The 72089-nt window shown below is 35.7% G+C and overlaps 2 protein-coding genes across 2 annotated transcripts in view; both read right to left on the bottom strand.

The window, feature by feature from the left end:
* Nucleotides 1–22016: 22016 nt before the first annotated feature.
* ALX1 (ALX homeobox 1) lies at nt 22017–43436 on the bottom strand. Its single transcript, XM_007113380.2, has 4 exons — nt 42990–43436; nt 39879–40183; nt 36753–36881; nt 22017–22647 (listed from the first exon to the last, which is right to left on the bottom strand). The coding sequence occupies exons 1-4, from the start codon at nt 43213–43215 to the stop codon at nt 22327–22329; spliced, it is 981 nt and encodes a 326-aa protein (XP_007113442.1). The 5' UTR covers nt 43216–43436; the 3' UTR covers nt 22017–22326.
* A 17058-nt stretch (nt 43437–60494) lies between these two features.
* LRRIQ1 (leucine rich repeats and IQ motif containing 1) overlaps nt 60495–72089 on the bottom strand; it is a 291039-nt gene continuing 279444 nt past the window's right edge. Inside the window, exon 27 of the mRNA XM_055085241.1 lies at nt 60495–60637. Coding sequence (XP_054941216.1) covers nt 60495–60637 — 143 coding nt within the window. The remainder of the gene's footprint in view (nt 60638–72089) is intronic.

Raw genomic sequence — 72089 nt, 5'->3', positions numbered from 1 at the left:
ACTAAGGTCACCAGTGGTGATCCATGTTGATATAACGTACCACTGATATAATACGATGAGAATGGCATTTCACTTCTGAAGGTATTCATTCCAAAATCTCATAACCCCACCCTAATCATAAGTAAAAAAATAGGTGAACCCAAATTGAGGTGTCCTCTACAAAATACTTGACTAGTACTCTTCAAAAACTTTAAGAACACGAAAAACAAAGGAAAACTGAAAGACTGTTACAGACAAGAGAAGACAAAAGAAAAGAGACGATTAACTGCCATGGAGTATCCTGGAGGGGAACTGGAGCCAAAAAAAGGGGGGGAGCGTCTGTAGCAAAACCACTGAATCTGAGTTTAGTTAATAATATGGTACCAATGGTAATGGACTCATTTTGGTAAATGTATGATGGTACGACAGATGTTAACGTTAGAGAAAGCTGGTCAAGGGCGTAGAAGAATTCTATGTACTATCTTTGCAACTCTCTATCAATCTATTATTACAAAATAAAAAGTAAAAAAATTATCAAGTTCTTACAGTAGCCCACAGGTACCTTAGTGACTGGTCCCTTGTATCATGTTCTCCCTCACACAGTGGAGAGAATCCTCCCTTGGGACCTTGCAGTTATCTCCTCTGTGTCAGTGCCCTTCCTCCCTATGTCCCCTTGGCCTCTCCTGCATCTCCTTCGAGTCACTTTCTCCAGGAGATGTCCTCTGACTACGTCAATTATAAGCATAGTCCTCTTCCACTCTAGTGTTTCCCTACCTCCTCTTTCCTCTTTGTTTTTTTAACTGAGCACTTATTTGTAACATACCATGTTTTCGCTCATTCCTTTAGAATATAATCTCCATGGGGACAGAGAATTGTTTGTTTTATTCACTGCTATAAACCAAGCACCTACAACAGTGTCTAGCATCAGTGAATAAATATTTCTTGAATGAACTAATGAATTCTATAAATATTGTACCTCTGATATGTTCCAGATTCTGTGAACAAAAAGGACATCATCCCTATATTCATGGAAAGTTACAGCGCAATGAGGAGTTAGACACAGAAACAGCTATAACAAAGTACGATAATTGCCATACAGGGAAATAGAAGGTGCAGGGCGACTTTGAACAGAACCACTTAGGTCAATGTCAGCAAATGGTCAGCAAAGACCTCCTGATATAAATGACTTTTAAGTTAGAACTCAACAGGTGGGAGGGTAACTAGATAAAGAAGAAAGATAACATTTTTTCCAGACAAAGTTAATAGAAAAGAATCTCAAAGGGAAAGGACCAGTTTGGATGCCCACCAAGACTCTGTGAATAACTACAAAGAAAACTCCTTGTGGTGAAGGTTCTAAGACTTGGGACCTTTTTCAGATCAAGATCTACAAGCGATTCATTGACTTACACAGTCCTTCTGAGATTGTCAAGCAGATTACTTCCATCACTACTGAGCCAGGAGTCAAGGTTGAAGTCACCATTGCAGATGCTTAAATCAGCCTTTTTAATAAATTTACATCTAGTTGTTAAAAAAACCCAAACCCTAAAGATCAAAAAAGAGCATATAGTGCATCCAGGAATTGAACAACAATTGGCCATGGGCTAGAGATGTTAGCAGACACTGGATCACAGAATCCCTTGTCCACCATGTTACAGGATTGTGACTTTAACCTAAGGCACTTGAAGACACTGAAGAGTCTGAAGCAGAGAAGTGACTTGATAAGATGTGAGTCTTACACTCGATTGCAGTTTAGAGATGGGCTCTGGATTGTGACAGATACGACTAGAGGCAGAAATGCAGTAAGCCAGGTAGACACAGGGAATAGATTACATTTTTATTCCAATGTGGAAAATTTTTGCTTTTTATCTTGTTTTATGTGGAATATTTAGGAACGGCTTTTTCTTCAAACTAACATTAGTCAATAACTCATGAAAGATAGGTTCAGCATGGCCTTAGAGCATCTTTCTTTCTCTCTTACTTTCATTTGTTTTTAACCTGCACATGAACAATCACACACACAAACACACACACTCACATACATAAGCACACACGTCACACTGAGATCTATTTTTAAATAGCCGCTATAGAGTAAAGGGAATAGGATCTTTACTTGAGAGGATTCTTCTACAAGGTACTGGGATACTTAATAATGAAACTTTAGTTTCTTAAGAGCTACATGAGTTCTTTAAAGAGCTAAAGTTTATCCCTGCCAATTGAAAGTCCAATATTAAAATACTTTTAAAGTGGCATTTTTTTCATTTACTCAAGGTCAATTTAATGCAACTGCATCGCATAAGACTAACATTTAAACTTGTTTATGATCATAGTTAAACTATAAACCCCGGAGGGCAGGATTTATGTCTAAGGATGTATTCCTGTATCCTCCATGATACTTAGCACACGGCTTGACACAAAGTATATGTTCAGATTGTCCATACGTGACCTTAAATTAATTCAACAAAATTTTGTTGAGCACTTCCTATGTGCTGTTCATGGTGTAATGTATTGCTGCCCATCAGTAAATCCTATCACCTTATGTAATTAACATGATATACTGATTATTTCCTTAGAAATATTTTTGCACAGAAGATCATTTTTGGTGGCACATAAATTGGCGGCTCACACCATTAATATCACAAAATGAAAGACCTTCTTTTCTTTCCTTCCTTTTTTTTTTTTTCTTTGTACACGCCTACTTTCAAGAAGTTCTTCTCCAGGATCTCCCTGGCCTCCAGCGCTCGCCTGTTGCTTGCCCTCGAAAGCTGTGTAATGAGGTGTCTGAGCCAGTGATAATCCCCAGAGGTTCTCAACATCCCCAAATTCCCTCTCTCCCTTCCCCCTCAACAATGAAAACCTGAAACCAGTATTTTGGAAAAGCATTTCTGGAAGGCTGCCAGCCCCTGCCCTGGACATTAGCGAGGCTTGATTTTCATTCCATTCATGTGACCTTATTTCTTTAAAAAAAAAAAAAAAATATGTGGTAGGTTTTTCAGAGGCGGCAGCATCGGTAGCAAAGACAATAGAAGAAAGAGTTAAAGTTGTTTTACAGAAGCCAAAGTGAGAGAATCCAGTTCATTTAACACTGTTGTTCTCTTCTTTTGAGGGCCATATTACACGTGCGCTTATGATTAATTGCACTTTTACACTATTTTATTACTCCGCCTTTGCCAGAAATGAACCCTTGATACTTTGCTTTCATGTTTGCTATGTCAGTCTCCTCTCACATTACCTGTACATTTACTCTTTCATATCTCACGGCATTGAAAGAAGAAATAGAGGCACACAATAGCTTGATTCACAGCATAAGCTGGAAAATGCCCCAGAAACAAGTGGGCCTTCCTGTGGTTGTGCGAAAAACAGGAATTCAGGATGTCCAGTAGATTCCAGGATTCAATCACCACTTCACCACTATATGCACAGTGAGCTTACACGGCTCATTCTGCAACCTGGGTAATGAGACCTCGTAGCAAGGTGTCTGAATGAGGGGCTCTGTAATGCAACTTGGGGGGGAGTGTGTGCAGTCAGTGCCAGTTAGCCGGTCTTCTATAGGCCCTAAGAGCATCTTAAATGCTTATATTCAAAGTTCAAAAAATGATTAAAGACTTGGGGGCAGTAGGTTTCTCTGAAACTTGTAACAAAACAGGCATGGAAATCAACATGGCTGGCACTTCAAAACATATATTAAAAGTGAAAGGTTAGTTGAAGGTCAAGGGGGGGGTGACAATTCACCTTATGTCCTTTCAAAATGGCTCACAGTCAAAAGTACCTCGTTTGCAAGGTTACCTAATTTTCTCCCTCTGTCAATGGAATCAAAAGTAATAATCCAAAGGAGATCTCGTCCTCCTTGAGGCAGGAAGCTTCCACACTATGCCACTCATGTATTCCTTGCAGTTGATTAAGATCGCCTTACATGTGGGGAAGCTGTTTCTGATCCCCTTATCACAGTGTAAAGTAAAACATGCCTGACTGGTTAATAAAAATGGAAGATGGAGTTACAAAGAGGAAAAGTTCACTTGAGAATCCAAACAAAGACTGAAGTTCTTTGGTCATACCCAAGAAAGTCAGACAAACATATTTTGGAAATAGATGGTTAAAGGCTCCTTGGCAAAATTTTTCTAATTTACCATTAATTATGAATATATCTAAGAAAAAGAGCACTCTGTATTAGCTGTATGAATTCGAATACATAAAACAAAACCCCCCAAAATGAATGTTTTCCAGATTTAAGTTCCACAGGCTAGGTATGCAATTGCCAAAGGCGTCTGTAAAAGTAATTTTTCATGTGTACAGGGAACACTAAATGAGTTCACTGTACTTCGTAAGTTATTAATATGTATGATTTTTAACTTCTTCTTTCGTAAATCACTATTCACTCTCTCTAGATTTTCCATGTATAATATAATCCATTTTGGACATTGCACAAGTAGTCACTTCTCTAAAGTTTTGCTATAACAATTAGAAACAGAGAACATCAGACCTTCGGTGAATCTCAGGAGTCAGCTAGATTGGCCTCATTTTACAGATGGGGAATGCAAGACACAGAAATTAAAGTCAGAGCTGTGTCAGAACTGGTTCCCCAACAATGCTCTTTCCATGGAAGACCATATATACTATAATGGTTACAAGTGTTGGTTGTGCAGTCTGGTTGCCAGAGTTTGTATCCTGGCTCTACCACTGACTAGCTGTTTTACTTTGGATAAATTACTTACTCTCTAAACCTTGGTTTCTTCATCTATGAATTGGGAATAATAAGAGTAGCTGTCTCACAGAATGATTCTGAAAATTGTTGATGAAGTCCTTAGCGGGATACTAGTTGGCTGTACTAACCTTTGTAATATATCAACCATTTTTAATAATCTCACTCCCATTCGGGCTGTAAGAGCTAAAACCAACATTTTCTCCAGGGGAAGCTGGCCTGAAAGGGGATGTTGTTTGAAATCAAACAACCACCATGACAAATTCTTAGTTTCTATATTCCAAAGCCTCTTTGCAGAGTGTCTGATACCACTAAATGTCCATTTTTATTAACATCGATCTCTATTACCCAGTCATTCAATAAGATGTAAGAATCATGAGATCTTTAATGGGCTATCACATATATGAGAAAATATATAGAAAAAAATTAAAAGCCAATTATGGAATATAAAGAACATTAAGCATATAATATTTAATTATTATGGCTTTCAGAAACAATTTTTGAAGATTGAACTATTTTGACTTTCAACAGGACGAATGTCTTTTATTCACAATCGTTTTTAAGTAAGGAGACTCACCAACTTATATTTAACACTTGTTGTATCACTCTGAGTGTATTTTCTTAAAGCACACTCCTCTCTGTGGTTGAAAAGTTCACAAGAGGCCCCTTTCGTTTCGCAAGCCTCACATAAATGGAGCTGTTTCAGAACATCGCTAAGCACTTAGAAAGAGTTTGCAATGTGGTTCATTTTAGTGCTGGGAAATCCTTCTTGGTGTTACCCTGACCTCAAGTGGTCTATTTCCTAATGCTTTTACCAGTCAAAAACATCATATTACATTCAAACCTATTTTATACAGTTTATAAATTAGATAGGAAACACCAATCCACTTTAAATCGCCAGAGTTCTCCTTAAAGTCTGAAACAGAATCAGTAGGAAGACCAATTTGCTCTTTGGAGTTCATCCCACTTCATTTTTGGTCCTCCTTTTCCTCACCTCCTCTTCGCATAGTCCCAAACTGTATGTTTGTTCTTATTGTCCAGGACCTCACGTTTGATGCTTCTATTTTGGTAGTGTCACACAATTTACACCTTTATTTTCCCACAATGAAACCCATGTACCTATTCCCTCAAGACCCTGAGCAAAGTACATATATTTTCTCAGCCTCGGTTTCTTCCACATTAAGAGGTAATAAGAATACTTACATCAGTGTTCTGAGATCTATCCAAACTGTGGCATTATCATGGCACAGTGGGTAAGACTGCAGGCTCACAGGTCAGACAGAGATCATTTCAAAGCACTTTTCAGCTGCGTACTACGCCTCTTAAGTCTCTTAAGTTGTCATCATCTGTAAAGTGGATATAAATGGTGAGATTGACTTCAAGGGGTTGCTGAAATCATTAAATGAATCAATGCAAGTAGAAAACTTCGCACTGTGTGTAGTGCGCAAAGTGCTCAAAAAGACTAGCTGTTGTCACTATCATCGTGAAAAGCAACTGGCACAGTACTTGACACGTGTGGTTGGATAAATGGAAATTATAAAAAATTAGGGCCACGGCATTTGACAATGATAGGAACAAATGCATCCTCACCTCTAGGTTAATAGGTGATGTGCCACCTTTCAGATGCAACACGTTATATGTTAACTCTCTGGTGACACTCAACCTCATTCAAATGATGGAGGGAAGTATGATTTGGAAGGCAGATCTGTGGCTCAGGACCCTCAAACTGCAGCTCACAGGGGCCAGCCCGGTACTCTGATCACACACCAGGCCTGCCCTGACTGACTGTTGCCTATGGGGGCTTCAGCCATATCACATGTGCTTTTCATTAGTGAGAATTATATTTTACCTTTGAAGTTCCTGTTTTTAAATCCAATAATACTAAATAGTCAGCCATCCAAATTATATATAACTGCTTTAGGATTTTACATACCTCCTTATGGGCTTACCAATTTCTGTGTCAAATACAAACTTTATTTTATATACACTAAATCCCAAAGACATTTATTGTGAAAACTTTTTGGCACTCTAGTTCAAAACAGATGAGCATGACCCAATAAAGCTAGGTCTATTTGATAAATTTTGTGATCACATCTTTGAGTCAGGCATTCCAAAAAACCTGTTTTTAACAATAAAAATCTAGTCAATATACTCACTTACCCTGAGGAGAGTATCAAAATCTACATTCGTATTTCCTAAATCAGGTGTTAACGAACAAAAAAATTATGTGATTAATTAGACTAGAACAACTCTATATATTATACATCACCTCCTAGAGATTCACTCTGTACATGAACATGTTAAAGTTCTGAAAATTCCTAGAGGACAGAAATCTGTCCAAACTTGTTTTGCCTACCTGATAAACCTATAATGTGTTTTCATTTGAACAACACCTATTATCAATCTGAGGAATTAGTGGTCCTTAAGACATATTATGGACAAAAAATATTAATGACTAATATAGAAAAAACTTTTTTCTCTTAGTGAACAGTATTTGGCATCTGAGCTGTCACTTCCAGCCACTGGAAAGGAAAGAAAGTCCAATCTTGCTACAATCTAGATAAGTTACACACTTAACAGCCTACCACTGAACTTTGCATACCTCTGTCCTTGCGGTTAGAGGAGCTGAGGCTGGCCAGGAATTAACTGAAGATAATTTATGTAGTTCCACAAAATTCTAAATCGAGAATGTCAAAGTTAAATACAAAAAGCAATTTCTACTAAACACATCAAAAATAAGTTTAAAATATATCTTAGGGCTTCTCTGGTGGCGCAGTGGTTGGGAGTCCGCCTGCCGATGCAGGGGACGCCGGTTCGTGCCCCGGTCCGCGAGGATCCCACGTGCCGCGGAGCGGCTGGGCCCGTGAGCCATGGCCGCTGAGCCTGCGCGTCCGGAGCCTGTGCTCCGCAACGGGAGAGGCCACAACAGTGAGAGGCGCTGGAGACATGCTGTTGGAAAAGACACTCTCTGTCCTTAAGGATGGTGGGTGAGATGGATGTATTACATGAATAATAGATAGAAGTGGATATTGTGATGCAATGAGCATAGGAGGCTATGGGAGCAGATCAGAGGGCCTTAGCCCAATCCTAGGGATGCAGTTTCAGAGAAGCTTTCCCTAGGATATAGGGTTGTCAGAAAGAATAGAGGATGCCCAGTTACACTTGAATTTCTGATAAACCATGAATAATTCCTTAATATAAGTATGTTCCATGCAATATTTGTACCTGGGTATCCTGTGTTTTTATTTGCTAAATCTGACAACTCTAACTAGGACATGATATTTAAGTTGCAATCTGAAGAAAGAGTCAAATGGAGAAACAGAAAAGACCAACAGAAGTAAATGGACCCATATGTACAACGATGCAGATTTAAGTATGGGCACAGTGCCTGCAGAGAAGTACAAGTCAGTAAGGCAGACTTAAGGATTTGGATGGAGCAGGGGAGTTATAAACATATTTTGGAGTGTCTGCTTTCTTTAGAGGTGATGGGGAGCCATGAGGTGGTTTTATGTTTAGTGTTATCAGATTTGTGCTTTAGAAATAGCAGTCTGGAATAGGGCCAGACTGGATGCACGAAAGCCATTAAGAGAGTGCTGTTAGTAAACTTACTGAAAGATGATGGTGCTTGAATTAATATGGTGACAATGAGAAGAGATATTAATGACTTCAAAATATATTTAGAAATTAGTGTCATCGTTGCGGGTTCATATTCTGAAGTCAAACTGCTTTGCTGCTTGTGAGCTGTGTGTGGCAATATACCATAGGGGTTAAGAATAAAGGTGTTTCAGTCAGTTTATATAGAGTCCCCTCTGAACTCAGGTTTTTACTATTAATATAAGCCTAATAATAACACAGGATTGTTGTAGTATTACATTAAATAATACACGTGAAGTGCTTTGCACAGGACTTGGTGGCTAATCAGCTATGATTGGCTATGACAGGAAAGAGAGAAGAGTAAAGAATGCCATTTAGGGTTCTCTTTAGGAAGTTAGAATTAGAGAGGATGAAAATCAGAAGTAGCCCAGAAATAGAGCTGCACAAATATATTCAATTGATCTTTGACAATAGAGCAAAGGTGATTCAAGAGAGAAAGGACAGTCTTTTCAACAAATGGTGCTGGAACAAGTGGACAGCAACATGCAAAAAAGTGAATCTACGCATAGACCTTACACTCTTTATGAAAATTAACGGAAAATGGACCAAAGATCCAAAGGTGAAAGACAAAACTGTAAAACTCCTAGGAGATAATACAAGAGAAAATCTAGGTGACCTTTGGTTTGGTGATGACATTTTAGACACAGCCCCAAACGCATGATTCATGAAAGAAAAAACTGACAAGTTGGACTTCATTAAAATTAAAAATTTCTGCTCTGTGAAACACACCATCAAGAGAATGAAAAGATATGCCATAGAATGAGGGGGGAAAAAGCTTCACAAAGAACATATCTGATAAAGAACTTGTATCTGAAATACACAAAAATTCTTAAAACTGAACAATTTTAAAAAAACTGATTTTTTAAATGGGCAAAAGGTCTGAATAGACACCTCATCCAAGAAGACATACAGATGGCAAATAAGCATATGAAAAGATGCTCAACATCAAACGTCATCAGTGAATTGCAAATAAAACAAAAGTGAGATACCATAATATACCTATTATAATGGCCAAATACAGAATTCTGACAATACCAAATGCTGTGAAAATGTGGAATTCTCACTCATTGCTGGTGGGAATGCAAGTAATACAGTCATCTTGGAAGACAGTTTGGTGATTTCTTACAAAACTAAACATACTCTTACCATACAATCCAGCAATCAGGCTCCTTAATATTTACATGAATGATGTGAATATGTATGACCACACAAAAATCTCCACATGAAGGCTTATAACAACTTTATTCATAATTCCAAAATTTAGAAGTAATCAAGATGCCCTTTAATAGATTAATGGATAAACACACTGTGGTACATTTATCCACACAATGGAATATTAGTCAGTGACAAAAAGAAATGAGCCATCAAACCACAAAAAGACATGAAGGAAACTCAGATGCACTTAACTAAGTGAAAGAAGCCAATCTGAAAAGGTTATATACTGTGTGATTTCCTATATGATATTCTGGAAAGGGCAAAACTATGGAGAAAGTAAAAAGATCAGTGATTGACAGGGGTTAAGGTGGAGGGAGGGATGAAGAGGCAGAATACAAAGGATTTTTAGGGCAGCAAAACTATTCTGTATACTACTGTAATGGTGGATACATTTTTCAAAACTCACAGAATGTACAACACAAAGAGTGAACCCTATGTAAACTAAGAACTTTCGTTAACAACAGTATGTCTAAACGGGCTCATCAATTGTAACACATGTACCACACTAATGCAAGATGTTAATAATAGGAGGGGGTATACAGGAACTCTCTGTACTTTCTTTTCAATTTTTCTGTGAACCTAAGACTTCTCTCTAATAAATAAATTCCTATATATATATATAGGAATATATACGTATATATATACATATACATATACGTATACATATACCTATACATACATCTCTCCTCAGAAGCGAGATCGGGAGTTCGGTCAAGGGTGCAGTTATTGCAGTAAAAATACCTGCAAAGAACATTGAGAGTGAGGAAAGAAGAGGACAGAGGAGAGCACCCAGAATCACCACCATTTAGACACAGAGGAAGAGTAGACTGGGGAGAATAGGGAGAGCAAGAGAATGAATAGATGAGTGGGGTGCCATAGAAGCCAACATGGAAGACTCCCTTGAGTGGAAAGCAGAGTCAGAATCAGACGTGCCAGATGACTCTGAGAATGTGTATGAGTTTCCTCAGGCTGCTGTAACAAAGTACCACAAAATGGGTGGCTTACAACCAGTGGGATCTACTGATCTGAAATCAAGGTATTATTAGACACTGCAGTTCTGGAGGCCCAGAGAGAGAATCTGCCCCACACACTCTTCTAGTTTTTTGGTGATTGTCAGCAATCCTTGGTGTTCCTTGGCTCATAGATGTGCCCCTCCAATCTCTGCCTTCATCATCACATTATATTACCTTCCTGTCTGTCTGTCTGTCTGTATTCAGACAGGAAGGGAATATCATTTCTCTCTTCTTACAAGGACAACAGTCATTGGATTAGGATCCATCCTAACCCAGTATGACCTTATCTTAACTGGATTACATCTGTAAAGACCTTATTTCTAAATAAGGTCATATTCACAGGCACTGAGGGTTGGGACTTTTGGGGCGAGGGCACAATTCAACCCAGAACAGAACTGATCAACAAAGTGACCACTGGATTTAGGTTGGTGATCTTGAAAAAGTACTTTCCACACTATGCTGTACACCTGAAACTAACACAATATTGCAAATCAACTATACTTCAATTAAAAAAAAAAGAATTAAGGTTGTCCAAAAACATTTAGCTAAAAAGATGATATTATAAACAAATATTAACAATTTAAGGATCACTTAAATTAACATATTGTGTTAATTAAATTAACAATTAAACATATTGTGTCAATATAGCAGAATACTTAGCAGCCCTTAAAAATTCTCTTTTCAAAGAGATAGGAGGTGCTAAGTGAAGAAAGTAGGTTACAAGATGCTAAATAGGGTATGACCCCATTTTTAAAGTTATGTGTAGAGAATGTAAATGCATTAAAAAAGAATTGGAAGATGAAAAAAACAGAACAAAACACAGTACTCTCCATGGATTGGTAGAAATCAAAACCCAGTTGTGGAGGTTTGACTAGTTAATGGCAAGTGAAAGAGACGAGGGCAGATACACCTTCACAGGAAGTTTTGGGGCAAACCTGGAAGTAGTGAAGGGGTGTGAAGATTTTTTTCCCACTTTTATTATCATTATTATTATTTTTAACACATGAGGTTAGGTAAATGGCAGAAAGAAGAAGCTTAAACAGACAGGACATACTGTAAAAACTCTTGACAAGATGGAAAAGGATTAGAATTAGAAAGAGAATATCTCTTCCCCTAAAATTAGCCAGAAGAAGGAAAACACTTATGGATACAGGTATATTTGTGGATGTAGTGGCAAGAAATTGACAGAATTCCCACAGGATTTTTTTTTTTTTTTCCTCATGGAGAAGATGCAGCGAGGTGGGGGAGCATTAAGGTAAAAGATTTGAAGAGTGGACAAGCTTTGAAATGTTTATGGTTGAAAATGGGAAGAAAGAGTGACTGGCTCAGGCGTGTGGAGGGTCCCTTTGCGACCGAAGGCCCACATTTTTAGTGGAGCTAATATACATTCTTTTAGTGGAGGTAATCTGCACATATTTCTGATTTTGTTTTTTTAAGCAATGTTGATTAGCCCAGGTGGAGGCAGGTGTGATAAAAGGAAAACAGCAGGCTTTTGAAGGTATTGGCCAAAGAGTAGTGAAAGAGTGGGCTGTGAAGTTTAAGCTGGAGAGGAAAAATGGAGATATGGAAGGGAGTGTCAGAGAAAACATGCAGAGGCCGAGGGACTGGAGGATTCGATGGAGTCAGATAATAGGCACATTGAAGAAAGTAAGTTAAAATTTGTGAACGGTGTAGGGTACTGCCAGAGAATGGGAAGGTGGAATTTCAGACTTCCACGATGGCACAATTCTGGGTAATCTGAAGCTCTGAGGTATCACTAGAGACGTAGATGCCTGAAGGAAGGGGGAGGCGAGAATTCCTGGAGTTGATGCTGCAATGCACCGAACAAGTTTGTAATCCACTTATTGAAGTGTTTCAAGTATTTTCTACATCAGCTAGAATGTAAAGTACAGTTGAACAATATTAAGAATGTATTTATCTTAAAAATATGCAGCATCCTGACTCTAAACAAAGTTGTGAATTGGTGAATTTTATGTACGTATAGCAGCTGTTCCTCTTTGTTGGTGTTTCTTATTACTGTTACCTTGCCCTATTTTCCTCCATAACAGACCCATACATTCCCTCCCCCTTGAAGACCCCTTTGCTTTCTTCAACATTACCCCCATGATCCTAAAACTTCTCTGTTTCTTTAATTGGGATCTGTCAGTTTCAATACCTTAGATTTTCAAGTCAGCTCCTTACAAACTGTTGATTAGAAAAATGAGTGATTCATGTTAGTGAACTGAGAGGGAGCCAAGAAGAGAGAGCACAGACTAGATCAAATACCTGGGCCAAATCCTAGTCCTACCACTTAAGTAGCTGGGTGACATTAAAGAATCTTAACCTCTCTGTACTTCAGTTTTCTTATCAGAAAGGGGAAATAAGAAGACTTGCTCATCTGTCATGTAATAAGCACTGTTTGAGTGTCTGGTAAAAAAAAATGACTGTTAATGAATTTCTGTTCTTTCCTCACATACAATTGTTGGGATTCCTGGATACAATACTTTAACTATGAGAGAATTCTAGTGGAGGGCATTTCACACCAGCCCAGCCGCTTGGGTGATGACCCTCTCTTGTAGAAGTCTCTTACACCTGTGCAGTGCCATCTACTGGTAAAAAAATAATAATAATAAGTGGATTTAATATTTTCCTCAATAATAAATTTTTTCAAGTTTCTGAACTTTTAAAAATGCATGGAGATCTCTGATCTTTTGCTAGCCTGACATCCTTCACCTAACCTGTTTTTTGTTTTTCAAAAGGTGGAGTTTGCCAAAAATAAGATAAATACAATAAATGCACAGAATTTTTAGAAGGAATGGCTTTCTACAAATGTCTTAAACTGATTATATTATTTGTGGGATAAAACAATAACTTTTAATCCATATCTAAGTGTCTAATTGCTGAATGGGTTATATACTCATTCAGGAAGACAAGTGAATATCAAGACCAAAGTATTGCAGGTCCATGGTAGATGGGCAGCTTCCATGTGGTTTATCAGCGGGGTCTACTCAAGATTATGTCATTCACCTTAATAGCATCAGCCAAACATGCACTGGAGGGAAAGTAAGGAAGTCGCTTTCTTACAGTTGCTGTGTTATCCCAGGGATTGGTAGCTGCTCTTTCCCTGAATGTCACCTAAGACATTAGACTTGAAGAATGGGTTTTGGCTAGGTATGGGCTCCAGGAAAGGGGAGAATAGATAAAACAAGAAGGGATAGATAAGGAGTGGGGGGAAGAAACTATAGAAGAAAGATCGCGAATTAAGAGATAAGTGATTAAACAAGCTGATACAGTGAGTTGAGGAGAGATACAAAGTGCAATCAATCTTTTTCTTAGGTATTATAAATTGTCCCCAAATTGAGTTTTTCACCATTTTTATAATAGGCTCTAAATGCTGAACTCTAGTTTTGTTGTATATGCTGCCATCAAACTGGTTTCATGGATTTCTTTAATGACCTCTGATCAATTTGACTGATTGATGATTGATAATTGACTTATGATAGCCAAGGATAAATCCATATGATTTCTTTTAAGTGTCCATGAAATTCTCTTTATATGGGAAGGCTTATATTAGAAATGATTTCTTATTCCACGTTTTAGATTCTTTTCAGGTGATCAGATTCAACAGACTTTGAGACACAGCTATGAGCACATCCAAAAAAGAAAAAAAAAAAGCTTCTGTTAGTGGACTAGGATAAAGGCAATCTTCCCCAAAGGGGTTTGTTTGTAAATTGCTTTGGTCCACTTTACAAGGTCAAATCCATTCTCCTAATGATGAATCTCATCTGTTCTGGCAGAGAAAGAAATGTTTTCTTTCACTTCTACGTGTGGCCAGAGCTCATTCATCTCAGTAAGTTCTGAAGAGAAATCTAGCTACATCAGAGAGAGGAGTATTCAAAGGGCAACTGATGGCCAGGAAGATATATGGAATTCACTTTCCTGAGACAGACATTCAAATGGTAACAAGTGATAGAAAACAGCTCTATATTTCAGCATGATGTGTGTTCGCTCCCGATGATTAAACCCCCTGTGAGCCATCTGCGTTTAATGGGTTAGAACTACTTTGTAGCTGCAGTTTTTTCCTTCCACTCCTCTCTTATTTATTTGAGAGAAGACCGAACTCCACTCTTTAAAAGTTAAGCGTGTAAGAAACTCTGCCAAGAGAATCAGAAAGAAAAGACAAATTTATAGCCTAGTGTTGTTTTAAGCATTTAGTAGTATAAATAAGAAGTGTAGATAAATGTGTACAAGTAGACGCATAAGTGACCCTCTGTTTATCTCGGTTACATTATTTGCCTAAATTCCAGAGCAGAATTAACCCAATTAGTTTATATAATGGCTAATGCTGTCCCTCAGCTGAGCTATTAGGGACATGTATAACTGATGCTAGACCAGGGATGGTGTTATTTTACTTCTAAGTCAAGCCTTGGGGACTGTGGTTAGTACCCAGTGATTCTTGCAGATAAAAATCAGAATCCAGTGTGGAAATTACTGTAGCTTGAAGCAATGTATACTATTGGTGTTATTGATGCAATTAAATTGAACTTCTGGTTTAAAATGCCAATGACGATAATGGCTTTCTATATGCAACTGTGTCTTACCCGAGATATGTCACATTTTACTAACATCTCATTATTTTTCTCTGACTTAGAAAAGTCAGCAGCCATAAGCACTCAATAAATATTTGCTGAATTGAACTGAACTCTGAGAACTGAGAGGTGAGGTGGCACTGATCATCAGTGACACATCTGGGATCAGAATCTTGATTCTGTTCTGCCAGACACTTAGTGATCCCAGCCAAAGCCAATGGAAACATTACATGAAGAAGTTGAAATCTAAAAAAAATGTCACACAGCTACAAATGTTAATCTGAGTCATATAACTATATAAACCTAGTAAGTTCTCTCTTGCCATGTATTTTCACTCAATACACTGACTGATTTCAGGGTTTTCCCCCTTCATAACATCTAGCTTCTAGCTCTCTTCCTAGGTCATTAAAATTTTTTTCAAAGATATTTCCCTGAATAATTTCTCCTGCCTTTTTTATTCTTTCCTTTGAACCAGAAAACATATCTACGAGGGGAGGCTTCTTAGGGCTTTAAAAACATCAATCAATTTCACAACTGGGAATGGAGAGCTCTAGATAAGAGAGAGCAATTCGTCCATTAAACCTCTGTTTACAAAATTTAGGCAAGAGTTTTGTATAAAATGAGACAAACTTTGAGCATACTGAGGCAGACAAAGAGTTAAAGACACAAAAGCAACACCCAGCTGCCGCTTCTTTTTCTTTTCCCTTTCGTGGAGTAGGGAGTATTTTTCCTGTAATGACCTCAGAATCTTCTGTCTTTTTCTTGGTCAGAGATCAAGGGGTACACCAGGGTGAAACCTTCTTCTTATTGAACTTTTCTATCAACTTTCTGCATGCGTACTTTGAAGCTGCACTTACAATTTTTCCTTGTTTTCTGTTATACATTTATGTAAGATCATATTAAAATACGTTTGCTGTATTTTCATATTAGGTAAGTTTTGGCAAAAGTTATTCATCCACCTAAACTGACTATTCCTTGAAGACAAAAGTCATGGTTGCATTTATTCATAACCTCCATGGCTAGCATAGCACATTGTAATACGAGCTTAGCACATATTCACTGAATTGAGAGTAAAAAACTTGAAAAACATTATTGAATAAAACAAACTATTTCTCCACTGAACTTGAGAGCGTCAATCCAGTTAATAAAGTAATAATAATAAGGAAAAGAAATATTTAAAATTAGAGACAAGTTGTGGTGTGATATATATAAAAAGAAAAGGTTTGGAAATATTTTAATTAGCATGGACATAGTCTTTCAAGACACATTTGGGTTATCTTTCAGAGAAGGAGATAAAATGCTATACTCTTATAAGTTCCTATTCATCTTTCAATGTGTGGATCAAGTGTCACCTCTTCTCTTCAGCTTTCCAGGACTATATATGATGGCTGAATTAATTGCTTTGTTACCTGTTTTCCAGTAGTATTTTGCTTGAGCCACTTCCATGCCATATTTTAATTATTTATTGTACTCTTTCATCTCCCCAACCAGCCTGTAGTTTCTTTAAGGTCTTAGCACAAAGGGAGTTCTCAATAAATGTTTGATAAATTGAGTAAAACTGAATTTAAATATTAAAAAAGGAAGAAAAGGAAGAAAAAATCTAACATCAACTCAACAGGGGGAAAAATTAGAATCTGTAAAAAAAGTATTTCAGTTAAGTACTTTGCAGACTACGATAAAGTATTTTCAAATGCATATTTCAATTATTTTTTTCAGAGCTTTAACGGGAGCATGTAGAATAAGAAGGCAGGAGGAGAGGTGTCGCACTTAGAAGCTCCTTATACTCTGACCATAAATTTCCTTATCTGTGAAATGGAGATGATAATAATACCCACTGTCACAAAATTGTGAAAGTCAGGAAAATAAATGTGAAAGTGCCTTGTTAATCCAAAGCTTTATACAACTTTTTCAATTATCCAGAAAACTAAGGCTCAGAGAAATCGAATAACCTTCCTAAAACTTTAAAGCTAAAAAGTGGTGGAGCTAGGATTCCTAAAGCCAAACTCTTTCCATGATGCTGCCCAAACCACTTGCCTCTTCTCAATGCCTAGCCCCCACCTACCGTGTCCTGGTTCCTCAGTAATCCTCATTAAAATGCCTCATTCATTCATTCAACAATGAATGCTCTGCGGCTGCCTGCCTTAAAAAGTCCCATTCTCTTTCAATCCTCCATTCTGCTAGTAAGAGATAAATAATCTGATAAATTATTAGGCACTCTATTATACTCCTTCCACAACCTAGGACCATCCTCTAGGGTGAAAAATTATTTAATCTGGAGAAATGACTCTGGTGCATCAAAAGGGTTTCTTAATCCCTTTTGTGCTATAGACCCCTCTGGTAGTTTAGTGATCTTGTGAACTCCTTAGTAGATGTCTTTAAATAAATAAAATACATAGGCTTAAGAGGGAAACTAATTATATTAAAATACAGGTGTTCAGATATTTACAAAACTAATTTTAGGATGTAGTAGTATCTGTGAATCTTTATCGACAGATAACAAGATCCAACAACAGAGCTAAAAATTACCCTAACTTTGAAGTATTTGAAACTATTGAAGCAGTTTGAAAACTGTCCTAATCAAGTGATAAACTTGAATTATTTCAAGATATCTTTAATAACTCTAATAAATGTAGTATGCAAATATCTGTTCTTTCTATTGGTAACAAAAGCACAGGTACTGCTAAAACTACTCAGATTTGTTGTCCATTCATAAATAAAATACTGTGTTTCATTCTAGGTGTTAGTGGAAACAAAGATCTAATTATTTTTCTACCTCAGTTTATGTATCCTCTGAGTTCTATCCAGAGATACATCCTCCTATACCCACTCTCCCTACATTATGAACTCTGCTCTAGAGATATGGAGAGATTTTGAGCATTTGAATCTTTTCATCTTCCCTAACTAGACTGTGTAAGTAACCTGTAGGGGGCTCCTTTTGCCTTCTACTGAAAATTTATGGTTTGACAATGCTGGTAATTGTTCTGAACTACTGTCTTAAGTCTTTAAAGTGTATGTTAAGGTAAATAGATTTTAAAAACTTACAAGTATATATTATGTGAAGATGCATGAAAACCTTCAGTATGCAGTGTCTCTTCATCTAAAGTCAGACATGCTATAAAATAGTGTCATGATGAAATACTCAAGACATTTATTTGTCCCTTGAACTTAGAAAAATGCATAGTGGTATACAACTCTCAGACTAAGAAGAAAAAACTTCTGTTAATTCTCTATTTTATGCAGTAAAATTGAAGAATTAGCTAGACCCTGCCCTGAAGCCTTGCTCACCATTTTTGCAACATATTTCCAGGATAAATGACGGCAGTATGTTTATTTAAAGAGTAGAGTTATTAAAATAAAACAAAATCCCATTTTAGCATTTACTATACGCTGTGAAACCAATATCGCATTTAATCTGTTTTTGAGGTTCCGTGCCATAAATGCTGACTCTACTACTGTTAGGTATTTCACTTATGATCTTGTTTTCATTTGCATCATTAGTGACATTATTGCCTGGCTTGTATAAAATATATGCAATATATGCTAAGAACAAAAGTACTATTTAATACATATCATTCTATTAAATAGATTCCCTCACAAAAAGTCATACTTTCTTCAGTGCAAAATATGGATAGCTATAAGGAAATAATGTCTGTTTGAATTTTAGATGACTAATTTCTTAAAGTAGAAATGGCTTAAAGTTAGCAATTATGTTTTAAATAATAAACATATATCTTTATATTCTAAAAAGGGAAAAGTCAATCCAAGTAGAATTTAAAAAATAAGATGATTTCCATATTTCTTCTAAAATATTTGGCAGCAAAAGTGGTAATTTTTTTAATGAAAAATATATATCTAACATAATCACTCATCATTTACAATACTATTTGATTTAAATGTTGAAAGACAAAAGTTAGGGTCACTGGTAAGTTTAGAAAATTACTTGAAAATTTCAAACAGCTTATGCAAACACTGTAGTTGATCTTTTCACTTCTTATTTCTCGCCAAGGCATTGTTTAGTTGCTGATAAACTAAAACTACTACATTATATATAAAACAGCGTTATATAAAACACAGGGAAGTGATGTATGAATTGTACCATGGAAGTCAAATAAGCATCCGGAATTTGAGATGAAAAAGTAAAGATACTAAAAGGGAACAATAGCATATCATCTTTGTAAAAACTGTGTTAAGTGCATTGGTCTGCCCCTCACTCCTTCCTTGGAGGTAAAAAAATCAACAGCCAATTGAAACGATGAAACTAATACACTCCAGTAATTTATACGCACAATTTCATGAGTTTCCTCAAGGTTATACAGGTTAAGTAACTCTGTTATTCTTTTAAGATATGTTGTCAGGACTGAGGGCAAAGATTACAGTGGCTTTATTTCTCTGCTTTCATGAAAAGTTACATAGGAAGAAAATAATCAGTATTTAATGTCCATAAATATTTTCAGAATTCCACAAACCATTTTCTGAAATTTAATTTTATGTTTATGAAAGAAGCTGCATACTTTAGCTAATACTCCATTAAATTTCTTTCTTATCATAAGGTCCAAACCTTAACCAACTCACTCAGGAAGAAAAAGAGTATAAAAATCATCTATTAAACCATCTGTGCAAGAGAAGTGTGGAAGGGGCAAATAGAGGATGAAATTGTTACAGGAACAAATGTCCAAGTGGATCAACTACTTAATGAACCAAAATACCCAGTTTCAATACTGTCAATAATGAACCAAAATAAAAGTAAACGAAAGGCTCCTTAGTTTCTCCTTTAAGTATGTAGATTCAACATTTTTGTGTTATGAATTCTAGTATATAAAACTTTGTTAACCTAAGTTCAGAAAGAGCAAGAGAAAATTCAGGAAGTGCATCTATGCACTTTTTGTTTTAGCTTTATCTTATCCTACTACATCAGAAGTTCATTTTTCTTATATTTTAGTCACTTAAATGTGTAATAAAATTTTCAGCCAATAAAAACAAAGGTCAGAATGTTAACACAAGAAAATTCGTGCAATTCTTACTACCTTCATAAAATGTGAAGCACGGTTGAGGGTGCAAACTTTAGGCATGTGTCTGTCCAGGAAGACTGTGAACTCATCAAGGGCAAGAACCATGGTTCCATTAGTTTTTTTATTCTCCCAAACAGTACTTCACACACTGTAGGTGTCAAAAAAAAAAAATGTGCTGATTGAATTAAATTTATACAAAGCATTGAAGACGTAGAACTTCAATTAAAAAGATGTTTACATTGAAAAGAATTGAGTTACAGAAGCTCCAACTAATTATTAGAATTAATGAGGAAAAAATTTAGAGAAGGAAAAAAATAAGGAAGTGAAATTCAAACTTGATTAAAGAATGAGTTTTGTCTCTCATTTTAAAAATATAAGTTATTAGGCAAGGGACACTAAAATTTCAATTATGAAAGCAGAAGAAAATGAACATGGATACCACTGATTGGGGAAATTTTTGAAAAAAAATCTCATATTTTAGTTCTAAGTTTTAGTTCACAAATTCCTACTGACCACATATATGTGTGTATTAAAAGAAGTCATTCTCTTCTAAAACATGAAGGATATTTAACAGCTGCCTAAACAATCCTTTGACAAAAGCTCCTGCATGTAAGCATAATTTTCAGGGCCAAAGTTGAACAAGTTTGTCTTGGGAACAAAACGAAAAAGAGAGAACACAAAAGTAATAAAGAACAAGTTATTATGAAGTCAAAGAATGTTTGTTTAGGACATCACTCATCTCCATCATCTGCTTGATTTAAAATTTTATTACAGAAGATGTCTAACTGCTGTAAATATTTTCCCACTAGAAACAGACACTTACTGGACTTAAGTACTTTTTCTGAAATTTAATTTTAAAAATTCATTTATTCTTGCCCTTCAGCCTTTAGGGCTTCCAAGCATATCCCTAAAGGTTGTAGGAACCACAAGGAAGATCCTAAGTGAGTACAAAGAGCAGATCGTGCTCTGATCCAAGCCATGGAAGCCATCTTCATTTCAATTAATTTACTTTGCCTTTATGAACTTAAGAGTCTTTCAAGGAGGTTGACATTTCGCTCATCTGAAAAAGCCTGGAATGTGACAGGGGAAAGGGAGGAGAAGTAAATCAAAGGGGTTAGCAATTTTCCAGATGCAATGTATTTTTCTTCTCTTCTTTTCCACCAGAAATATTAGAGAGCCTTCTGACATTTTAATTCCCTGTGCAAAACCACAGTAGCAAAAATGCTTACAGCTTCTATGTCAAAAAACAAACAAACACACGTGCACTTGCACATACTCATGAAATAAATACAGATTCCAACTGCTGCTCCTTTAACTGAAAATATTTCTTTGAGTGTATTTATTGGATGTTTGTGTACAGTTTAATTGACAATGTTAGTTTAAAAGCAACAGCGGGTTTTGTAACTTTCTTTTTCTCTTGTGTGATAATTAATTGCTGAGTCCGTGCTGGCTTTTTCATTAAAAAGATGGCATTTATACAAACTGTTCTTGTGACTGTATTTTAAATCACACCAGGATATTTCAGTTATCACCTTTAGCCACATGGTTTCAGGAAACGATGCCCGAATATTTCATGCAAATGCTGGTCATTTCCGAAGAGTCCTTTTTTCACGGAGTGGAAATTCACCAAAACATGTAGAGGTAAAAAAATCTTCAAGGCCTGTAGATAAATTCTCAGCAACAGAGGATATGCCCATTGTGTCTTGGAGCCAGAGAGGGAGAAACGGCAGTTAACTCCCCCAAACACCCTGCTTCAATATTTACCTGACAGCTTTGGTATCTTGACATTTTCCCCAGTGCATTTCCTCCTTTTTCAGGTATTATTTTACAAGGGATTTCTTGTTATACAGAACTAATATAAATCAATCTATAACAGAGGAATTTGTTTAATACATTTATTCTTTTCAGAAGCTGCATGATCATATTTCATTGACTCGTACAATAGAAACAAAATCTTACTACTAAAACAGAGTTTGTGGAGACGGGTGCATGGTAAACCTATTTAGTCTTTTCAGGGGTTCATTCTTAGATTTTAATGTTAAATAATAACAACTATTCATTTAAGCTGGTCTCACTGTATATCTTGACCTTTAGCCATTCCACACACAGCAGCTTATTGTGGTATCCTTTAAATATGAGAAATAAGAATGTTTTACTTTGCCATTAAGAGAAAAAGAAAAGAGTACTGTATGTTACATGGCCCATGAAATATTGGCAGTGTGCTCCTTGGCTTTCATTCGAAGAACTGCGATACTGGAGGACCTCCTTTCAAACTCTGGCTTTGTTTCAAATGCATGTCCATTGGTGGCCCCGGTAAGAAGAGAGTCAGTGAAAAAATTGTTGAGGGGCACGTGGCTGAACTGGTTCTGGTGGTTTGAAAACCCTGTGTAACTGGAATCTGTCCGAGGCGAGTGAGAGTAAGGTGTCATACAGGAGGAAGTGTCACGTGGTAACATGCATGAAGTGACCACAGAACCACCACTTGCATTTCCTGCCCACAAATTGTTCTGAATCTGGAATATATAAAACAACAAATATTACATTTATGCGTTCTCACTTTTGTTCCCTTACTTTTGTGAAACTGTATTTACGAAGTTTTGTTAGTTGTTCATTGTTTGCTCCTATTGGGTGGTCTGTAATTTCATTCTGAGTACATCAAGCAATTACTGAAAAATAATTATTTGAAAGATTCTTCTAGTTTGTTATACTGGAATGGATCACCAAAACCCACATATTTTACCACATAAAATACTCTCAAAACATGTCAATCTCGAGTATTCTTTTTATAGTCATGATTTTAAAAATGAAATCTGGAAGATTTAGTCATGATTCCTGACCAATTCATGTGCTTAGAAAAGTGGTTAAAAATATGGTTTTAAGTTTAAATATAGTTTTCATCTTTCTAAACAAAATTACACAATTGCATTTGTTTTTTTAAATTCCACATCTGGACTCGGTGTGGCAGTTTGTGCTGGAAAACAATGCTGATATGAGGCTGTTTGTTCTTTAAAGATATTTTTGATCAAACTCATTTTGGAAAACGTTCACTGTTTCATTGTTTTTCGTATCCTATAGTCTTGAATACATAGCTCTGTGAAAAGGACAATTATACACATATTTTAAACATTTATTCTATGATTTATATATGATATAGTGAGGTTGCAGCAGAAGTATGACATGTAGAACAGATTTAGAATTCTAAAACTTGACTATTACCCAATAACGAAAGCACAATTGAGAAAAATATGCAAGTATTAGCAAAAATATCATATGACTATAGACAATAAAGTACTAGATAACATCTTATATAAGATTGAAAACTGGGTTATCATTTGTACCCAAGAAATTCACATCTCATCTCATTAAATCTCTACAGGAAACATTTCAGTGCAATATTATCAGCAAATACAAATTTCTCTAAAGTTACTAGCATGTAAAAGAAACATTAAGTAGAATTTGTACACTATGAATTTTAAATAGGAGGTATCTTAGACTAGCTATTTAAACAAGGGCAAAAAAACAAAAGTGATCACATGCATGACTGAGAAGCACAGAGAAAATCCTGATAAATGGCAGGAGCTGGGAAAAAAGGAAAATGTTGCTTGGTATAGCATGGCAGAGACATGCAGCCTTAGAAAATGAAATTTAAAGATTATATGCCTTTACAGTATTATTACAATAGATTTATACTAGAACACAACAACAATATATATGTTTATCCCATCTGACTTTATTTTCTTTTTTAAAATCATAATTAGAATGGAATCATCAATTATTTCAACACATATACAAGAACTGTTTTCTCATATTTATTTTTACATAGAAATTTCAGTCTGCTACATATAGCCTCCGGTATAGTCTTACAACACCCAAGCTGAAGCCATACTTTTTAAGACAACTTATTTTCAATTAATAGCCAAAAATATGTTGATGAATCTTCTAGATTACACTGTAGAGATGTTACTCTGTCACTCAGAAAGGACCACAACCAGTTTTAAACTGAACAACAAATATTATCCCTTAGGTGGTGCTTCAATGGTTGGCAAGATGCTCATTTTAGTATTGTTTTTAAAATAGTTCTTTATATAAATATTTTCTAAGCTGCTTTAAATATGTCAAATCTGTGAGAGATACCTATAAACATCTATCTAGCTATCTAGCTAGCTGTCCATAACGATTTGCATACATTATCAATCCTTAAATCGTCATGGGCTATGCTGTTTTAATTTTGGCTCATTCTAGCATATGTATCCCACTTTAGCCAAAATATGATGATTGGTGCCAGTGACTGCTGAGTTATGTATCTCAAACCAACAGGAGGGGCTGTTAATGTCATTAGTCTGTCAAACTAGCTCTTCTAACTTGATCTGGGTGATTTTCCTCTGACATTCAATCAAACATTGTGCTACACTGCAAAAACCACAGTCATATGCCTGACAAAAGGGCTTTCAGGAAATGAAAGTGAACTTGCTTGCTTACTTTTGAAAAAATAAATGCAAGGCAAGATAGTGGTGGAGAAAGATTATTTACATTTTATGTTTGTTAAAGGATCCCTCAACTTACACACAGTGTTGCTAGAATTTATTATTAAAATCATCTACTTGTATTCCAAATGCATAGAAATATATTTAACAACTCAGTCAAAAAGAAAAAATAAGGAGAGTAAAAGCAAGGAAGAAAATCTATGAATTTAAATTTAAAATACTTTTCCCCTGAAAGAATTAACAGTAATCTATGTATAAAATGAAAAGAAATTCTCCACTTTCCATGACATGAGCAAATATTGTTATTTTGATCAAAACTTCTTACCTGAACATGATCAAGCAAGTTAAATGTGTTACTTTTCATGAAATACAACATATAGAAATGTCTTCTGAACAGAACAGATGAATAAAGCAATTTACAAACAGCAATACTTTAGTTGGACTTGAGGGGATACCCAAATATTCTCATGGGTAGTGATGCTGTCACATGTTTTTACTGCTATGCCCTGTTTCCATGATCTCTATCACCCCTCTCTTCCCAGCCTTTCTTTGATTTTCAAATTTCTGGCATGTTTTCATTAGACTTTGGGGATCTAGTTGGTTTCTATATTAAAGTTAGATGCAAATCATAAAAAATAATATCCCCAGTGAACTGAGGTTTTGCTTCCTCTGAAGCATTCTCTCTGGATGTTTAAAACATCTGATGATGACGAGCAAGATCATGCTCATGATAGCTAACAGTTATCAATTAATTACCATGTGTCAAGCATTATGTTAAAAGCATGATGAAGATTTCTAATCGTTTTGACATCGGAAAAGGTATGTGCTTTTACTATCCCCGTTTCGTAAAAGGTAAAACTATAGAACAAAGAGTTTAAGAATCTCACCCAAGATGGCATAACTCCAATGGCAGAGGTCAAATCTGAACCCAAGAAATCTTAATAAATGCTACAATGACATAAAAACTAGTCTTATGAGTTGAAATTGTTATTTACTTATTAATATCCCTAAGTTTTTGGTTGTTCATAGACTCCACTTTCTGAAAGCAAAATTCCCAATGATTGCTCACGACTGTTTTCTCATCCCCAGGCCTGACACAGTATATGAAAAACCCTTTATACACATTTATTAAATAATAGAAAAATCTCTAAGAATATGAAATTTGGACTGATCCATCTTGCAGATGTAATCAAAGCTTTATGGACAATTTATGCTAACATATCTAAATTGTTTTTCATGATTTGAATGCTAGAATCACCATACTACACAATCTTAACAGAAATCATGAAAATTACAAAGCTAGACCCTGTTGACTATATTTCCCTAGGCAGTTTTTTGGTTTTTTTTTTTTCTGTTAAACACTTATGATCCACCACAGATGCATCTTCCTGGAGATTCTGATTCATTAAGCAGGGGGTGTGGCTGAGGGAATTTGTACTAAAATAATGGCAATAATACACACAAGCAATTCTTAAGATCACCTAGGATCAGGAAACGCTATTGAAGTCCAGCTTCTTTCCAAATGCAAAACACCCTTGTACATTTTCAATTATGTTCAATTCCTGTGATAAGAAGCTCACCCTGTTTAAAAAAACATTCCATTCCCTTTTGGAGAGCTCTGTAAAAAAGTGAGTGTTATCTTTCTCTATCTATCTCTTCTATGTCTGTCCCTTAAAATGATACAGAGTAAGTAGCATCCTTCTTACATGGGAAAACCTTCAAATATCATCAGGCGATTATTATACAATCACAAGCCTCCTTCCTTTAAGGATTCCTCATAAGACATGGTTTCCAGACGGTATCATTCCAGTCACATTCCTCTGGATATGCTAGAGGTTGTCAACACCCTTCACCCTTATTAACATCCAGCACTGACAACAGAATATAACCTAGATGTCGTCTGATCACCGTAGGGATAACCCAGCAGGTATCATTTTTGTTCTAGATCATCTACTTCTGTTAATATTTGAAGGCGATATTTGATTAAACAACAAAGTCGTTTGAGCTTGTGGTTTAATAAATCTACTGCTGTCCAAGTGGGCTCATTCTATGTCTCTTCCATCCCTCCACCAATCCTATTCTTGTAAGTGATCATTTTAAAACGATGTGCTAGAATCGACACATATTGTCTAAAACTGCGTATATATTTGTCAACAGAGAAGTCATACAAAAATCTTACTCTCTGACTTATTAAAAATACTGTATTTGCTGTTAAATTTTGGAATGAAAGAATGTACTTTTTTCTAAATAAGATCACTACTTTTCTATTTTCTAGACTAGTTTTAGACTAGTTCACTGACACCAAATAATTTTTTTGTAGGCTTCTAACTATAATATTCAAGGGCTTTACAACCAGGAACAGCATTACTGAATAATGCCCACGTCCTTTTTCATGTGTGCTTAAAAAAAAAAAAAGAAAAACGAGAAAAAAAGACTGCTTGCCTTTACATTTTTCTTCTTTGTTGTGTTTAAAAGTAGTGGATAATCTAAAAATATTCCATGTTTTAATGCGGTTCACAGCATTTTTTAAAGTTCTGATGGTGTGTTCAAAGCACTGTCCAGGGAACTTAGCCAACTACCTCCCATTAGCATGAATGGAAGTTCAGCTGACTTAGAACTCTCCACTTTGAACGTTTGCCCCTTAATGTTTTTCTAATCAAGTAAAAACTTAATTATTCCATAACTGTAAATTTTGGAGGAAAGTTGATTTTTTCGTCTCTTTCCAAACTGAAATCAAATTCATTTAACATTCACTTTCCTTTCAAGGAATTAAAAGCAATGGCTAGGAAGGAGAGCGGTGATATATAAGTATACACATATATATTAAGAGTTCTTCACTGTGGATTTATATATGTCATGAATTGAATAGGGTAAATCATGGATAGGAAATTATAAATCTCATTTACCTTCACCATGGAAACTTGATACAGACATATTCTTTACATAACCAAAACTGTAAAGAAAATTTTAGTATGCTAAATCTGGTGTATATTTCTAATATATTGCTGATTTTATTGTAGTGGGGAATTTTTCATACTTTTAAAAAACCTTTTAATGTAAGTTTATTAGTCTTTCCCTTAGTTGTAAAGTAGCATGATGTGTAAAAAAAAAGCAAATAGTTTCCTGATTTATATACTCTATATCCTACTGTTAGTAGTATTTATTGAGACACTAGCCAATGGAATTTAATCTGGATTTAATAGAAATACTGAAAGATGTGAGAATATATGAGTAATAACTTTCTTAATTTTAGAGCATCTCTAAAACCAACTAAATATTTTTCTACTAAAACAAGTTTATTTAACCTTACTCCTCTACATATACACTGCTTCTACCAGCCACCAACATCTATACGTACACACATACATAGACACACACACACACCATGATACACATATTATTCTATCCTCACACTACCCTCACATCACAGCCCCAACACTTCCCTGCGGGAGTTAAAAGGTTGCTTTAAAAAGACAGAGATCAGGGATTCACAAAGAGGTATTTGTGATGATGTTATAGCAATAGCTACTTTGCATTAAAATCCGAAAGTTGACTTTGGTTTATCCTGTTTGACAGAATGTTTACATTTATTGACTACTCTGAATATTATTCAATACTTACTATATAGATTTATTATCACATTATCACTATATAATTTAATTTACCTGATTTTTTATATGGTCTCTTTAAAAATGAAAACATCACTGTTTACAAAAGCAGTTCAATTTTTTAAGAGACCATTACATTCTTTATTAGCATATCTGTTCCTTTAAAATTTAGAGGGATAAAATATTAATAAGAATCATATGCTTAGTAACTTGCAGATATTTTTAGCTGTTGTCTAAACTTAGGGTCCCATTAACTTTTCTAGTAACTACATCAGTAAGCTGCTGGCAGGGAGAAGGGGTATAAGTGTTTTTCTAAATAGTGAATTTGCTACCAGTGAATAACACACACTGAGACTTTGTGCATCTGGAAAAAAAAAAATCCCAACTTGAATTAATTACGCAGTGAAAAGATCAATCTGAGCAAGTTTAGGTATTACCTGAGATAGAAATGAGGGTATGTTTTCATCAGTGCCCTCTTATTAGGTGGAATTGTAACGAAAAAAATTTAAGATAATATACAAATACTAAGATTTGGGGGGAATCAATTTACATTTCAAAAATTCCAAAAATATATATTTTCAACACATAGTACTATTAAGTTGAAGGGATTAGAAATTATTTATTCATCAGAAAAGGACCACATGTTAAGTATTCATTGCTACTTTGAGTTCTTAAATAAAATTTCATCTTAGAAATGTATACAGGGATTTGAAACAAGAACGAGTGCTTTTTCTGTTAGATATAATAGTCATATGAGAGTAATGAACTGAGAAAATTGCTATACAGAAAAAATAAAAGTATATATCTCATTAGTGCAAAAATTAAAAGCACTAAGTCTCATAAGAAATGTTAATGTCTGAAAATTTTAAGAATGATACCATATAAAAGTGTTTAAATTTTGTATTATTCAAATAATATTTGAAATATGCTCCAAGTCAAAGACAGAGGAAGCATTAAGAACATTTCTCATTTCCTTTAGTGTTGAATGTGTTCTCAAATTCTGTATTAATTGTGATCATTTTTAAAAAAAGATTCATAGGAAATCTCACCCTACATGCCTTAAAATGAACCTTTTCAAATCAACTCACTTAAGGAGAGAATAAAATCATAGCACTTAGCATTTGCTATTTTTTTAATAATTATCCAGCAACAATTATCATATGAAGTATTTTCCAATTATTTGTCACCTTATTTTTCATGTATTTTAATGCATGCATGGTAACTATTGCTGATTCATTTTTAATGACAATTCATCTATTAAAAAATTTACAATTATCAGAAACAAAAATTATAATATAAATTAAGTTTTCTTTGTGAATTATTAACTTAAAATGTAAATCAAATATGCAAACACTTGAAGTATTTACACAGTATATGTTTAATCTTAGAGAGTCCCACATGGTGTCATGTACGAGCTTTGAATTTATTCTTAAAATCCCGAGTAAAGTTATCAATTATATTCATCTTGTATTCGTGGTAACTATAATTTGAATTTTATTTTTGTGATTTTTAATTCAACTGTGCGTTTGCACAAAATTTTTTTTCTATTTAATGCTCCATAATTTAGAATAAAAAAGAAAACCCACAGACACATGTGACTTAATAAATATGGCACACATAAAATTCTGGATTAAAATATATCCTGAGCTTCACACTAACAATAATGGTTTGAACTGTAGGTTTTAATCCACAAGTCTGTTCTCATAGACTTCTCAGACTTTGATGCTTAATTTCCCCCCTGGTTCTTCTCTATTCTCCTATAAGGTAGTTTTTAATATGTATGTGCAACATTGGCACTTCTCAATAATTTATTTTCACATTTATTACTTATTTCGGTAACCTACTTAATTTACTGATTTACTCTTTCCTCTTAAAATATAAAATATGTATGACCAATTCAGTTAAATACAATGCTTTAACAGTGGTCACTTATTAAAAGCAAAAAAAAAAAAAAACAGCTAAGTTATTACGGCTATGTAAAGTCTTTAAATCACATTAAATCTGAATATTACATTAAAAAAAATAAATCTATTTTCATAGTCAACAACATGAATGCACTTTACTTCTTTTGGAGGATATTCTTTACCTCTTTAAAGTATCTGTACTTTCAGCAAAATAAAAGAATTATTCACTGTCTGTGTCAAGCTGCACCTTTACCTGATACTAACAAAATACACCTCCTACTACACATAACTTAGTTTTAACATACACATATATGTGAAATAGTCTTTATATGTGTTTATATTAAATATATATGCATATATTTAATTAAATTAGCAACTTTATCCATTGTAAAAATTATATTAATTTGAATAAATTATGTCCTTCTATAATATTAAATATTTGTGCTTATAATCAGTGAGAAAGTGAGAAATTGTACAATATCACTATGACCTGCTGACCTGATGCTGTTAACATTTTTGTCCCTCCATTCATCATGAGGGAAGTTTTATTGTATCACAATATATGACCATCTTATTGGTTGTTTGACAGCTATGAGACTGTTCATTACACAATGCATCAAGTATAGCTATATTATTAACATTTTTTAAAGATCTTGGGATTTTTGTTTACTTCAAATATCTGTGAAAAAATAGAAATAATAGTGATAAAAATGTGATACTTTTTCTAAAGGTAAAAACTGCTCCAGAAAAAAAAACACAAAAAAACCTGCTCCAGATACCTTTAAATCACTAAACCACGGTGGTAAAGGAAACAAGTTTCATATTCCTTATTTAGCTTAAGCAAAGGTAAACTTTAAGATTAGGACAGATACTTGTGAGAGAAGAAAGTAGGGTGAACAATATCTTCAAATCACTATATTATAGAAACGTTAACATTTCCTTTTAAAAGCTGTATAATAACAATGTTTGAAATAGATTTGTTAAACTAGAAATATTATACAGCTTTCATCTTTTTTTAAAAATTGCTCCAGTTACTACAAATTATCTATAACTTGAATCCAATTCTTGGTATGTTCAAACTCCAAGTGGCATATATTTATAAAGTCATCAATTAAACAACAGAAAGCAAAAATACTGCAGGGGTCCTTTAGTGCATTTGGAATATATAGATTTAATTATGATTCTCAATATATACTAAGTAAAACCTCATTGAAAATTTTGGTGGGAAAAACCTTCAACCCTTTTTTCAAAATTTTTGATGAAAATATTTTCTTCATGAGAAAATAATTTTGGTGGATTAAGAATATACTCAAATTTTCCTAAAGCTACCGTATTTGTTCATCCTAATTTAAAGAAGAAAGTGTATTTAACTGAATTTGATCTTTCTCTAGATCCCCAAATAGTAAATATACTTACAGATTGGATGAGCTTAAATGTTACAACATAAGGGAAAATTCAAACCACTTAGCTACCTCTCTACTGCAGAAAAAAATTGACAATGACTAATGGCTATCATAGAAACATGACTATTGAGCACTCATTATGTACTAGGCAATATCCTAAGAACTCTGCATAAACTATTCTGTTTAATCCTCACGAATAACATATGAAATTGTATCACCATTTTATAAATGAAGAGAAACGTTCCTAGAGGTTAATTTATTTGCCAAAGGTCTAAAAATCTGTTAAGTGGCAGGGCCAGGATCTGAATCCACAACTCCCTAATTGTGCAGCCCACAGTCATACATTAATCCATGGCCCATCCCAAATCCCAGAATTTAGCTGCACAGACTGTTTAGAAATCACTTTAATCCTCTCCATAACAGAAAAAGTATCATCATCATCATCATCTACACTACTAAGACCACCAACTCTAGCACCAACAATACCTCGATCTTACAAATAAAGACTCTGAAGATCAAGGAGGTCCAGAGACTTACCCAAAGTTACTCAGCTAGTAAATGATAAAGTTAATGTACTTTTAATCCAAACTAAATCTACTGGCATGAAATTAGCTATTCTTTTAAGAATGAAGGCTGCTATAATCTCCTAGAAAATGTTTATAACTTAACAGAAAATATTTTATTCACTAAAATTAATTATTTTAAAAATGCTTTGGTTTTGTTAAATTAGAAACAAGTTAGAATCTAATGTTGATAGATACGTGCTTGCGTCTTAAACTCAAGGACAAAATTATGTAGTTCTCTAATTGGTTTGGTTTGCTGGGTCTAGTTTGCATCAAGAAGTGTCTGCAGAATTTGTAATATCTAGTTTGTAATCTGTCCACAAAGCAGGAGATTTTGTCTGGATCATTTGTATAACCTCTGTGCCTAAAACAATACCTGGCATATATTTGTTTGATAAAATGCAAATAACTCTGCAAGAAAAACAAATTAAGCTGAAAGGGGTCTACAAAATCTTTCTAGGCTATTCTTTTCAAAGAGGAAAAGTTAATTGCTTAAGACCACAGAGCTGGTTAATATCAGAGATTCAGAAACCATCTGTTTTATTAAAAAATAGACTAGTTTTTGTTTTATAATGTACTCCTGAATAGTGAAGTGAACCAGTACTTTTTTTCACATCTATTCAGTGTATACATAATTTGCTTAATACTGTGGTGATACAAACGTGAATAAGAACTGAATCATCTTTTAAATACTTTACATCCTAAATGTGTGGGAGACATTTTACACAATCCACCACAACGTCAATGAGAAAGTGATGCGCGGATTGAGGGAAAATTGAGAGGAGGCTTCATGGAAGAAATATGGTTTAGGTGAAGGGAAGGGAATTCAAGATAGAGGGAAACAGACTTAGCACAAGCAAGGAGACTCTTTTCTAAAATATCATGTGTTGGAGAATATCAAGTAATTTAATTTAGCTATACAGTGTTGACAAATGGCAAATGATATTGTGACCCAAAATAGAGCTTTAAAAAATAACAGCTTTTCACTACATCAAAATATACTACCTTTAGAGTATATTACTACTGACATCACAGCACTCACTTTCTTATTTGTTTGTTTGCTATCACATATGAGTAAGTTTAAGAAAAAGAATATCTTAAACAGTCTAAGAAGTATCTACATTTTTTAAATGTTTTATATTATTATTTTACAAATTTTAAAAATGAAAGCATTTTTCCTTACCAAAGTAATGCGATGCTTTAGGGTCAAAATTGAACTATTTCAACACTTCGTGTTGGATTAGGGAGAATCCAACATAATGTTGCATAAAAAGCCTGGGACTCCTGAACTCAAGAAACTTGGGCTCAAATTCAATGAGTTAATGGCTATAAGAAGGAAGCCTGGCTTAAAATAAGCCCTCAACTGGTAGTTACTATTTTTACTGTTACAGCTGTTGTTACTATAGTGTAATGAAGACCAGTGGAAACAAAGTATTTAGAACATTTTAGAAAATATTAATTACTATTCACAAATAAACATTATATGTTATATACAGATACCTTTATACTAGGTAAGATTATGATACACAGGCTTATTATTATGAGCAGGCTTAAGGAGATCATTTTGTAAACCATTTCTGGTTTTGATGTATTTCTGTGTATGCTTTTGTTTCCCTGCCAAATTGCTAATTCTTTATTTCTGTCCTGCCGCCAACATTTTCTAGTTCCAACATTTTGTAATTAATAATTTTTTTTCTGTAATTAGTAACAGTAACCAAATTCAGTGTCTTACTGCATTGAGTTGGTTAGGCTCTATTTCAGTTCCTATTTTTCCCATTATAAACTTCTATTTTTAAGCCACATGATAAAAAAAAAAAAGTTTCCTTAGGCTGAGTCTTGAGAGACATGATTTTTGCATAATTATTTTTTTTCAAACAAATTAAAAAATGTCAACCATGTATTTTTAAGTTAAAATGGAATTTTCCCCTGACTTTATCCAATACCTACAGTGGGGAGTGGTAGATGCTTGATTTCAGAATTTTTGGTAACCAAACATTAAATGACTTACCAATACAGAAAAGTAGTGTGGATTCACCAGTTTTGATTTTTATCATTGTTAATGAATTGCACTGTCAAAATAACTTCAACATATGATCTCTGCATTCCCATACTTAAATTATGAGGTGGTGTAACCAATGTATATAAGTTATGGAGAAGCCACAAGAAGCATTAGTGCAAAATTCTGTTATCTGTGAGGGGAATTTTTTTTTAATTTATCCTTTGTTGGCGTGAAAAAGACTATCAAATGTATGATTTGATTTTACCATTTCCTTTCCTGCCTGAGCTACTAGGTGACCTCATTCTGCTAATCGTTAATGTCACAAGCTATGAGGCACAAGAACATAGTAGCAAGATAATTTTAGGAAGAAAGGGTGACTAGTTATATTAAGCTTTTGTATAGAGCTTAATTGGTCCAGGCACTATTCTACATGTTTTATGATATACTAAAGAAGAAAGTGGGGGTTAGAGATAAGGCAACCAAAAGGAAGGAGCAGAAAAGTGGCAAAATAGAAATGGTAACGGGAAGGAAGGAATATTGAAATAATAAGGTGAAAAAAAGATACATCACAGTCATGTGTTGTGGGACATATCAGTAAGACTGTGTAAAGTCCATCTGAAAATAGTTCATAATTTGTGACTTTATTATTTCTAAAGTCACCAACAGTCAAGTAGTTCAAAATTATATGCAGTATATGCCATCTCCGTTATTTTTTAAATTGTTATTTCACTGATTGTGAGAACATTCTTTGCTCCCCTGAACTAAACTGCAATTTGAATAATGCTACTTAAGCCTTATGCTCCTTTGGTATTAGTTAATCATTCAATCATTCAAACATATTCACTGGGAGAGACAGTCTATTGTGGGAGTTAGGATCTTGCCCTTGAGAGCTAGATTGGCTCTGCTCAAATTTGGGTTCACTACCTCTAATGAAAGTGAGTAAATACCTCACCTCTCTGTGCCTCAGTTTCCTCATAAGAAAAATGGGAATAATCAATAACACCTACTGCATAAGGTTGTTGTAAGGATTAAATGAGTTAATATATGTACCCTAGTTAGAACAGTGCCTGACAGTAAGGGCTATAGTCATGTTAACAGCTAGGAAAATAGCAGTGCCTGATCTCATGGAGCTTACAGCCTAGAGGACAAACATCCTCACAGCACTTTGTTTAGAACTCAACTAGGACACTCAAAATATTTGGTGAATAAAATTTCATTAGTCCTGTGATGTTAATTAACCAGGAGTATATACATGCTTTTAAAATAGGAGAAAATATAAAGGAGCTACTTTAAGATAAAATTTTTAAAGTGAAAGAAGCAAGATTCTTCTTAAGGTAGGTATGGGCATTTATTCAAAAGGTACCCATAATGTTGGTCTTCTGGCAAACTGCAGTGGCAAGGCTTAGCTGTAACAGTCTTTTATAGACTACCCTGTAAGGAACCATTTGTGTGATCACAAACCAATTTTTTTTTCACCTCATCTGGGTTTGGTTTCCTGACTTCTAAAATGAAGGAATTGAACTAGGTGATCTCTAAGGCTCTTGTTTGCATATAATATTACATTAATAAATTTGGTGGATTTATCTGGAGGAATGAAGTTCTCAAAATAGGTTTTTAAAAAAATCATGAAAGGCACAAGAACACAAAGATAGCATGAAATTAAAGGACTGAATTCATGCTCACAGGGTATGAATTTACAGTTAAAGAAAACGAATACCCTTAAGTTTGGGGCTGAGATGATTTGTTTACTGGACTATCAAGGTATTCTACCAGCATGTATGTTACATATTTGTTTTCAAAGTAGTCTCTTACAATGCATATCATTAAACAATAAGGAATGAAATAACAGATGGTTTAAAAGTTCCTTATAATACACATGTCCTTTATCATGTATCAAATACAATTTTGAATATTATAATTCAGTATTAGGAAAAAGTAATACCCAATTAGAAAGACAAAATTTATTTATGTGAATTACAAAGTATGAAAAAAAAACCCTCTCTGAATTAAAAGGAAAAATTAGAGGAAAAAGAATTTCTAAATATTCTTTGAAATGAGATGAGCTCCCATTATAAAAGAAGTCTTTCTTAACATGATACATTCAAAAAATTATGTCCAGTACTAATTCTATATATGTTTTATGTCACAAAGGGCTAAATGTTTCCTTGAAACAATGAGCAAATTCAAAGCTGAAAAGACAACATAGTTTTAAGTGGAACTTAAAACTGAAAAAAAGATGGTTTTCAGTGAAACTGAAGGTGTCACAGGCCACATGTGACACCAGGTTATGGTATGGTTCATAAAACAACAGCCACAGAGACAGCATGCCAAGCAATGCTTTATGTATTTTAAAAGTTAACAAAGGGAGTGAGTAGAGTAATTAGAAGACATACTACTGAATGATGCTACTTAAGTTGTTTCAATGTATACCAAAGAAGAGACCCTGAAATATTTTTAAATTAATGGCTCTAGAAAAATAAATTAAAATAAATAAATAAATATTTTAGTAAAATAAAAATTTAACAAACATGGAAAAATTCTTTTGGAGATTAAAATTTTCATTCTTGGCTATTAGATATAATAAAGCTTATAATAGCCCGTTTAAGAATACACAAACCATACCTATGCCTCTCAGTGTTCTGTGCAGTTTACCATACCTGTGGATAGCTGTCAGTCCTTGGCAAAACTGATATGTCATAGGTGGCAGCAAAATGGCTTTTAGCTTGCTGGATTTGGCCATAACGTTCTCTTTTTCTCCACTTGGCCCTTCGATTTTGAAACCAAACCTAATTTTTTTAAAAAGTAGAATTTTAGGCAAGGAATAGTTGATAATGCAAATATGATGTTCAAAGACTTCAAATTAGAAAGGTAAACCAGGTCAACATAATTACTAAAAAAGGGAATTTTTTTATATTAGAAAAGGATCCACAAATTTTACTTTCTATTTTACCCTGACAAGTGCCATGTCCATGAGGCAATATAATTTAATACAAAGCGACAAGACATTTTCAAAAATTTATTTAATATGTCTGAGCCTCTGTTTTTTCATTTACAGAAAATAAAAAAGAATTAGATTATATGACCGTGAAGATTCCTTATATCTCCAAATTATCATAGATAATAATCCCTCTCTCAGAGAATGCTGCAAGTCTGGAAAACATTCATAACTTTTTAGTTTGCGGCTATGTATATAACATTAACCCAGCCAATCTATAACCAAATTAATATCTGGGTCTGTCAAAACAATTGGCTCTTCTGGGTTGTACCCAGACTTAGAAAAACTTAGAAAAATGTAAACATAAAGATTATATCTAAAACATATGGCATCAGCAGAAATATCATGATTATTTAGAAACAAAAACCATTAGGATTATATATTATATTGATTATGATAAAGACCAGGTAAAATGGTATCATCTGAAGCTGAACTATGGTTTTAAAATATACAAATTGTTTATTATGTAAATGACACCACTTACTTATTTTCTCTTATAGAAAATGCTCATAAAATCTTCAAAATCATTTATCCAATTTAAAAGACTTACGGGTAACATAAATTAAAAAAGAAACAGGGCAGATATAATCAAGTGTCAAGAAAGCCTGTGAGTTAGTACGGCCTCTACAGGGTCACTAAACTGCCTTCCAAATCTCTCGAATTAATTGCATAGATGAAATATCCATTATAACACCTATCTTCCTCAGAGGGTTAAATATTAACTAATTCACACTTGTAGCTTTCCAGAATCATCATTTTAATATTTTAAGGTATTAAAGCTCTCTTTAATACAGCTCTCTATACAGAAAATTATATTCAATATGTATAATTTAATATTCAATATGTATAATTTACATAAGCAGCTTTCAGGAAGCTCTTTAGTCTTTACAGAACTATACTCAGAATATAAAATATTTAGGAAAGAAGCTGGAAATGAAGTATAAAAATGCAAATTGTAAAAAGCCTTTCATTAAAATTTGAAATTTTTACTCTTTTTCATATTCAATTCTAATCTTTTATATCTTTACCTTCACACTTATGGAGACATATTAATACTCAGTTGGGTGCATAAGTATGTATTGCAAATTTAAGATGGCACTTTGCAGAGTTTTCAGCAATTAAAAGAAGGCAAAGACAGCTACCTGTTCAGATGGTTTCTTAGAACACTGCTGGGAAGTGTGTATTATCCACTATATTCAGGGCTTAAGAGAACATCAACAACAAAACAAAACAGAACACACTTTCTTGCTCTCTCCACAGCAGGAGCATACTGAGGGAATTTAGTAATGAGGGCTTTTTTACTGAGAAAAAGACCTTGACAATCTCCTTAAAATGGGTGCCAATTACCACGCTGATGTGAAAAGCAGAAAAGAGAACCATCTGAGTAAATTAGGTTCAGGCTGGCTCTCTGTGCATGTTCTTAGACAAAAATTAATCAGAACTTGGTGAAATGATAAGGGGAAAACATGCTTTGTGCACAGCTGATCACTGTGTGTGTGTAAACACATTTTTTCTATGGTTACAAGTATAACTAATTTACATATATGAGCACAAGACCAAAAAACACACATGTGGGGGGTTTGTGTTAACACTTGACAGTTCAAAAATTCTTCCTTAGTGTTGACTTTCTATACATTTTCTTCCTGAACTAAGATAAAGCAACCATTTGGCTCCACAAACTAAAGCAAAAATCTGCTGCTTGGTATTCCTGCACCACCAGATGTTGTCTTTACTGATGTATAAGGGCCTTACAATGGCTCAAACTTCAGAAGGAATACTATTACTCCACTCAGAACAAATTTTTTTTTTATTTCTCTATTCTAGTGGTTTATGGGAATTGCAAAATTCAAATTATTTTATTTGGAGTAGTAAAAATACACACAAAGAAAAATGTTATTCTCCTGAATTATTGTTACTTAGGAACTAATAAAATATAGTTTAGAATATCAAGGCTAGTAAAAATAAAATACACTTAAGAGGTAGAATTTTACCCAGTATTTAAAAATTTTTTTCAAATTATTAAGAAATTTAGTATATTGAATCATCCAATTTGATAATTTGAATACAACATATAGATATAATTTAACTGAATTTATATATTTAAAAATTACTTTAAGATTATTATTCCTATTGCCTCTGCAAAAATCATATAAGTTATCTAGATTTTAAAAATTATAATGGAATGGCATGTACTGGCAATTCCTGGGGCTAGAAAATTGTAGATGAGCTATATGATCTTTCTTTAATTATGTATAGTGAAAATAGTTTATGGTATACATAACAACTGGGAGTTTGTGAGACTGTTTCATTTTTCCTTGTTTTATTATAACCCCAACCTCAGTAAAATTATAGACTTATGGACCACTATACAAATAAGTTACCAATATATAACCCAAAAAGAACTTCAACGGCTGATAAAATAGAAAAATAAAATACATGGACTACTAGATTGGATAGCTATGACTAGTTTTTTGTCGTTTAAAAATCACTTTTTGAAATCAGAAATTTGTTCATATTCTGTTCTTTTAAAATAATCATTAGTTTTTATGCCTATGTAATAATTCAAGTGTTCTTTTCTTTTATACTTGTGAGCTGTCAAATCCTTTGCAAGTAAAAAGTAACTTTAGTAGACTTACATGCTACACTTACATACTACACTGTTCTATATCTTCAGTAGGATAATCAGTTTCTTCCTTTGTAGTAAAACACAACTATGGGTCAAACACTATCCCCCTTCCAACTCCGCCCTCGAAACACACACACACCCAAGCCTTCATTTGGCTCCTACCTGGACCCTGGCCTCAGTCAGCTCAGTCCTCAGAGCAAGCTGTTCTCTGACGTATACATCCGGGTAATGGGTTTTCTGAAAGACCTTTTCCAGCTCCTCCAGCTGCAAGCTGGTAAAGGTGGTTCGGTGTCTCCGTTTCTTACTGCTGGATACGTTGCTGTCACATTTATCCCCAAGTTCATCCAGTTCTCCCTTCTCTGGCATCCCTTTCACGGGAGACATCCGGAGACTGTTACAGTTGTCCATAGCTCTATTTAGTTCGGTGTGAAGAGGCTGTCCTTCTACTTTAGTGATCCCATAGTTCACTGTACCCAAAGGGGGAAAACAACAGTTCTCAGGATTGCAAAACATATGGATGAAGGACTTAAGTTGAAGTAACTTAGAGCATCAGGCAAGCGGTCCGTTATGATTTATTGCGCCAGTATTAATTTGATCATCACATTATTAATTCACTTTGGGCAGGTTTAGAATCATCTAAAAATGTGTACATGGAACTCATATAATTTGTCAAAACACACAGTTCTATTTTCCAGGATTAATGTAATGTTTATGCACATAATTTATAGTCAAATTAGTCAAATTAAAAGACGCTCTAGTTTAAAAAAATCTAAGTGAGCCAAATTTAATATGTCTTATTTATTCACAGCAGACAAAAGTAAGCTACTTACATGGCTCAAAAAATCTATTTCATTTTTAAATACTATCTGTAAACCAAAATCCAAACTCATTTCAAAAGTTATGTTTCTCCTCCACACAAAACCTATGGACTATAGATTTAAGATATGGTATTGTTTCCTACTATATTTCCAATATTTCAACTGTATATCATGTCTGCATTTAAATTTTTTATTTCAAAAAGCGACCTACTAAGTTAAAAAATGAATTTTCCATCAGTTTCTGTGTGTGTTTCCTACAGAAAATAGTAAGATTTAGGTAGACTTCTTTAGCTTAAAAACTCATTTGCCATTCTTTCTAAATTTGTCAAATTTATGCTTAACTCATGAAACATGTTTTAAGACAGAAAGCTTTACTCTTTCCTCTTGTAAAGCACAGAAATTAAAACATCTATTAAAAGATTACAAAGGATGTCATCTGGCATTCTGTTTAGGGGTGCTTTAATTTTAGTGATTTCCTCCAGATTTGAGAGCATGCTTGCAGTATGATATAAAACGAAAATGTATCATATGGTGCCACACACACACACACACACACAAATGTAATGGAGGCACATAATGCAACGGGAAGCATTTTTCTTAAGTCAGCCCTGACACAATGAATTGTTATACTGTTTTCGTTTTTGTCTATTTTAAAATTCTCTCATGATGTATTTTTACAACTGCTTTAATCATTATACAAATGTATTGAACTCTAGTACCTAGGTAACTTAAATACAGAAGAGTATTTAGGCAAAAAAGGATGTGATGTAAAACTAAACGGAAAGAAGAGCCTGGACATTAACAAACAATACGGTTTTGTCTCCGCGGGCCGAGTTAAATGGGGAACTGCGGTAATTAGGGATGGGGGAGGGGAAGCAGGCGTGAGGGTAAGGGCATCTCAGGAGAAAGACAGGAACTTCCCTAAATTTAGCGGACTGCTTGTTGCCTACATTTATCTTAATACTTTCCTATTAAAATCCATCCTAATAGTATGATATTCTTTAAAAACTTGATAAAGTATCAAAAATCACCTATTTCTCTTATTTTTGGAATCCCGACAATTTAAATAAAAGTTATGATTGAGTCGTATCCAGCTGTCAACAGAGGACATTTCAGAACCATGTTTTTAAAATGCTGTCCATAGAAGTAACTTTATGTATACCTCTATAAATTCCAAAATAAAAATATTGCAATGTGAATTACGGCCAGAAAGCCAAAACTTCAGTGTATTAAAATAAAAATTTTTTGCGTCTTCCTAAATAAATGACTGAGATTTAACTGATTTTCTCTACTGTTTGCGCCTTTATTTTTTATTTAACCTTGCAAGTCAAAAGTAACTTGCAACGTTGAACAAAATAAGTAAAATATACGAGGTCGTTTTTTAAGCTTATTGCGTACTAGGTATTTAGAAAAGGAGCTTCTACGAGCCGGTGCCTTGCCAGATTTTGAACTACCATTAGAATAGGGGGCGGCAGGCTTGCTGTAAATATTTCACACTTAACTCGTTTGTTATTTTAAAACAACCCGCTCCTTACAGCTTAACTGTGGAATATATACAATGATAAGGAAAAGTCCTCTTGGAATTGTAAACTTGCTTTAGCTGTCGCGATCTAAAAAAATAGGTTTGTATTGGGTTACAAGATAGAAAAGATAGATGGTTTGTTTTGATAACATTTTGACTTTGAGATACTTGGCCATCCAAAGTTAAAGATTTCATCCAGAAGCATTCCGAAAGTCTTCTTAGGTGACTTCTACGTGGAGTCAGAAAAATAGACAACGCAGAATTCGGGAGTGAGTGATTATATTGAAGAGTCTTTGCCCGAAGCTATTTAAAGTGATTTGGCGTTTAACAAAAATGTATGTTGTTGTATCGCAAACCCAAAGAAGTAGAAATCACAGATCCCCACAAGCTAATCTAGTAACCCTCTAACTTCACAAAGAAAAATATCGTTGCGTCTTGAAAAGCAAAAAACATTTTTCACCTAAGTTTTCTTATTCGTGACGGTAGTGACGTCCTCTAACGAGCTGTGATGGATTTCAGCTCCTCCTGCCTGGGCAGCGCGGCGCGCTCGCAGAGGAAGCGCGCTGTCTTGACTCAATTACGCTCTATTTAGCGCCCTATCAGTTTACGCCGGGGTCCTGGATAGAGGGACTCCAGGACCCGTGGAGGACAGCGAAAGGAGAACCGCGCGGAGGCAACCGGGTGCGGGTTCCTTCCTTGGCTCCCCGCAAAGTCTGCAGCAGCCAAAACTCCGCTTCCTAAAATAAGCACCGTTCCACTGCCTTCCTCCGCCCTCCAGCTCTCTCGCTCCCCCTCCCTCCCTTCTTTCCTCCCTTCCTTCCTTCCTTCCTTTTTTCCTTCCTTCTTCCTTCCCTCCCTCCCTGCCCCGACCACTCCCCGCACTCCGGATTCGCGGGTGGGCTTCCGCGACCCCGGCTGGAGCAGGGGACTCACCGCTGCCGTCCTGACAGGGCGAGGTCCTCTCCAGGCGCACGTGATGCTCGGCGCGGGGCAGGGGCCCGAAGGCCTGCACGCATTTGCCCGCCGACGCTTTGCTGTAAAAGGACTCATTGTCCAGCGTCTCCATAACGTGCTCCAACGCGCCTCCTGCGCCCATGTAAAAGTTACTGTTTTTACTCGGTGGGCTCTTGAGGGCAAACTTCTCGCTCAGAAACTCCATAATCCTGGAAAGCTGTCTCGGAGCTACTGGAGCTCGGAGGCTGGAGAGCGCTGGGGGAGGGAGCGAGGGGGCGGGAGGAGGCAGGGCCAGAGAGGAGCGAAGGGGAAGCAGGCGCTGCGGCGCGGGGAGCTGCCCGTCTCCGAGCCCTTTAAGACGTCCCGGCTGGAAAGGGGGCACCCGAAGTTGCTTTTATATCTTGAAACTCAGCTGGGCTCCTCGGGCAACCTCCCAGTTCTAATGAATATGAAAATAGGCAGGCGACTAACTCCACCCCGGACTCCCCTCCGCCCCCACCCCACCCCCATCTTCCCCCACTTACCCGGGAAGGGCGCGTCCAGGCCTAGGTTAGACAGACAGCTCCATTTCAGACAAATGCCAGCAGGGATGAGGCCACGACACCCAGAAACATTGCCGCCGCGACAGTGGACTGGCATTTCGGAAGAGCTCGGTGAGATCGCAAAGCAGTTAACCCTCCACTCCCCGCTCTCTGCGCCCTCCCGGGCCGCCCGCCCGGCACCCGGTCCCCACCCCACCCCCACGCCGGCCACTCACTACCAGAAAGATTTAGAGGCGTCTTACGAACTTGAAAGGAAGTACTGCTCTAAAGGGCTTTTACTTCATCCGTAAATCGTTTATGTGGAAGATCCACATTAATCCGAAGCCCAAGAAGCCGGGTACGTTGGCAGCTATTAACTGGGATGGCCGTGGTAGAGGGGCCGCTTCTCCTTCCAATCCCGAGGAGCTCGGCGTCCGGGGGCTCTCGGCGCTCACGAACTCGTGGCCTTTTCTTTCTTTCTGGAATGCGGTGGCGTGTGGATGTGGTGGCAATGGGAGAGGAAAGCCGAGCAAGAGGCACTGAAAACATTATACCGATACCAACCTGATTTCCCCACCCTTCTTCCACCCCTCCCCTTGGTCCACGATTTTATCATTAGATCCAGATTATTTTAAGAAACCCCGATAGGGAAAGTACCTCCTAAGGGCCCTTAGTATAGGCCAGAGAGAGGTTCGTTACACAAAGGGGTTTATGAACGAGGAAGGCCTTCAGGGTGGTTTTCAAAAGATTATTATTTTACTCTTAAATGGTCGCGGTCGAGTTTGAAAAGCGCGTTCGGGGAGCGACGGGCGCGCGCGGAGCTGGGCCCGGACCTCGGTTCCAGCCCGAGGGGATGGTGGGAGGCTGGGGAGCTGGCCGCTCCCTGAGGGCAGGCAGCACTGCGGAGTTGAAAGCCCTTCTGTGAGGCTTCGGGACTGCCTTAGGTTTCGGAGGAGCCCGCCGCGTCGGAGGGAAAAGCGTTCAGCGCCTTGGGCAAGGAAAGGCCGCCATTAGCAACAGGCCTCTTAAACTGGCAAATTGGGTGAAAACTCCCACAAGTTGGGGACTAAGGGTTGCGCCCTCCAAGGGAGGCCTCTACCCGACAGCCCTTCTCGTACAGGCCTCGCAGTGCCCGTCGCGTCTCCCCAGGACAGCCGGGCAGTCACCGCGCGGCCTTGGGCACGCGGGGCAGCCCCGACGCTGGGGTGGCGAGGCCAAGCCCAATTCTGGCGAGCCTCCGGATGGGCTCGGGAATTTCCACTTTCTTCGGGGTCTTGGCTGTCCTAGGACTCACTGGGAGACCCTCTTCGAGGCCAGCATGGGCCGCAGCCGGGGAAGAATCATGGAACGCTGCGCACCTCAGAGCGGCGCTTCAGCACTGCCCTAGAAGCGGGGCGGGTCCTAAACCCAGATCCGGCCGAGTGGGACCCGAGCAGGCGTCCCGCAGCAGCAGCCTCCATTCTCCCGAGACGCTTCTCCCGAACAGGGGCACAAGCTCGGTTCACGTGGCGCCGCGCTCTGCACGGCCTTGAGCGCGCACTCAGGTTCTCGCGAGTTGACGCCATTCCTGAATGATACAACTTTAGCTGTATTATTACTACCTCCGGAGCCGTGCAGCCGGCACCAAGCACTACTAATTGTTAAACCTCAAAAGGGGCGCAAAGAAAAGCTTTCAGGGACTGGGCTCAGGGAGAATTCCAGACTGCACCAAGGCGCGCGAACTCCAAGCCTGGCATCCTCGGATGGCGGGTGTGAGGTGCTGGGGTGGGGGTACGCGGGAGGAAGGCCAAGGAAAAGCTGGCGAGAAGTTGCCCTGGTACACCCTATCCATGCTTAAGGCGAAGGAGCAAGCTATGCCCTTCCTGAGCACTTTCTAGCTGTTCCTGGGCCGTCCCTACAGGGATGTCGGATGTCGAGTTATCCACTCACTCTTATCCGGGTTGATAATTTTTGATTCTCTCCTAACCCCTTCTGTACCTTACCTTCAGATGTTCTGACAGCCTCCCTTTCTCTAATAGACACGGGGAGGATAAGAGAAATGGTCGTTTAATAGGTTTTTCAAAAATTCACAGCAGCAAGAACAACGCCTTGCTGACTTGAGGAAATATACAAACAACTCCTAGCTATGAACTTAGTTACCTCGTAGAGCTCTGTCAGCTTGTTTATAAATATGCGTCTTAAGAGCCCTGAATTCCCTGAAAAACATTCGGTGTCTCTTAAATGAAAGACATATGATGCAAGCTCTAGAGTACTTGTAAACCAATAAAGGTCCAGCTCGCAGAGGAAACTACAGAAGAGCCAGGGTCCACAGCTGCCTAGTAAACCCATTTCCACCCCACACCTCAACCCCACTTTTGATGGTAGTGGTTGGAGGGATGGGTGCAAGGTGTCACCAACCCCACTTAATATCCCTGGAGCCTCTTGGAAATGCAAATCTATTACACAGAGTCCTGTATGTTTGTGGACATGTAACCACATGTGCCCAAAACATAGGGAACAGCTAATGGCAAACTCCCATAACGAATGCTTAATCTGCAGTTTTTGGCAAGAAGCTGGGTCTCTGGTTGCCAAGAGCTGCATTAAATGGATTCTGAGAGGTTGAGATGGAGTTTATGGTAATGTCACAGCTCTAACCATTGGAGCCTTAAGTAATAAATTTAAAATAATACTAATTAAAACAACAATAATTAAATGATTTCTGGAAGGCACAAGAAGGGAGAAGAAACTGGAGGCTGATTGGATTGGAGGGTGTCTTGCCCTCTCTGAGATTTACCTGGGCATTTTCTGCCTGGTGCTTTGAGGATAACCTTCTTGGACATTGACCACAGCACTTTGACACATACTTTCAGCTACTCTATCCAGAGACTACATGGCTCTTTCCTCTTCAGCAGGCTTTAAAAACCTGCTTCTAATCCACATTCCTCATCCCAGCCTCCCCAGTTCCAATGGGTCAGCATGGCTAGGGCCCCGGGGTCCAGTGCCTCGAGGAACCACGGCTGGCCAGAGAGACCCAGTTTATTAAACCAGGTTCTAATAGGGATTTTATCTCAGCACACTCAGTCCATCACCCCCAGGCTACCATTCCCTTCTTTCCTCCACCTTTCTATTTCTCCTTTGAGAGAATGGTTCATCACTTTCTATATCTGGAACCTGGGTTCTAAATCCAGGATTCAGCTCCCCATCTTTCATGTTAGTGAAGAAATCTACCTGGCAAAAAGCACTTGCAGGAGGTGGTGGGAGTGGGGTGAGAGTGGGGGTAGGAGAGGGACAGAGATGGGGAGCCATCAATTTCTTTTAAATCCTAACAGAATTTAGGACATTCTAGGATGCTGGCACTTTCAGATCCCTGGGTGCAGCTACTGATGTTTCTTCACATCTCCTTGATGGGATTGAGGCAGAGTCAGGAAGGAATGTGCAGAGTCCAGGAAGCAAAAGGATGAGGGTTAACATGACCTATTGCAGGTTCAAGTCTCAGCCTCTTTGCAACACTGTTTTCTCATTTCTCTGGCACCAGGGATGCTAACACAGCGGAAAGGCTATTTTGTGAAGTGACTCTGATGTTCTGATTTGAAGTTACATTTAACATTCCTGCAACCAGTTTGTGGTCACTCCTGCTGTTGTTGTTAGGTGCCAGCTCCCCAAACACAGTGATTTGGGATGTGTTTAAAGTTTTCTTTATTTAGTTCCCTTTAGAGCCTAGAATTAAAGTAATTAAATTAAAACTAGTTTAAAAGCCCCCTGAAATGACTGACTCCTCCTCCCCACCCCACCCCCCACGCATACAAAGGTAATTCAGGTAAGTCAAGTTCAGATAAGCGATTGGCTGTCCGTTTGACTTATTTTACATTAAAAAAAAATTCTCATGGTCTGAAAGTTGCTTTTGATGTCCCCCTCCCCCATGAGACTATATTTTGGGAAATGAAAAATATTTTGAGTACATACATCAAAGCAACCGTTGAAGCAATGTGTATACCACTCTGGTTCCTTTCTCAAACTTCTTGAAAGAAATGTCACACTTATATAGTAATAGTGGGAATGTCAAGATAGGATTGCAAGAATTTTCATCTTAGCCCTTTCTTTTTTTGGCAAGAGTTTGAGGCATACTAGTAAGTAAAGCTAGGAAAAATGCGTGCTGAATTAGATGAACTATGACAAATGTAGAAAAGCAGGAGTCTGGAGAGGGGAGGGGAAGCTGGGTGGAGAGAAAACTCTCATGAAAAAGTACTAAAATAATTGAATGTCATGTAGGATGGCAAGAAGCCAGGTGGCCTCATGTTTTGTGTGTGCTCCGCTGCTGCTTTCCTTCCCTGGCTTCATCTTCACCCTTCCCACAGCTCTTACAGACATAACAGTTACAGAAATATAGTTTGCATCAAAGCAGCTCAAGAGGTTTTCATCAAAATAAAAACTATATATGTACATATATATATATATACAAACACAAAGAAACATTTAAGCTTTCCTTTAAAATATCTGTTCCAGCATCTACTCCAGAAAACACACCTATAGACTAATATATAACTTTGTCATATTTTTGAAGCTTCTGTATTTTAATTTGAAAAACAATGGCCTGAATTTTAATCAGTCCCGTCAGTCTTTCAAGTGTGCTGTTAACAAAGCTCTCAAATATAATGGATTAAATTTACCTGTGATTTCAATCATAGTAAGTACTCTGGTATTTTAGAAATTCACATGCTTTTTCGAAGACCTATGCTTGTTTTTGAATTTCAACTTGTTTCAGTAATAGTCTCTTACGGAGTTGCCCTTTTCTTAAAGAGAGAAATGGATTTAATTTCTGCTCTCCTAAAGGATCTAAGTTAAATGTGAAAGTCTAAAATGACTACTTTCCCCACTTGCAAATACTGTGACTTATCTAACATGCCACTGTTTACATTTAGTAGAGAAACGTATTTTATTACAAATATTAAAAAATCATAATTCAACTGCAATAATCTAATTACCTTTATTTCTCTTTATGGCTGTCGTCATTGCTCCAGGAAGTTCTAGATATAATAAAATAAAAAGACAGTTAAAGTTAGATCTCGTTTATGACACATATACTTTCGTATAGTGCATAATTAAGCTAAACTGTATTCAATTCATAAACCCAGATTTCACTAGCAAATTATTAATCGTTTACCTATAACATGTCTTCCACCGTTTTATTTGAGATATGAATTGTTTAAGCTTCTATCCAGTATGTTTTCGATACATTTTTCCTGCTGATTTATTAGCTATCTCTTAAAGACAGAACTTACTTTCAAAAAGATGCTGTGCAAACACTTTTACGCGTCGAGGTTTCGCGTCTCAGGGAAAGACTTAACATCTCACTACAGATGGAAGCAAAACGACAGGACGGATGTTTCTCCTTTGGACTGGAATTATATACAATGTAAGTATAAAGTGCATGGTCATTAAACAAACCTGATCAGGGTAGGGCCAATAGACATAATCAAGGCAGATCCAAACCGAGAGGAGCAGATTCTCCTCCTGTTAGACCCCCACCTACTGTGCCCCTCCCTCGCCCACGAATACCCATTACCTCTGGACAAGAAAACAGGGTTTCGGTGCCGAGGAGGTGCGCTTAGAACGCACCTCATCGTAAGCAGCTGAAAACCATTCGTAATCTAGTTTAACCTCTTTGCCGCGGTGCTCTATGAATTCAACAGAAAGAAAAACACAAACACGGTCATTACATCAAGGATTAGTCGGGGAGGGGAGAGGGGTGGGGGGATGGGGGAGGGCGCCAACACCTTCATTCGAAAAATCATTAAAGAACTTTAGAGAAAGGTCAAGATTAATATTCATTCAACTTCTCCCTTGCAACCTGTCCTGCCTGTCCCCAGCAACATGGATTTCCGCTGTGGATTTTGATAAAGTAAACTTTAACCTGCAAAGTGCCGTAAGTAGAGATGCGGAATAAGAAAGTCTCTGTGGCTCGCAGGAGAGCCGAGCCCCTGGGATGCCCCTCGTTGGGGCGCAGGCTGGACCGGGGCTGCGAGCGGCGCCTCGGCCGCGCGAACCCGCATTCCAGAGTCTGCGCGCGTGTCCCACCGCGGCCGCGGTCGACCTCACGCCGGCGCTCTCCAGTCGGGAACCTGAGAAAGGCTACGAGCCGAGCGAACTTCCGAGGCCGGTCGGAGCGCCCCCTTGCACCGGTGGTTCGCCACCTGGTGCGCACCTCTGGGGTAGGACCACCCTCCCGGCTACCGGCCCGGGGGAGCCGCAGGGGACCGCCCTGGCGGGCCTCTGGGCTGACGGCTGCGTCTCCAGACGCCGCCTGATTTGACCTCAAGGCTGTAGGCGAAGTCACCTACCGGCCGGGGACGACGCTGTGGTTAAGAGAGCAGATGTGGAGGAGTCTCTGTTCTGAGCAAAGAGAATGAAGTTTCGTTTCTCCTGAAAACTTAAAAGAGCCTCGACGACTACAGAAAGAAGTTAGTGGTTAACCGATTTGCTGCTAATATTTCATCAGTGGTGCTCTCCCTCCTTTAATGTCTACCTCTTGGGAAAACAACATATTTTAAGCTTTCCATCCAAATATTGATATTGGCAAATAGATCATCCAACAGTCCCCTGGTAAGGACAGGGCACTTTTTGTTTCACAAGTTGGCAACCAGAATTATTCCATATCACAAATTGCTGCAGATTTAGGGGATAAAGCAGAAGACGTGTGACTCTCTTTAACAGTAGCGTGTGGGCGTGAGTGTGTGAAGTAGCGCACACCTCACTCTTGTACCTGCCTTCCACCGGGAATGAGCGCCTCTCCCGTTGGGGAGAGCCAGGTTTCACCCTGACTGCCAGAGGTTCCTAGCGGATACATACGTAAATGCAAGGCAATGATCCGGTCTCTTCTTAAGATCCTGTTTTGCAGTAAAAAATTCTCAACCTTTACTGCATTTTTTTTAAATGTCCTTTTTGTTAAACAAAACTGACGCACTACCTTTAGCAGGGTGGTGCCCGACGCATTGGAGGTCGTCTACTAGAAAGGAATCCTCCGGTCCTTAGAGGATTACGTCATTTCTCAGCTCCCAGAGGCAGATGCCCCATGGACCTTTGTTATAAAGTCAGATCAGTTAAACACTTTCCTACGTTCACAGTTTGCTCTCGGAGATAACAAAATGTCATGAACACACAATTTATTAATAAAGTTCAAATATAACAAGCAGTTAAAATATTTACTGCCATTCTACCAAATCCTTCAGCGGGTATTTTCTCAAGTTCCACAAGAGAAAGAAAGAACAAAGTTGGCTTTAAACAATTCATTTATATTTCATTCTTTGTGAGATTTCAACCACTTGTGCAATACATATATATGTGTTGCATGCATATACATATATATGTGTTGCATGCATATACATATATTTATATAGCAAGCTCAGTTCTTAAGGAGGACTTTAATTTTAAAGGAACTTGTTTGGGGGGGAAAATCTCTTTGATACAGTTACTTATAGGGAAGCCACATATTTCCAATAAAGTTCATTTCTGATTAACATTAATGAAATTATTTCTCTTACCCTGTATTTGATTCACATGTCCTACTTTTGAGGAGAAGGAATTGCAGTCATTCTTTTGCTGCATTAAGAATCGCTCAATAATTGAATTGAATTAAACAAAGTCTAAGTAACTGATTTCTGTTTTTAGTAAGAATGCTCTTTAATCTTGCATTCTTTTTAATGTTAATACAACTTTGAATATTGTCTTAGAGTTTAAAAAGAAATATAAATCTGGGCAAAATAAATAAAGAGACTTTATTAATGTAATTTTTATTTTTCAGGAAATAAAATAGATCTATGGGCAATGTTTTACTTGAATTATATGAGCTTCTTTGGGCATCTTTAACTGCTGGATCACAGTTGAGGCAAACCATATAGGATGGATATAAGAGCTTCTCTAAAGTATCTCTTGCAACTTTTTGGCTCTAGAAGTGAACGCTGAGGAATCCCGTAAATCATTTTTTAAAAAGTCCTTCAAGTACTATCTATTCAAAGTGGACCTTAATTCGATTCAATATTTTCACCAAAAACTAAAATATAGTTTGCACTTACAAAATTTTACGAAGTATGCATTCCTAGGAGGGCTAGTTAAAGCCTTAGAATACAAGAAATTGGGAGGCAAATATTTTTGGAGAAGGTAGAATGAATGATGAAATTAAACCAGTGAAGACCGACATAAAGCTGCAAATTAAGGTTAGAAAAAGAAATATAGGAGAAGGGAAACAAAGCTTTATTATAAGAGTCCATAGAATAAAGATCTGCAGATATTTTGAGTCCACAGCATGACTTAGTTGCTAAGGTAGCTGCAACAAACTTAGCTTATATTGCATTAGCAAAAGTGAAGCAGTCACACATCAAGAAAGATCAGGTCCTCATTACACACTGTATTATGCAGAAATCTAGAGAACTGAGAATTGCTCTGGAAACTTTTTACTGAGAGAGATTAACAGTTTTGAGCTTTTCTAGTGTACAGGGGGTGAGTCAAAGAGGATCTGGAAACCATGTCATGGAAAGAATGGCTAAAGGAGTTAGTGATTTTTTAGCTAAGACATACAAAAGAGCGATTAAATTTTTTCAGTTTAGCCCCAGTGTGGAACTAAGTGGATCACGTTCGGTTGGAAAACAGCTTTTTATGTAAAAGGCAAATTTTTTTAAAACAATGACAGTTCTCTCTGACTAAAGTGGGCTGTTTGTCAAAGTTGCACACTGCTGGACAAGAGATGTTAGAGAAATCTGTCTTGTCTAAGTCTCTTCTAAACCAAAGCTTCCAAATGATGTTCTTAATGCTTACAGTAGCATTACATCTCTGAAGTTCCTTCACAAAAAATTTACTGTACTAATTTCCAAATTAGGATTAATTTTCTATAAGGAAAAAATAACTTTGTAGCATATTTTGCCTTAATTATGAGCTGAAATTAAAGACTACACTTAGAAAGAAGGTGTTTTCTGTCAAATAACCATGGTATCATTCTGGTCTGCCTATATTTTTCTTATCTAGATAATATTTTTGATTACTTATTGATGGCATTTGGCTAACTGGTTACATACAATTTCTAGGACAATGCATATGTAGGCATATCTATTTATCTATAACACCAAAAATGTTGAAAAGTACAAACTAGACTCACATTCACAGGATTTGGGTCCAGCTCTACCACCTGCTGGCTTTGTGATGCTGAGAAAGGTACGTAACCATTCTAAGATTCAGTATCATCTTCTGTAGCATGGGGCTAGGAGTAGTACCTATCTCAAAGGATGGGAGGAAATATAAAAGGAGTTAATGTATCTAAAGGATTTAGGGACAGTGCCTGGCCATACTATAGGTACTAAATGTCTACTATTATTATGATTTTTAAAATTCAGAATAGGGAAGTATTTAATAAAAATTATGGAAGTAGTAAAAATAAATTAATGGTGCTAAGAAGTGAGAAGTGATTTTAAAAAACAGAAAATTCAACTATTGAAATTTTTAAAAAATGAAATATATAATTATGGTTATTTAAGAGTTAGAAAGAGACGGAGAAAGGATCACATATGGGAAACAAATCTCCCCGAAGATGCTATGTCCTGAGGTGTGTGTGCTAATGCAAGGTAAGTGTGCTTGCCCAAAGCTACTATTCAGTTAGGCTGTAGACACAGGCATTACCTCTAACAAATTTTCCAAGATTTTTGTGACTCGGAAGACTGGGGTCCTACTCCCAGCTCTGTGATTAACCATCAATTTGTATAACCTAAAACAAATAGAGTTACCTGTTAAGGTCTCAGCTCCCCTTGTTAAAATGTTCTCACTGTAAGCCATGTATTGAAAAAAAGACTCTATTGAAGTTATTTATTAGAAATACAATTCTTATCAATTAAACTATATGGTCTCTAGGAGGCTGCTATGGACTGAACATTTGTGTCCTCCCAAAATTCATCATGTCAAAACCTTAATCCCCCAGTATGATCTATTTGGAGGTGGGGCCTTTGGGGGATAAATAGGGTTATATTTGGTCATGAGAGTGGAGCCCTCATGATGAGATTAATGCTCTTATAAAGGGATGAACAGACACGAGGTCTCTCTCCCTGCCATGTGAGGTTACGGCTAGAAAATGGACATCTGTAAACCAGGAAGAGGGCCCTCACCAAGAACCTGATCTCAGAATTCAAGTCTCCAGAGCTGTGAGAAATATTTGTTATTTAAGCTGCCCAGTTAATGGTAGTCTGTTAGAGCAGCCCAAGCAGACTAGGACAGAGGTCTTCCAATTCTTTGATTCTAATATACTCCAAGTAAATAATATTAGAAATTCTAGCTTTTTCCAGCCATTGCGGGACTTAGAGGACTCAGCATTGTGCTCCTGAAGCCCCCATGGAGCTCATTCCCTGGGGTAGAACAGATTGTTCAGGATGTCACCGTCTGTAGCAATATCCTTGTGAGGAAAGCATTTACAAAGAATTCTGCCAGTGAAGCTACTTGGAAGCAGCTTCACTCAGATTTAAGAAGCATCAGCATATGTGAAATCAAGTCTCAAAAGACTGAAAGGCCAAGGCCTCTGTAAGTCATTCAAGTTTCTCCCACTTAACACGAATAAAAAAAACTCAGTGTACCCGTTAATCAGGGACTTTGGGATAGGCAACTATACTGTTATTTCGTATTTGAATCAAATTAATGTTTTGCCTAATAATATCTATTTTTATTTTGAAATTAGCCAGTAATTATTGGTAATAACATTATCTGAAAATACTAACAGCTTCCTATTAATATTTTTGAAAACCATCACAGAGCAGTTTTCCACCTAGAGACCACACACGTAACCTAAAATCTATAGGCTGGACAGGTCTCAGGGTACTTTATCCAACGCTACTTTTCAATCCTATTTCCCACTAATTCCCTGTCTCTCTCACTGGGCTCTCTCAGTTCTGTCCAGTAATTCAGTCCCTGGATTGTCTACTCTCCATTCCCTGGACATGCTGCTATCTGTCTCCAGGTATTTATTTCAGACTGTATCCTTTGCCTAAAATGCTTGCTTGCCTCAATATCAATTCATCCTTGAAGATCAGTTAAATTAACAGAATATGAAAACACCCTTTCCCTGTTCATTCTCCTTTGAAACTAACCTTCCCATGCCCAAAACATTTTTTATCCCCTTTAGGATACTAAAATAAAAGTTCCTTATAGAGCTGTTTATTGGTATACTCATCTTTTAAAATCAGCTTATATTTATGAAGATAGTAAAATATGCAAGTTTTTGTTCTCAATTTTAAAATTGAATAAAGATTAAGAAAGAAATCAGGGGATGGATCCCCTTTTTTTTCTTTGTCTTTCCTTTGAAGAGAAGGCATGGGGAGTGGAGAATTGGGAGGAGAGGAGAACGTGAGCCAACCTAGCCAATTACTTGGCATCCCCTTTGGGACCTGGTAGTGGAAACATTTTATGAGTCTATTTTGGGGTATAGAGCATTGCCTACAGAGCTGTGGTGCTGACATTTCAGCCCATTTTATAGAAATATATGTTTTTACTTGTCCATGTGAAAAAATAAGTTAACATGCTATTAGAAGTGTATGACTTTTACATTTCCAAAGTATTCTGCACACATACATATGGAGGAGGCTCAGTATGTATGTATTTGAAGCACTGAAGTCTACTTTCATTTCAAGGCAAATCTCAAGAAGTCAGTTTTCAAGATATTTTAAAAATATTTTTTCATCATTTCATGGAAATACTTCCTAAAATAAAGTATGCAGAATTGATCCAATTTTTGGTTCAACTTTGGAAGACTGGTCTGGAAAGATTTTCTGTGTCAAGTCACCATTTATTGAGTGCTTATGATACCCAAGGGACTGAGCCAGGGGCTTCTCATCTACTTTGTCACTTGATCTCACCACACCCTATGAGTTGTATTTTTAATTTACTGGTAAACAAACAGACTCAGAGTTTGCTGCTTGTCCAAGGTAACATATCAGAGGATTAGAACACAGGACAGTTCGATTACAAAAAAATCATGTTCTTTTCACTTTCTTCCACATGTGTCATATAAAAATATGTGCTGAGCAGAACAAAATTGATGTGCTGATTTCCTATTGCTCTTTGTATTATATTGAGTTATTCTAAGCATTGGTTTCATTTTGAAGTTAATAGAAAGTCCATGGTTAGACCAAATCTGAATGATCCAGAGAGAGATGAAAAACAGACCCACCCTTACTGTGTCTTCTTGTAATTTTCTGTTGCTACATGAACTTTGAGAGAGAAATCTTGAATAACTGTGGTAGGAAACCTCAAATCCATAACAAAGAGCAAAACAGTAAAGTTAGCATATATTTGACTTGGAATGTGTATAGCTGAATATTACTAATTGTTATACATTAATAGATATCTAATCAGGAATCATCTTATTTTTATACCTTTTTATTTTTTCTCCAAGACAGGTAATTTTAGAGGCTGGTAAAGTTGAAGTTTTCTCCTGTAACATAATGTTCTTCTAATTCCATTTGATTAAAAAAAGGTATTGGATACGGGTTAAATAAAATATATTAATTTTATCAATTTCTTTTTACATTCGTAATGTGGCCACTAGAAACATTAAAATTACATATGTGGCTCACATTATATTTGTATTGTACAATGCTGATCTAGACCAATTCTATGAAAATTATAAAACAAGTTTGAAAGTTTCTCTTATAGCTTTTGCAGGAGAAAATAACTGTTTAGAAATTCCAATGATATATTTATTAAAAAAAAAAGCTTTACGTTTACTCACCTGGCAACCACTGGTAGATGCAGTCAGGCCTTTATAAGCAAAGCATGGACTTGCAGTGGTTTCTCACCTTTGCTCTTGTGATGTAAAAGTGGTTATAACAAGACCTCCTAAAATGTAGGGATGCTACGAAGGTTACACTCATAGTAAAGACAAACCTTTGTAATGTTAATTCAGTTGGTTCACTTTTCTCTAAAGCTTCGTAGAAAGGATTTGTCTTTCTGTAGCACCTTGGTTAGTTATTGTCCAAAAGCAACACCAGAGAAGCCCACACTCTAACCTCCCAGTGCTAAAGCAGACATTGCCAGCTGTGGCACTCCTTCCTGCATCCTTCCTCACTGAGCTCTAAAGAGTCCTTTAGAGTCCTCACCAGTCCTTCCTACTGGTGGCCATTCCAGATCTACTACAGAGGGCTCTTGCCCTTCAGTGCTGGCAGGGAGATAAGTTATAAATGAAAAGTCACATGAAAACTTTCACTTCAATTTTTGACTTAGGTAAAATTCTGGATCCTAGAAAGAGTACATCAACTGCATGGTATTTGGAGGTAAGGAAGATTGGTGGTCAGGTTGTATTAAATAAGCATATGTTATAAACACACTACATTTGTTACTTTCAAATGCATTATATTCATTTATACAACTGTTATTGGCCTTTATGTTTTAGATCTTGGATTAAAACTGGATTTATTATACAATAGAATGCCAAATATAATATGGCTCCCATTAAGAGATCCCATCTACGTCACAGTTCAAATCTTGCCATTTGAAAATTAACAGCTATATATATGTAAAGCCTGATATAACATAGACTACAAGGTGGGTGTGAATTCTATTTCTTATCACCAGTTACATAAAAGACTTCAACCTGACTTTATAAGATGGTCTCTTATTAAAATCAAATAAAAATAAACACACACACACACACACACACACACACACACACTATATGAGAGTTAAATTTATGCAGAGTTAAATGCACTTATGCCATCTCAAAGTCTGGAACCACAGTGGAGGGTTACTTTTCCTTTTTATTTAATAATATTCACTATGTTTAGCAGAATCAAAGTTCCTTTTCTTATAAACTAGGATTTTCTTGTGCCTGTTTTGTAGGCACTATCTTTTATCTATTATTTTATCAATTATTTTCTGCATCAATACACCCTACTTAAGTTATATCACAGAATAGCCTCCAGGTCAGCGCTACCTGATAGAAATATACAATGTTAGATATATATGTAACTTTACATTTTCTAGTACTCATATTAAAACATTTTTTAAACCAGATGATATTACTTTATTGAGGCCAAAATACTATTGTTTAAACATAGTCAATACAAAATTATTGGGCAACTGTGCATTCTTTTTTCATACTAAATGTCTGAAATCTGCTGTGCATTTTATACTTAGGTCTCAATTCAGACTAACCATATCAGAAGTACTCTGTAGCTACGTGTGGCTTAATGGCTAATATTGTGGACAGCACAGATCTGGATTATAGTTCTTTATGTGCTGGAAAGAGGCTTTCTCTGAATGTCACAAACATTAATGACAAAAAAACAGCTCTATCTAGGTAGGTAAAAATATCATGGTAGATAATGGATTGTATTCTACACTGAAATAGACAGTAAAATTACATCTCCTATGAGAGATTAGTTAGAAATTAGCTTTGACAACCAATAGGCTATAGAAAGCTTAGGGGTTTTCTTCCCCTAAATTAAAGCATATTCAGTAGATAATTCACTTGACCCCAGTACAGTCATGAAAATAATAAATCCTGATGGTGAATAATTTTCTGGCCTCTAAGGATGATGGAAACTGCATTTGGTAGGAAATATGTGAGGGCTGTAGCACTAACTATTGCATGAGCACAATAAGAAATTAGGATTTGGAATGCTTCCCACAGCACCTAGTAAGATCTCCTATAATGCACTATGTGCACAAAGATGTTGGGCAGACTGGACCTTGGGAGGGTGATAGCTCTATAAACCAATATAGTTAACTCTCCTATCAAGACATTCTGGAATCACCAAACATCCTACCAGCCTTTCTGTGATCAGTGATTCACTCTGCCATTCTTATAAGAAGTGATTGGTGATGATTGTTTGTGATAGCACTGGGGGAGATGGCCAGGTAGGAAGGTGAGAATTGAGTTGGGAAGGGTCTGGTCATAGAACATAGGGTGTAGGAAAGAGCAAAATGCCATGTTGAGATGTGCATTTGAATAGTAGCATTGCCTAGGTCCATCACTGCCAATCCAAAATTCAGTCAGCTAAGTGACAATGTAAGCTCATATTTCTACCTTCACAAATCTTAAAGACAAATATTTGCCATAATGTCTCATCAAGGAAACAGGAGAAAGAGTATCTCTTGTTTTGATTTCTTTTCAGGTTTTATTCAATTTTTAAAATTAAAAAAATTTTAATTAAAATTTAAAATTTATTCAGTTTTAAAATTTCCCTTTTCTATTTTCAAAAACATAAATGAACTAGCATCAAAAATGATGTTTGAACTTTGAAAGATTTTTCAAATGACCATTTCAGGGCTGGACACGATAAACAACACTACAAAGAACTTCCAATATAACTCCATAATTAGGAAACTTTTATTGACATATAAATCAATCATAACCTACAAATTTAAGAAGCATCAACACCCATCATCTTCCTCAAAATTAATATTATGAAACAATTACACAGATCACAGAATAAGGAAACTAGAGATTAAATTATTTTAGGCTCTAAAACAGTTTAATCATAAGCATCTCACTTCTCATACCAGCCTTTCCACTTCATTGATTTGCACATATGAACCATAAAACCCCATCAATATCAGCTTTAATGTGGTTTTCTCTTGCAGGGTTCACAATAAGCTGAGATAAAATATTTTCCCTCATTACATTATGCTGGTTTGTGGATGCCATTAGTAAAAAGATGACATAACAGCATGTTCATAAAGCAACTACACATGGAGCTTACTTTCCAAAGCCTCAATTTCTAGGCCACAACATATGAATCCATGTTTTCTTTATTGATTGACAGCTCAAGGCTCATTAACATTTCCATCTCAATCAAGTTAAAAGAGATTTACAGGTTTGAGATGCTACAGAGCTCCAAAAGTAGATGGGGGACACAAAATAAATAAATGCATCTCTAAATCTGCTAATCATTTTAAAATGAAATATTTCAATAAAGAGTAGGAAAAGCAAAACAAAACAAAATTAAAGTTCACTGGATCCTATTACACAGCAGCAAACTGGAAAGTCACTGGAGAACTTAGCTTTGTGAAAAAAGCTCCAGACTCAGGAGAGTTAAAGATCCTAAGGAGCATGAAAGGTAAATGCAGCATTTTGCACATTATATTTACTAAGCTATCACAGAATATTGACTACACAATAGTGAGAGTTTAATAAAACTCATCTGTAATTTTAGAAAATATATTAACATTACAAAATTATAAGACTGGGGTTTGAAAAGTTGAAAAGATTTTTTAATGGTAATTATTTTAAGGCACATTAAAAATTAAAATTATAGAGTATTTTTGAGTCAGAAGAATAATATTAATGAACCAGAATGAGCATCTACCGTTTATAAATGATAAGAGTGAAACATTACACATAAAATATCCAATCATTAAATTGATAAATATTTAAATTTATGTCATTGAAATTTAAATGGATGTATATTTTCTTAACATAACTGTAATCTATTTAAGATGACAAAGTAACAGAAAAAGATTAATTTCATTTTCTATTCTGAATTAATTTACATGTCAATTTATCTTTGAAATATCCAATTATAATAATATAGTCAAATAAAATTTATTAATATATTAATGATCCATTAGTACTCTAAATGGTCCAATAAAATACAGTTATATTCTCTTATGATAATATTTATGGTATTACAATTTATTATTGGTTACAAAAACCATCTCTAGTACATGTGTAATTAACATTTTAAATAAAAAAAGAAATTGGATATGCAAATTCCATTACAATATTTCAAGAATTAATTTCTGGAAGCCATTCTATATGAACACAGGAACAACAGCAAAACTGTATTTTACAGATGGAAAATAAGAGAAATCCATCAGAAAACAGAATCGTGAAATATATATAATAATACAAATTAAATACACTTAAAACCTTGTATCCGATTGGTAATATGACCAGTTATCCACAGATCTCTTGAAAGAAACCATGTGCCATATGCTTTGAATGCTGAAGCTTGAAGGATTAGTTTGAAGTTTTCACCTTCTTTTTGCCACTTCCCCATCCACCACTGAGTTGTACAGGATTGTCACGGAATGATATACGTTCTTTCTTAGAAGGTCTTGTATTTGTTATCATTGAGGCAAGTATTCCCTTAATTGAACAACCTAGACAGTGACATTAAATGTTCATTTTCACTTAACTTGATCCAAGTAAAATTATTTAAAAGAAATATATTTGTCAATCACATGCATTTTAGAACTGTATGATCTTTCAGTTTAAAAAAAGTATATTGAGTTTCCTTTTTGTTTGCAAAATAATATAATCAAAGTTTAGTATAAATTGTATTTAGGTTAAATGAAAGAGACTGACTTAAAAAATTAAATAGATATAACAATTTATCTACAATCCAAATGTCCCTGGTATTTCAAGACTATGAAATGATACGTCTTAGTTTCTAGATATTTACATTTATGTTTTCATAGTTTAAATTTTTATAATTGTTTATATTTCATAAACAATGAATACGGTAAAATTAGTTTTAGAAATAGTCCTATTGAATTAAGAACTTTTTCAGAAAAAAAAAAACCTTGGCAAAATGGAAAGAATATTAGATGCAGAATCTAAAGATATTCATCCTTTCTAGTCTGGCTGCATAAAACACAGCTTTGTGACTGGACAGGTCACAGCCTTTCTGAGCCTTAGTTTTATAAATGAGGGAAATGATCATGCATTACAGGGTTGTTGTGAAGATTAACTTTCTGATTATATTGCAATGGTGGTTAGACCTGGGAGAATGCTTTGTAAGCAGGTGCTATAAGATGGAAGAAATAATTACTTACATTCAACAAGTTAGAATTTATCCCAAAAAAAGTAACAAAAATTGTTAGAGGGTTAAAAGCACATAGTAGTTGCAAGAATGGGATAGCAGATTAGGAATGTTTTACTCGGCAAGACCCCAAGATGCTGTATCAAGAATACTATTAAAGAATTATGATCATCTGCTTCAAATCTCCTGAGGATTAAGCAAGTGCACAGGGCTGTATCAGTGGGGAAACGATTTGAGAAGCAGCAAAGTGAGGCATTCCAGAGCTCCCTCAGTCCTGGTTCTAGGCAAAGGTTCAAACCACGTGACTCTTCGTTGTGATGCTTTTGTGCTTTAAACAAGTTTAGAGGGAAATATATCAAAAAATGTTTTTCTGGATTAATACTTCTCCAACTAAATTTTAAAATATTTTAAAAATATATGTCCAAATAGAAAGGTTTGAAAACATTAGACCGTTTGTGGAAATTGGTCTGTAATTTCAAATTTGATGCAACATGATGATTTATTGAAGATAAAAAACTAGAGATTAATAAAAGAGTAAGCGAATTTCCACAAATGGCTAACAAAATGTTTTGTTCCAATAGTGAAAGCTAAATCAAGTCCCTTGCAAGCATTATTCAAGCTAATAAGTAGAAATAAGTATATATTTTAAAATATAATTCAATAACATAGCTCCATTATTGTTTAATTTTTTTTTTTTTTTTTTTTTTTTTTTGGCGGTACGCGGGCCTCTCACTGTCGTGGCTTGTCCCGTTGCGGAGCACAGGCTCCGGTCGCGCAGGCTCAGTGGCCATGGCCCACGGGCCCAGCCACTCCGTGGCATGTGGGATCCTCCCGGGCCGGGGCACGAACCCGTGTCCCCTGCATCGGCAGGAGGACTCTCAACCACTGCGCCACCAGGGAAGCCCTATTTAATATTTTTGATGGAAGTATCTTAATAGTAGATAGATGTATTATTTAATGCCTTTATTCTTAATATAAACTTTTTATCAAAGAGCAAATAATATGTAAGAAAGATGGCACTTTCTGTACAAAGCATTGACATATTTAAAGATAATTTCATATACTTCTAAATTAATTTCAAAATTAAAGTGAACTGTATTACAACATAACTTTTCTGTAGACCAAATCCTCATTCTTAACAGTGTTTCTGCATTCTAAAGAATTTTTCTATTGACTACAAATTTACCGTATGGCACATTTTTTTCCCTAATACTGTTCTGTTGTCTTTGTTATTTTGAAGCTGCTGATGAATCTTCAAGGCTTTTTGTACTCATCCACAGTGTAACCCTATATTTAAAAGGCAGCTTGTATATTTTTCATTGTTTAGTGTAATTCCTTCAGCAAATAATTATAATTTAAAAAACATATTGTGTGATATTACAAGACAGCTTTATAACAATTTTGAAGTACATTTTCTGTGGAATGAAAACGCTGTAGGACATTAGTCCTTAAAATTACATAAATACTTATGTGAGTATATAGTTTTTTAAAAAGCAATATTTTAGATGTGATTAAATAAGCCTGCATTTTATTGTTTTGCTACGTGTAAATAAACAATTTGAGCAGTAATCAATATAGCTTATTCTCTCATTGCATATTAGTGAGAGTCTTTGTTATCATATAAATTCTTGAACCACCAGATATACAGAAACAAATTGAGGAGTAAAGCAACACATCTACAAAGGAACATATTACGAAGGAACCACATATCGGCATTAATTGCAAAGCTGTTACTTTGTTCTATGATTACTCTAGAAATGAAAAAAGAAAATAAAGAAGCAATTTAATACAGTCAATGTATAATCATTCTGAAATTACTTACCCACATGAAAATACAATAGTGAGAGAATCTTGCCTCAAAAAATGGATATTAGAGCTAGACCTACTGATGGGTTCCTGGAATAAAAAAATTATAACTAAAGGATCTTTGCCAGTTTTTTTCTCTTTCCTGCAACATTATTGTTACAGATTTTATGTTTTTTTAAACAACAGTAGGCTGCATATTTGCAGGTGACCATACAAATCAACCTATCAGTCTCTTACATATATGCTGAAAGTATGCGTTGATAAGTACGCTCTATCTTCCAGAAACTCACTGCTTGCCGCATAATCTGTGTTCTGCTAAAGATTTGTTCTGGTCCTTTAAAATTTTCGGGGGGTTAAATCCTTGGTTCTTTAACAAATGTCAAGGTCTATATATGCTGTGTTTTGATAAGTAATTTAATATGTAAAATGCTTTGAATGACTCTCCTGGTATGAATAAGAAAAACTTCCTTAAACAGGTTAAAATAGAAATTTCATGATGTATAGTAATACGTCATCGGATTTTTGTCGATACACTATGTGTCTGGATATAGAAATCATTTCAAAGTCCTTCCCATATTGTACTGCTTAACAGCAGATACAGCAGAAGTAAAGCATGAAGGAAAAAAATTCAACATTTTAATGAAAGTGACCAGAACAAATTTTTAGCAGCAAAGCGTTTACATCAATTTAAGTGCTGTGAGTGAGTTACCCTGGGCAAGTTTGAGGTTGAGGTAGATATTACAGTGTTTAAATAACAGTTGCTTTTTAAGGCTATTGCTATATCCAGACTTGAATTATAATGAGTATTTATAGATAAAGTCTAACACTAAGAATGAAAATAAAACAAACAGGTTGTTTATATCATATTCAGATTGCCTCAATGTAACATGGTGATTTTGCTTGTTTTTGAAATTGTTTTCAAGCTTTTTCAGTGAATAGAAGTTTTCTCTATAACTTACAAAAATACTAATAAAATTTCCCTGTTCCTTGAAATCCCAATTGGACAATGACATTTACAGTTATCCTTCTTACCCAATATTTAAGAGACATATAACAAAGAAAACCAGTTAGGTTTGGTACATTTGATTGTCACAAAAATATCCACAGTATTTGTTATTGTTGCTAAAAATCATGATGCCTGATGTTTCTTTTTAAATCAACATGACACATATAATTTGCTTTGTCTATGTACATTTATTTTGAAAAAACAATTCCTAATGAGCATAAAATCTAATACATATCATATAGGGTAGGGTATATTATTTTGTTATACAATGTAGATTTTTACTTTTGTATTTTGCCCATTTCTTGATCTTTTATAATAGCTACCATTCATATTTGATCTAGAATCTTTGAGGCCTCCCTATAGTATGCAGTGTTTCCCCAGGTTTTATTATTTTTAACATACTATTGTGTTGATTTCTTCTTAGAGGTGTGTTTGCACAGACAAGGATGGCTAGAATGTGGTGCTAAAAATACTATTTTGTTTCTTTAAATCCTGTGGTTCTTATACTAATATTGTTCAAGATTGTTTTAATTTTTTTTCTGGAGGAAATTTTTTTGAGTGATTTATTTTTTGGTTATAAAATCTAAATTGGTTTTGTGATGTTTTTCAGAATTAGATTTGCCTTCTGTCATGTGACCCTTAAATAACTATTCTGTCCTGGCTTTTCTGGCTTCCCACCAAACTAGTAGATACTTGCACATTTAACCTCCTAAATTGACTAGGTAATAAAAAGTGTAACTCAGTAAGGAATTAAGAATGAAATTTAACAAATCTATAAGTTATCTAGGCATCTATTTTCTTCTGTACACAGTTGGTTCTAAAAAATCAGGTCATATGTCCCGTTATTCTTGTCAATTCAGAAAAGGTCTGTTCCCAAATTCTCCAGTCATTCTAAAAATATTCAGTTTTATTATACTTACAACTAAGTGTCCATAAGCATTTGTAATTAAGGAGTAATGGCATGAATTATGCTAATAATTGAGAGCATTTTTTACCCTTAATTGATATGCATATTCCTTTGAAACAACCCAGTTTTTATATAACACTCTAATTTCTAATAATCTTGTCTTACCCCTCATTTTCCCATGTTAATTAATTTTGCCAAAAGTAAACATATAGCAAAAATATGCATTTTAAGTAAATTCCCAAATGTTTATCACTGTGCAGTTATCCTTTGGAATTTAAATATTTAAAACCTAAATTAGATTTTCAAGATCACTTGGAGTCTTTGAAAGCTTGAATTTAAACTCTTCCTTTTATTTACACATTCATTCAATATGTATTTACTTAGTGCCCATTATGTAGCAGGCACTGTTCTATTCTGCCTTTCAATGAAGCTTCCCTGTCAATATTCCTCCATGTGCCAAGTAATATTAGTAACCATCATACTACAGTTGCTTTCTATTTCACTCTATTCTCATAATTCCATCCTTACAATCCTCATATGGAACTTGTATAAAACAAATACTTATTTCCACATTCCCAGATAGTGAAGACTTGTGGATAGGTTTCCCAAAAACTTTTCATGGAAACTTTCATTATCCCTTTTCATGCATATTAGTTCTTAGCAGGGAGACATTTGGCAACAATAAACATGACTCGCCTGAGGATTTATTATATTATTGCACTTCAGTTTCATTCATTTGACAAATGCATTTCACATTTGACCATACCCATTTATTTTTGCACCACATTAGCTAGTGTAAGAAATCGGTTGGAAAGCGACAACCAAAAAAAAAAAAAAAAAAAAAAGTCAAAGTCAAGCTATTTATTTATGAAGGAAAGGGGTAAGAACTAAAATATTACAGTTAGAAACATGATGCTTTAATCTATTATCAATAGAGCATACATGGATCCTGTCCTCAAAACTGTTAAAATGTGTGTAAGTTGGGTTTTTCTTTTGTTTTTTTTACAAAGAATAAATGTAGTTGACATATGTACAACTAGTTCTCTCACACAAGTACAGTTGAGATTTGTCTTTCTCTGGATAATGTCAACTGCTGGTGAAACTAACTACTGTTTTAGATCTGTAAACATTATTCTGTGGTTACTAATAACTGTTATATTTAACTGTCTGGAATCATTGTTGACTGTTTCATTAAACTGTCTCGGATCCTGGAAACAGGCTGTATTGAGCTGTTAAAGGACATTAAATCAACAGCTATTTATTATGTGCCCTACTCTGTGCTAGAATTTTAATATATGTCTGTTGGATGTTTCCAGCAACCACGTAAACATGCTCTTGGTATAATAGTAATTAATTTTGACTATCCAGTTCTGATTATGGGAATATTTGAAGGGTTGAAGTGTTAATGTTAATGTGTTTGTCTATTCAGGGACAAAATATTAAGACCTAACAAATCTGTATTAAAGTTCCTGCCAAAAAAATTGAGACCAAGAAAAATCAGAGTTAATGGTTTAAGCAATAATAAAAGCCTTAAAGTTTAAACTTCTACATTGTTAGAGACCAGCTCTTGCTGAACAAAATTTTTTAAAAATAGTAATTCTATGATGTAGCTCTAAGATTCTTTACTGATGTGTTACTTTAAAATCAAACTCTTCAGCTAAGAAACAAGAGAATAAACAAAGCCAGATTTTATTATACACAGAACAAAAAAGTTTAACTTGGCCACAGTTGTTTATAAAAATCTTATTTTTACCTTATTTTTATCTGGGGAAAAATATAACATCTAGAGTAGGATTAAAGTTTGAATATTTTAAATAGGAAATCTGATAAGTCAATTTTTACGTCTACAATGAAATTTTGCAACAATTGACGTAGATAGTGGTATTGTGGAATTATTTTATTAGAAGATTTTGTGGGCAGAATGCCATCATTTATAAGTATGCCAGTTAATTAAAAGTATTACCACAGTGTGCTTTTTAACAACCTCTTTATTGTGCATTTAGCATCAATATTTTTGCTTGTACACAATTATATTACTTTTTACTATCAAGTCTATTAAAAGACTATTATGTGCTATTGTCCACATTTTCTCATCATGCATTTGTCTTCAATTCTGCCAATGTCCATTTACTCATAACCTTCCTGAAAATGTCATACTGAAGGAGTAGCAGGGATTTAGGAGTCCATTATATTCCAGGCCCTGGCTTGGCATTTTTTATTCACCATCTCATTTAATCCTCAATACAACTGTGCACGATACATATCACCCTCATTTTTAAAATGGGGAAACTGAGGCAATGCAGTTAAAGTATTTACCCAAAAGTAAGTGACAGTAACACAAGTGAAACTTGGCTTTACATGACTAAGTTTTATTAAAAAGAAGACAATACCTTTTTTAATTTTAAGAAATAAAGTACGCTTCTAATATAACAGTACCATAAAGAAAATCATTAGGCAGCGAATGTGAGATGTGTATCTGTTTTTGCATGTCTTGTAATGGAAAGAACTGTCCATTATGGGAAATAGGCCTATGAAACTAAAAATGAATAAAATGTATAAATGAAAAACAATACTATCCTTAATTTCTGTAAGCTGAGGAAAAACAAGAGAAAGATATTTCTTTATCTGTATCCATATCTATATCTTACCTGTATCTATGTATGATACCATAACCCTTAACATGATTAATTTTTCTTTATTATTAAGCCTTTATTTTTTTAAAAAGAGCAGTTTAAGGTTCACAGCAAAATTGAGGTAAAGGTACAGATATCTCCCATGTACACTTGGCCCGCATATATGCACAGCCTTCCCCATTATTGACATCCCGCAGAGAGGTACATTTGTTACGTTGATTAAACTATATCATAATCACCCGAAGTTTAGAGCTTACATTATGGCTCGCTCTTGGTATTGAAATTCTGTGGGTTGGACCAACATATAATGACATTTATTCATCATTATGGTATCATAGAGAGTATTTTCACTGCCCTAGAAGTTCTCTGTGCTTCACCTATTAATCCCTCCCCTTCCAACATGATTTTTTAATTTAAGAATTACTTTATCAAAAGATTTTTTTCAGACTTTCTTATCCTTCACTTATGTCACTGTCTTTCTGTTTACCTGTCAAGGTCTTTGTAAAGTAGGTGTTACCAGAATTTCTGAAGTCCTTCAAAGAACACTCCCATATTTGAATGATTTTGGCTGAATTACATGAACATATACTTTAATAAAATAACATTAATGAGTGTCTCCTTTGAACTTTGCAAAAATAGACATGGAATATTAGAAACTACATGTTTTTTTTCTTTAAGAAAGTATATGAGGACAATGTATCAGAATTACATAGCTACCTAGAGTTTCTAAAGGCCATGTACAAGTAAAATCAATATGCTAGTTAATTAGTGGACAATTGAACCAAAACTCAATTTTTTTTTAATATATAGTTTCAGTCTATACTAAAAAATATGCAGGTAAGGACATAATTAAACATAACTTTCACTCACCTTTTGATCACTCTATGTGACAGAAAATTAAGTTAAATGTAAAACGTTTCTAAACATCCAGTGAGGAAATAGTTGATTTGTAAATTTAAGTTATGGAATGTAGGGAATCAGTTGGAAGTGGCAGAGCTGCCAAAATGGTCAAAATGCTAGTTAGGGATCTTGGAGCCTTGAAAAAGCGAAATTTCAAAGGAGATGCAGGTTAGGAGTAGGGTGGCAGAAGGCTTGGAGAGCAGCAAGAGGACAAAATGGGGAGGTAAATTCACCAGTGAAGCATCAGTGACTAGTATTCATAAATTAAAGTCATTTATAACTATATTTACAACTGTACTCATCCAATCAAGTTTCCTTACTGTAGGAGTGGAGAGAGACGGCTGTTGACCAGAGATGTGGGTCCTCCCACATTGAAAATTAACATTGCCATTCATTAACACATCTTTGCATTGGATGAAACTTGTTATTAATACTTTCAGAGAGAAAAACCAAAGCTATTTCACATAAGATATATTGTTCATGTTTTTGAAATACCAAAATAATAAGACAATTTTTGAAAATAAATTTAAGCATTACTTTTTAAAAAATTTGTAATATTTGCTATATTAAGTATAAGGTACACAAGCTGAGTGGTAATTTTTAAAAATTTAGAATTTTGATATTTAATTGAATTTGAAATCATCTCTATTAGAGAATCATGCCTAATATATAATATATATAATATATAATAAGTGTTCATTAAATGTTCATTGATTAAAACAGCCACAAATAACTTCAGAGGTACAATTTATTCAGGGTGGATTTAAAGAATTATTATCGTTATTAGCCTTATTTTCAAAAGAGATCCCCTAAAAAAAGAGAGAAATCCTCTCTCTCCTTCTGGTTTTTGCCCATAAATATACTAGAATTTTCAAAACATAACACTGCTTCCTTCAGGAGAGACTGCAGGCCTGGTTCTCTAATTAATATTCTGCATGAGAATAATCAGATTTAAAATGAAGGCCACCTCTTTCTTTTTTCATTTTTAAAAATTTTATTTATTTTTTTATACAGCAGGTTCTTATTAGCTATCCATTTTATACATGTTAGCGTATATACGTCAGTCCCAATCTCCCAACCAAGGCCACCTTTCACACAGTCCTCTAAGTTGAAAATCTGAAATTTCTTTTAATGAGGATAGCTGCCTAACATGTAATTCCTTTGTTTTTCCTGTAATAACAATTTATATTTGTATAAAATTTCATAGGCTTTACTATGAAATTTTACTATGAAATTACTTTCAGGATAACCTATTTATTAAATTACCTCCTACCTGTAGGCCTATAGCTGGTTCCCTACTTAATTTAAAATTTACAAGCAACTTCTTTCTAAAAAGTAACTATCTAGCTAAAGATTAAGCTAAAGATAATTTCCAAATACCACCCTATGAAATGTTGACTGAGTTCTCAATAGGAAAATTTTTTGTCTTTTTAAGAAGATGTATTGGGACATTAAGATATCAACTACTAAGTAAGCATTTGCTGTAGAATATTCTTAAGCCTAATTATTTAAGTAAGCATGTTGAGTTTTAGAATCACTCGTAGATTTTTAAAATTCAACTTGATTTTATGAAATAGCCATCATTTCTCATAGATGATGGAATTTTCTGATCTTTATTTAGAAAACATTTAAAAGAAAGATTTATTTATTCCCCATCTCAGTTGACTGTGCTTAGCTCAAGTAATCAGAAATAATTTAAGCAATGATTGAAATCAGGGTCATTTAAAAGTATTCTGGCATGGAGAAAATTTTCAGTTACAAACATGATTTTCATAAAATAAAACATCAGAAATAATAGCTTCTGTTGCCTTCCAATTGGAAAATTGTCATATATAAAGTTTTATTGTTTTAGTTGCAGATTATGGAATTTTAAAGCTATAAGAATTCTTGGATCTCATTTATATTTGTTTTTCTCCCCCACTTCCTACATGAACACAAAATATATATTTATATACTCATCTAATTTTCAGCAGGATATATATATATATATATATATACTTTAATATTTATTTATTTATTTGGCTGTGCCCGGTCTTAGCTGCGGCATGTGGGATCTAGTTCCCTGACCAGGGATCAAACCCGGGCACCCTGCATTGGGAGTGCGGAGTCTTAACCACTGGACTACCAGGGAAGTCCGTGGAGTCTTAACCACTGGACTACCAGGGAAGTCCCAGGATATTTTCTAAATGAACAAACCACACATGAAGTATCTCATCTAAGCTCACAAAAACACATGTGTGAGAAATGGTATTCAAATTCAATCTGTCCTTCTCCAAATTTCTTTCCACTATTCCAGGGTACCTTTTCCTACCAAACCTAAGGTCACAAACAAGCTGGTGAGGAGCCAGGGCAGGACTAGAAATTGACTTCCCAATCTCTTAACACATACTCTTACCAATACCACACTGTCTCTCAGTGTGTTTAAAAATGCAATTGACACATCAATCATCTCTCACCTCTGTGCTTCATAATTCCAGTTTAGTAAGAGCTATGCTATACTTTATTAAAGTCATTCCCTAGTTAATTGTTTCCCCTAGTTAATGACATGGCTTTATAGGCTGGAAGTTTCAATAGTTTCTAAAACTTAGAAGAAAGAGAATGATGGGACAACATTATCTTAACAATCTGAGGTCTTCTTATACTTCTCAGTTTTTCTCAATTGCGAAAAATTTTTGCAATTTTTCTCAAGTAAACATGATTTTTAGCCTAGGACACCCTGAGTAAAATAATACTAGGCCTTAATTTGGTCCAAGTTGTGAATCTCTTTGGGAGAACAGTGAGTCCAATTTATTTTTATAAGGATATTTTTCATACATATACTGATAATTCATATACACATATATATATAAATGACTGTATTCAGAGACTAGTAATTTAGTACATGCATATGTGTCAGTTATCAATGTATTGCCTCTTAGCAATGAATACACCCTTCATTACATGTTTTGTGATAAAAGAATTCCTTTAAGCATTTCTCCTTTAAAGTGAGAAAAATATGAAGCCTTCTCAGTAGAGGGTACTGAAGGGTCACTGCCAGAGGAAGAGGCTTTGCAATTTCTGGCATAGATGGAGGTGGTGGGGTTGGCCTTGTGGGTTTGAGGCCCTCTGATACAGGCTGCCTGAGCCACAGGCCCAGAACACGATCCCTCTGCAACCTTGTAGCTTCGACCTAACCATAACCTGTGTGCTGTCCTCTCCACAGGGAAGTCAAAGCCTGCATACCTTCTGCCCTTGTCAAGTCCACTCACTGCCTACGCTACCCACTGCTCATCACCTGTCCCCCTCCTTTACTCTAGAGAGGTGCCCTGTAACCGCAGACCAGCCTTGGTCTGGCTAAACGAAGAACTTCTCTGCTATTCAGTGGCCAAACCACACCTTCTCCAATGAAGTCCGAACTTCCAAGTTTATCTTCCTTGGGTGCTCTTCCTCAGCCCTAGGATATACCATTCCTTATATTTTATACTTGTTCCTTTAGCATAAATAACACTTAAGCTTTCCCTGTTTAACCTACTTTACAATAACTATCTCCTGATTGGAC

Source organism: Physeter macrocephalus, chromosome 6 (assembly GCF_002837175.3).
Source record: "Physeter macrocephalus isolate SW-GA chromosome 6, ASM283717v5, whole genome shotgun sequence".
NCBI classification, from domain to species: Eukaryota; Metazoa; Chordata; class Mammalia; order Artiodactyla; family Physeteridae; genus Physeter; species Physeter macrocephalus.
Note: the sequence above shows the minus strand (reverse complement) of the source record. Positions and strands in the feature narration are given on the sequence as shown.

Coding starts and splice junctions, on each gene's coding strand:
- ALX1 (XM_007113380.2), bottom strand. CDS start 43,215: ATGGAGTTTCTGAGCGAGAAGTTTGCCCTCAAGAGCCCACCGAGTAAA. Junction 40,184..42,989: donor GCCCTGTCAGGACGGCAGCG/GTGAGTCCCCTG, acceptor CTTTGGGTACAG/TGAACTATGGGATCACTAAA. Junction 36,882..39,878: donor TGACTGAGGCCAGGGTCCAG/GTAGGAGCCAAA, acceptor TAAAAAAATTAG/GTTTGGTTTCAAAATCGAAG.